Source organism: Heloderma suspectum, chromosome 6 (genome assembly GCF_057233095.1).
Source record: "Heloderma suspectum isolate Gila_16-S chromosome 6, 16-S_ref, whole genome shotgun sequence".
Lineage (NCBI taxonomy): Eukaryota > Metazoa > Chordata > Lepidosauria > Squamata > Helodermatidae > Heloderma > Heloderma suspectum.
The window spans coordinates 59,532,170-59,604,258 of NC_139463.1; the positions used below are offsets into that span (position 1 = coordinate 59,532,170).

At 47.5% G+C, this 72,089-nt stretch overlaps 2 protein-coding genes across 2 annotated transcripts in view; both read right to left on the reverse strand.

The window, feature by feature from the left end:
• Window positions 1-22,776: 22,776 nt before the first annotated feature.
• LOC146340958 (extracellular calcium-sensing receptor-like) lies at window positions 22,777-51,583 on the reverse strand. The gene is given in 6 exon segments (XM_084807286.1): window positions 22,777-23,018; window positions 24,957-25,842; window positions 33,737-34,028; window positions 50,272-50,288; window positions 50,695-50,773; window positions 51,369-51,583. Coding segments are annotated over 6 exon segments (1,731 nt in total).
• An 8,180-nt stretch (window positions 51,584-59,763) lies between these two features.
• Window positions 59,764-72,089, reverse strand: part of LOC146340959 (uncharacterized) — a 17,577-nt gene continuing 5,251 nt past the window's right edge. Inside the window, exons 3-5 of the mRNA XM_084804548.1 lie at window positions 69,791-70,082; window positions 64,272-64,398; window positions 59,764-60,804 (exon numbers count right to left, since the gene is read on the reverse strand). Coding sequence (XP_084660674.1) covers window positions 60,593-60,804; window positions 64,272-64,398; window positions 69,791-70,082 — 631 coding nt within the window. The 3' untranslated portion in view covers window positions 59,764-60,592. The remainder of the gene's footprint in view (window positions 60,805-64,271; window positions 64,399-69,790; window positions 70,083-72,089) is intronic.

Below are 72,089 nucleotides of genomic sequence, written 5' to 3' on the forward strand. Positions count from 1 at the left end.
CCCCTAATAGGCTACGTGATGATTCACGTAGCCTATCATGGCTAGATTTGCAAAGTCAGCCGTGATAGGCTACGTGAATCATCACGTAGCCTATCACGGGTGACTTAAAAAAAAAAAAAGTGTGTACGGATAATGGCGGCCCCCATAGGGAGCCGCCATTCCCGTTCCTTATTTGGTCGCTGTAGTCTACGTAAATGTTTACGTAGACTACGGCGAAAATAAGGGCAACGCTATTTGCGTTGCCCTTCTTTTCGCCGTAGTCTACGTAAACATTTACGTAGACTACAGCAACTAAATAAGGAACGGAATGGTGGCTCCCTATGGGGGCCGCCATTCGTGTACGCGCTTTTTTTTTTTTTTAAGTCACCCGTGATAGGCTACGCGACGATTGACGTAGCCTATCACAGCTGACTTTGCAGATCTAGCCGTGATAGGCTATGTGAATCGTCACGTAGCCTATCAGGGGGCGTTTTTTTTTTTTTTTTTTACTTTCGCGTTCGCGGCCGGGCGAGGCGCCTCCTCCCCGGCCTGAATTTTGGCCGGGCGAGGCGGGAAGCCTCCCCCCCGGCCTGACTTTCGGCCAGGCGAGGCGGGAAGCCTCCCCCCCCGGCCTGAACTTCGCGGGGGGAGCAGCGAAGCGCTCCCCCCCACCGCGAACAAGCTGCGAGAAAAGGTAAGTGACTTTCGTCCACCCCTAAGCCTATCACGGGGGCATTTTTAAAAAGACTTTTTATTTCGCGGCCGGGTGAGGCGAGGCGCCTCCTCCACGGCCTGAATTTCAGCCGGGCGAGGCGAGGCGCCTCCCCCCTGGCCTGAATTTCGGGGGGAGAAGCGAAGCGCCTCCCCCCCACCGCGAAGCAAGCTGCGAGATGACGTAAGTGACTTTCGAGCACTCCTAGTTCATTCTCTGTAGAAAGAGACTTCTGTGATTGACATTTTATTTCTGCCTAAATAGAGGGTGACCATAAGGTGATGAACCACAACATTAGTACACCAACAGGGCCCTGTTCCCCTTCAAATATCTAGGAGGACCCATGAGTCCAACAGGATTTACTGCAGAGAGCAAAGTCAACCCTCTACCTCCTTTTTGGATCCACTTATGGTACAGACTGTCCAAGACACACATGAGCTTGGCTGGTTGCTATTCTCACACCAAAGGCAATCAGAATATTCCTCAGGGAGAGAGAAGGAGAACAGTCACCCTCCTCCAGAAGAGACTAGTGAGGGGAAAGAAAGGATGAGTCATGTCACCTCTGCCCACCAACAATTTATTGGCCCATCCCATCTACCATTGCAACACACCAACAGAAGGCTATGGGCTATCATCTGTCTCTTGTCGTGTCGTTAAGAGTGCTTGCCTCCAGGCATCTCCTCTGCCTACTGAAATCTTAGAACCAAGACTTACACAGTTGGGCGGGATGCTGAATCTCTTTGCACTGAGAGTCTTTGGGCTGTAAAGTACCCTCAAAGGTTATTCAGACCAACAAAAATGCTATTAAAAATATTAAAGCCTTCCATAACTTTAAGGTAACAGACAAAACACCATTCCTCCCAGTCAGAAGAAAAATATGCAGCAGTACAGGAGTTAACTAGAAGGTTTCATTTTAAAATAAAACAAATTGGGATCACAATAAATCTTGTAAGAACAAATAGGAAGCTGAATTGTGAGTGACTGATTGGAAAATGAATTAGCAGAGGTTTGTTTTAAGAACGTTTTATAATCACAGGTTCCTCTCCTTATTATATGATTTTTACAATTGAGACTGGGCCTCAGGAGAATAATGTAACATTTGGGAAGGAAGATGCAACTGAGGAGAACAGCCCCAAAGGCCAAGATGGAGAAGATTTCCACAGCCACCATGGACTTCCCCTTGGTGCTCAGGTAGGTGGGCACAAAGGAGACCCAAACGCTGCTAAACCCCAGCATGCTGAAGCTGATAAACTTGGCTTCTTGAAGCTGTCAGGCAGTTTCCTTGCTAGGAAAGCCACCATGAAGCTGACAAGAGGCAGGAAATCCATGTAACCCAAGACAGTGTAAAACATGGTGACTGAGCCTTCGTTGCATTCCACTACCATCTAGGGATGGATGAAAGTCACTTAACTGAGCCCGAAGCTTGCTTTGCAGTGGGGGGTAGGTGCTCCATTTCTCCCCCTGAAATTCTGGATGGGGAGAGAGGTGCCCTGTCCCTCCCCGCCGAAATTCTGGCTGGGGGGGCGCTCCATCCCTCCCCACCAAAATTCTGGCTGGGGGGGAGGGCCCCGTCTCTCCAGCTGCGAATCCTGTTGTCCTGCAGGGACGCAAATGGCGGGGGCCGTAGCCGCCGCCGTTTGCATCCCTGGCCTGCAGTCAGCCGTGATAGGCTATGTAAATCCTTACGTAGCCTATCACGGCTGACTTTGAAAAAAAAAAAAAAAAGCATGTAAGCAAATGGCGGCGCCCATGGGCGCCGCCGTTTGCGTTCCTTATTTTGGCATGGGTAGTCTACGTAAATATTTATGTAAACTACCCATACCAAAATAAGGAACGCAAATGGCGGCGCCCATGGGCACTGCCATTTGAGTACACGCTTTTTTTTTTTCAAAGTCAGCCGTGATAGGCTACGTAAGGATTTACATAGCCTATCACGGTGTTTTTTGAAAATCTAGCCGTGATCGGCTACGTAAATCTTTACGTAGCCTATCACGTTTGTGGTTTGTTTTTTTTACAGTTGGAAATGGCAGCGGCAGCAGCCAGTCGGAAGACCGGCTTCCACCGCCGCCACCGCTGAACCGCCTCCGGAAGCCACTGCCAGGAGGGACATTCGCCAAAGTTAAGTCCCATTCCAGTGGGGGCAGGGGGGGCGGACCGTTGCTCCACCAATTTCGGGGGGCTGAATGCGCTGGCATTCGGCCTCCCTGAGATACGTGGAGAAATTCTCTGATATCCCTACTACCATCTCTCCAGGCAGGGAATGGAAGTTGACATTTAGGAATGGTGGCGAGGTCATTAGCCAGAAAGTGCAGATCACGGCTTGGATGAGGGGGCAGGCCAGGACAATGGAGTTTGTCAGTTGTCTCCCCAAGAGTTTTTTGGCCATGTTTCCTGGCTTGGTGGCCATGAAGGCCAGAACTGCCATGACAGTTTTTGCCAAATTGGAAGAAATCGCAACAGAGAAGATGATGCTGAAAACACTTTGTCTCAGAAGACAGATGAGCTTTGTGGGTTGGCCAATGAACAGGAAGGAGCAGAGGAAGCAGAGCAGGAGGGAGATGAGGAGGACATAAGTGAGGTCTTGGTTGTTGGCTTTGACGACGGTGTTGAATGAAGGTTGCCAGTACTAGAGATGTGATCAGGGAGAGAAAAAGAGCTAGAGAAGCTAAAATTAGCCCCAGTGTCTCTTGATAGGAAAGGAAGTGGATCTTCTTGGAGAAACACTGGTCTTGGTTCTTATTTGGGTGTTGATCTTCTGGGCATGGGGCACAGCGAGCTGCATCTGGAATGAGCAACAATTGAAATATCACAATCATGAAACAATGTTCATTATGTGGAGTCTTGTTCAGCCCTCAAAGACAGGGATGGAAATAGCCATTCTCTACCTTACTGTATACCTTTGATAATGTTCTGTTTAAGTTTTGGCCATCAGAATACCAGAAACAGAAAAGGTACAAAATGCTACTTTTTCTCCCCCTATGATCCCTGCCACTAGGGATGGACGAAAGTCCCTTACCTGACCCCAAAGCTTGCTTCGCGGTGGGGGGGAGGCACCCCATCCCTCCCCCCGAAATTCTGGCTGGGGGGGAGGTACCCCGTCCCTCCCCCCCTGAAATTCTGGCCGGGGGGGAGGTGCCCCATCCCTCCGGCCGTGAAACCTCCTCTCCTGCCGGGACGCAAATGGCGGCGGCCATAGCCACTGCCGTTTGTGTCCCTGCAGTCAGCCGTGATAGGCTACGTAAATGTTTACATAGCCTATCACGGCTGACTTTGGGGGGAGAAAAAAAAGCGCATATCCGAAATTGGTGGAGAAACGGTCTGCCCCCCCCGCCCCCCCGGATGGGACTTACCTTGTTTTAATGTCCCTGGGGGTGGCGGCTCCGGTGGCGGTTCGGCGGCGGTTCGGCGGCGGCACCTGCGGCGGCCGGTCTTTCAACAGGCTGCCGCTGCCGCCATTTCCAAGTAAAACAAACAAACGTGATAGGCTACGTAAAGATTTACGTAGCCTATCATGGCTAGATTTTTAAAAAACACCGTGATAGTCTACGTAAATGTTTTTTACGTAGCTCCGCCATTTGCGTCCCTTATTTTGGCACGTGTAATCTACGTAAACATTTACGTAGACTACGGCAAAAATAAGGAGAACGCTTACGTAAATGTTTATGTAGACTACAAGTGCCAAAATAAGGAACGCAAATGGCGGAGCCCATGGGCACCGCCATTTGTGTACGCGCTTTTTTTTCCCCCCAAAGTCAGCCGTGATAGGCTACATAAACATTTACGTAGACTATCACGGTGTTTTTTAAAAATCTAGCCATGATAGGCTACGTAAATCTTTACGTAGCCTATCACGTTTGTTTGTTTTACTTGGAAATGGCGGCAGCGGCAGCCTGTTGAAAGACCGGCCGCCGCAGGTGCCGCCGCTGAACCGCCGCCGAACCGCCACCGGAGCCGCCACCCCCAGGGACATTAAAACAAGGTAAGTCCCATCCGGGGGGGCGGGGGGGCAGACCATTTCTCCACCAATTTCGGGGGGCCGAATGCACTGGCATTCGGCCTCCCCAAGATTCGTGGAGAAATTCTATGACATCCCTACCTGCCACATCCCCCACCCCCAGTGCTATGGCATATGCTGTGGTTCAGAGGTTCTCTCAAGATATGTTATCAGTATGAAGGCAATGCTGTGTTACCTGATGAACCACACACATAGAGAACCCTCTCAAAACCATGTTAGAGCATGCCTAATCCTTCACTCTCAAGATTGATTATACCAGATTCTATTTCTTAAGAAACACTCTCAGACAAGATTTGTCTTTTTTTTGTCTTTTTACTCCAAAGGTATCAGCGTAACAGCCCAAAATACAATAGGTTCTGCATGCATGAATTCAAACATTTCAAGAATCCAACATCAGGGGAACTACAGACCAGGCAGCCTCACATCAATCCCTGGGAAAGTTCTGCAGCAGATGATAAAGCAATCCATCTGTAAGCACCTTGAAAACAATGCAGTGGTTACTCAAAGCCAACATGGATTTGTCAAGAACAAATCCTGCCAGACGAATCTGATCACATATTTTGATCAGGTCACCTCCCTTGTCGACTGTGGGAATGCTGTGGACATCATATACCTCAACTTCAGCAAAGCTTTTGATAAAGTGCCCCTTGATATCCTGATGAGCAAACTAGCTCAAAGTGGGCTATGTTAAGCAGCGATCAGGTGGATTCACAGTTGGCTACATGATCGAACTCAAAGAGTGCTTATCAGTGGGATCTTCCCAAAATGGGGAGAGGTAAAAAGCGGGGTACCGCAGGGCTCAGTCCTTGGCCCAGTGCTCTTCAACACTGTCATTAATGACTTGGAGGAGGAGGTGCAGGGAATACTGATCAAATTTGCAGATGACACAAAATTGCGCCGGATAGCTAATGCCTTGGAAGACAGGAAGAGAATTCAAAGTGATCGTGGAAGATTTCCTGGATATCATCCTGTCTTGTGAGCTTGTCTTCTGATTACATATCTTGCGGTATTTACAATCTGGTATAAGGTATCTTGTCACTTATCTCATGGCCCATCTGGCCCTGTTATGCTGCTAATTGTTTTCTGGTACTCTCTTGAATGATGCTAATGAAACACACTACTATAATTTTAACATGGGCAACTCCTTATCTGGATTCCTTCTTAATTGGTAAAAAGGTGCTAATGTTCCCTCTCTAATTGCCTGGCACTGCTGTCTCTCATTGGCAAGCCCCAGAGATGAGATCCCTTCACTGCTCATGAGTAGGGATGTCAGAGAATTCCGTGACGGATCTCGGTGAGGCCGAATGCCAGTGCATTCGGCCCCCCCAAAATCCATCATAGAACGAAGCCCCAGGCCCCCCAACCCACAAAAGTCACGCGGGACGAAGTCCCCACTGCCCCCACCCCACGAAAGGTGTGCGAAACAGAGCACTTACATGATCCTGTCCGCGCTGCTTTGCAAATGGCAGCCGTCCTGGCCGCCATTCGCTTCCTCCTCTTCCTAGCCATGATAGGCTACGTAAATACTTACGTAGCTTATCACGGCTAACGCAGGGACGGCATTTGCATCCCTGCAGAGGCCATGATAGGCTACGTAAGTACTTATGTAGCCTATTATTGCAGGGGGGGGGGAAACCCAGCGTACGCAAATGGCGGTAAATATTTACGTAGCGTATCATGGCTCAATACAGGGACGCAAATGGTGGCAGCTATGACAGCCGCCATTTGCATCCCTGCAGGGCTGCCCAGCAGCCAAATGTCCGGCTGTGGGCGGCCAGAGCCGGCCGGCGGCTCTGCGGCTTGGCTGCAGAGCGGATCCAGCCAGGCAGGATTCCGGGGGGAGGAACAGAGAGCCTCCCCCCCACCGCGGATGCCCCTGCGTGGAGCCAGGTAAGGGATTCGTACATCCCTACTCATGAGTCAGAACGCTAAGCTGTGTTGCATTAGCCATTGGGATCTCATTTGTAATTCCAGAATTCTCTTGGAGGCATCTGATTACAGAACTTCCTAACTGGGCCGCAGTGGTGAGATGATGCAGATAGGCAAGTTTTGCCTGATCTGCTACAGTACCAGATTTATGCTCAATATTCTGCAAGGAAGAAAATCACACATTCTCTAACTAGAAAGGAAAACCTTGGAAATTTAAGAACTCAGTCATGCTCAGTCACCTGCAGTACCTTTTGAATGGGCGAAGATATAGGGAAAATACTATCCCTCATCACCTTAATATGACAAAATGTCCTCTGAGGAGCTGTGTTGGTGCAGAGGCCGGGGAACAGATTGCAAGAATCACTACAGATAAAAGGGGGAAACTGTCTGACATTGGAGTAGGGGCGGATGGACCCACCCCAGTCTGAGGTTGCTGGGCGCGTGAGGCGCTGCCCCTGCTGCCCACCCACCCAGCCTGGCCACACGAGCCCTGGTCCAGGAGTGCCCTGCAGCTGCCCACTCTCCCATGTGTGCCACCATTTTGATGCAGGACGGGGGCTGTAGTTTCCATATATCTAGTGTTGTGCACAACAGTGGCTGTCAAGGGCCATTTCCACAACAGGACAGGCCTCTAATGTTGTGGAAATGGCCCTTTCCAGCCACCACTGTGCGCAGCATTAGATATATGAAACACTAGAGCCCACATCTTGCATTAAAATGGCAGTTTGCTTGGAGGGCAGGAAGCCCCCGGGCACAAGCAGATGGGTCCGGCACATCCCAGGGGCTCGCCAAGCCGGGTTTGGGGGTGAGTGGGGCAGGGGGAGTCTTCATGTAGAAGGTCCCAAGTTCGATCCCCAGGATCTCCAGCTAGGGTTCTCTCTAAATCTCCAGAGAGTCACTGCCTGTCAGCGTGGACACATCCTCCCCCACCTGGTTCCCTCAATGCAATGCAAGGCAGGAGAAGCACACGGGGATTGTTCCCTCTCGCTTCTCCTGCCCTGCATTTGCAGCTAGACAGCCGATTTCGGCTCTCTAGCCATGGGACCTCGGAGAGCAGGAAGTGGCAGCCAGACGACACGTAGGATGTATCGTACCGGCATTTCTGACTTCCTCCCCCTGGCAAGCCCCCAGGAACACCCTATTTTTGCTGCTCCATGCTCCTCTTCCAAGTGCAGAGCGCAGGGCAGCTCCACGCTGCCTACGAGGAGGCGTGGGAGGCAGTGGATGTCGGTTTTCAGTGTGGGCTTCAAGGTCAGCTCCTGGGAACTGACCTATCCTGTGGCCATCGAGCCGCTGACTAGTGGCCATAGGATCGCACCTTTAGTGACAACAGGATCTGGGTTAGAATACAGTACTGAATAAAATTGCACAAATTGATTACTGAATGAATTTTGATGGTCTTTAATTCAACAAATAACATTTCTTAGGTTGTGGGGTTTCAGCTCATAGGTTAGCAATTTAGAGCTTCTATCCCCAATACAGAGTATTTTTGTTGAAGGCAAACGAGTGGTGTCGAAATCTTACCTATTTCAAGTTTCATTCTTGTTTGTGAAAGAAGACAGTAATTTCTTGCCCCAACTGATTTTTTGTTTCATTTCCAGAAGTTTTATTTCTGACAAAAGTGCTTCTTTTTTCGTATTGAAAACTTCTGAATTGCTGTCAATTCACTTATACAAATGTCCCTTATAACAGATTTCATTGCATCCCATATTCTGCATGTGACAATTCTACTTGCTCATTTGTATGGAAAAAATGTTCTATTTCAGTTTTAATTGTCGCAACAAAGGGTTGGTTTTATGGATGATAGGACTGAAGCGCCATGGATCAGTTTAGAGGATCGGTGTAAACAAGGGTTCATGGTTAGACTTATAGCTGAATGATCTGATACCCTGTTTTGATAGATCTCTGTGCTTATGATGGAAGAGGCATGGGTCGAAGAAATGAAGAGATGGTCTATTCTAGTGTATGTTTGATAGCGACAGGCAAAGTATGCATAATCTCAGGCTCCTATATTCAAGAAACTATTAATTTAAATTCAGCCAAAAGGTCCTTAAATGATGACATAGTGCTGTTCCTGCACTTATCCCCAAAACAAGTTCTGTCCAGAGCTGGATCACTGACTATCTTCTAATCCCCCCTATAATTGTTACACCTTGTTGAAATACCTCTAATTTCTGCAAAGTGTCATGTAAAAAACTACGCTGATTTGAATTTGGGGAGTACAAAGTGGCAAATGTATACTATGAACCTTCTATGGCACCTTTCATAAATAGGTCTCTGCCACTGGGGTCTGCCATAGTACTTTCTACGGAGAGAAGAAGGGAGGTTTCAAAAGGAATAGCCACACCATGGGCTTCTGAATAGCCTGAGGCAGTAGATTGTTGTCCAAAATGTGGGTGTTTTAAGACTGCCTGATATCTCTTAGTTAGATGCGTCACTGGCAAAAATACGATGTCTGGAGCATGCTTTTTAATTTCTGCTGGAACACTTTTCCTTTTAACAACTATGATTAAACCCCTGACAGTGAGGGAATAACATTTTAGATCACCCATTTATGTCGTATTAGATACCTGTAACAACGTACCCTTGATATCTAAGAAAGTCCAAACTGGCTACAAGCGATGACAAAACAAGTAGCCTTGAAATAAATGACACTTTCAATAAAAATGCATAACTCTATAACGTATACCAGAAATTATCGCTGTCAAGAAGGGCCTAATAGAATAGGAGACAGGAGGGCTGCTGGGGTAGTCACACATGCAGCATTAAAGGGGGGCTAGTGAAGGGGCGGGTGTCTCTCCTTGGCCCTAATGGTACTAAGGTGTGCTGCTTGTCGAGGGTGATCCTGGGAGACCCATCCTTTGGTATGGATAGGATAGTCCAGCTAGCTTTATTGTTTTGCGCATGGGAGTGTGTGCCTTGGTGTTTGGCGTTTCTGATTTCACTTAGAGTTTTGTACCTTGCTTGTAATTTCTTGTACAGCTGACCACCACTCCCTATTCCTTCGTCTTTGTTCCTTCCCCCAAAAACAGGATTAATTTGCCAATTCACAATGCATCACCATCCTATAGAAAAACACAGATTTACAGCACAGCCTTACAGGATATTGGAGACATCAACTCTCATCTATTACTACAGGAGGCAAGTGCCCTATTTGAACCCATACAATGGATCTTCCTTTTTAAATATAAATTCTCTTTGGGGGGCAGTATGTTAACTTCCGCCTGTATCTGCCTAGTGTTAGGACCTGCACATTCCCAGGTCCACATGATGAGACACCCACAGACTTGCATTACACTAATAAAAAATATTTTAAAAATAAGGAAATTGCAATTTAAAAAATCAATTCTGTCACCACAGTGGAAAGGAATAGGAAAACATCAGTCTTTAAAATAAGGAGCCCATAATTTTGTTCACAAATGATGGGCGCAAAAGGGAGCCAACACAGGCTTTGAGGAACACTTTTGCATGACCAAGTTTTTTCTTCATTTTTCTGTTAACTGCCCTTTCTTCCTCAATATTTCACCAATCTCCCTGAAATTTTCCGGTGATGTAAAACAAACGTGTCTTTCTGGCACCTGCACATTTCAGGAAGGATGGTGAAATCTTCTTGATTTCATAAAGTTCAGAAAAACCCACCTGCCTGATTTCCATTCTACCTTATGGAAATCCCTGATTTTATTGACGCGTAATCTAACAGGAGCCACAACCGTGCCTCCTCTAACAGAGCAGTGCATTGTTATTTTTCTAATATCCAATAAATGGTCTCTAATTTTGAACAAATCTGTTACTGTTGTCTCCTCTCTCACCCTAATTTCCCATTTTTCTGCAACAGCATATTCATACATTTTACATTCCAGCTCTGCAAATATGGGTGTCGCTGACATTCTTCATAACTGATCATAATGTGTTCTTGCTGCTAGTGTCACTCCCTCTAATAGTGAGCTCATGGGGCAAGTGCCAACAACAACCAATCCAGAATTGGGCTCCTGAGAAACATGAGAGAAGGATGAGCATTCTGGAAGGAAACAGGTTTGGAGAAGTACTGAAACGTGAACGTAATTTATTTTATTCAGGTTTATTTAGTATTACATTTATATCCCGCCATGTTTTCTCTTGGAAGGAACTCAAGTTCCAGATGCCTCAACAGTGGCCTATGAAATGAAATAAAACCTACCCATCCCAAGACCAATCTAGTGAGAAGAACTGAGAGTGGCATGGAGGAGAGAAGAAAGTTCTCCTGATAGGGGAAGTGAGATCCTTAGAATTTAGAGTATCTCCAAAGCGAGCCTAACCCTGAGCCATACTGCAACTCTCTGTTGTACCTATAATGCATGATATGTAACACTAATTCCTGATAGTGTGATTGCGAGATATTTTAAAGAATTATATGATTAAAAGATGTCTAGGAAGAATATAATGCCATAAAGACAACCTTTTAAGTCCACCTCCAGTTGAGTGGGAAAGAGCGAAAGCCCAGTATGGAAAGGACCACATGGTTTAAGGAATAACTCAGCACATATAATAATGTTACTGGCCTTCTTACACGTGTACTTGACAGGAAACTAGAGAAGCAGGGCAGATTTCGAAGTGATAGGCACCCTAAGTCCTTCCCCTTATTAGATTATCTTTACAGTTGAGACTGGGCCTCAACACCATAATGTAGCATTTGGGGAGGAAGATGCAAGCCAGAAGACCAGCCCCAGAGGCCAAGATGGAGAAGACCTCCACAACCACCATGGACTTCCCCTTGGTGCTCAGGTAGGTAGGCACAAAGGAGACCCAAACACTGCAAAACACCAGCATGCTGAAGGTGATAAACTTGGCTTCGTTGAAGGGGTCAGGCAGTTTTCTGGCTAGGAAAGCCACCATGAAGCTGACAACAGCCAGAAAACCCATATAACCCAGGACAGTGTAAAATATAGTGACTGAGCCTTCATTACATTTGATGATGATGTCTCCAGCCAGGGAATGGAAGTCCAAGACTGGGAATGGGGGAGAGGTTACCAGCCAGAAAGCACAGATAATTGCTTGGATGAGGGCACAGGCCAGGACAATGGAGTTTGTTAGTTGTCTCCCCAAGAGTTTTCTGGCCATGTTTTCTGGCTTGGTGGCCATGAAGGCCAGAACCACCGTGACAGTTTTTGCAAGCACAGAAGCAATGGCAACTGCAAAGATGATGCCAAAAGCAGTTTGACGTAGAAGACACGTGACCTTGTGGGGCAACTGATGAACAGAAAGCAGCAGAAGAAACAGAGCAGGAGAGAAAGGAGGAGGACATAGGTGAGGTCTCGGTGGTTGGCTTTGACAATGGGGATGTCATGGTGTAGAATGAAGGTGGCCAAAACTACAGATAGGGATGTACGAAAGTCACTTACCTTTCAGCGGATTATGTTGATGGTGGGGGGGGAGGTGTTCCGTCCCTCCCCCCGGAATTCTCGACGGGGGGGGAGGCAATCCGTTCCTCCCCCCCTGAATCCTCCACGGCCGGCTGTGCTCCACAGCAGCTCCACGGAACAGCCGGCCAGGCCCAGCCCAGGCCAGAGCCATCCGCAGCCGGATTTCCGGCCGCGGAGAGCTCTGGGGAAAGGGAAAAAAAACTGCCTGGCCGGCTCCGCTCTGTCGGGCTCCGCCAGCAGCTGGACATCCAACCGCTGGGTAGCAGGGACGCAAATGGCGGCTGTCGTAGCCACCGCCATTTGCGTCCCTGTTTTCTAACATTATAGGCTACGTAAAGACTTAGGTAGCCTATCACGTCTGGGTTAAAAAACAAAACAAAACAACGCATACGCAAATGGCAGCAGCTACGGCCGCTGCCATTTGCGTTCCTTATTTTTTGCCATCTCAGTCTACATAAATATTTACGTAGGCTAAAATGGCGAATCAAAAAGGAACGCAAAGAGCGCCCACTACTCTATTTGTGTTCCCCTTTATTATCGCCGTAATAGTCTACTAAATATTTACGTAAACTAAGACGGTGAAAAATAAGGTACGCAAACAGCGGCAGCCATAGCTGCCGCCATTTGCGTACATGTTTTTTTTTTAACCCAGATGGCTACGTAAGTCTTTACATAGCCTATCATGTATATGTAAAAAACAACAACACACAAGTGACATGACTGCAAAAGGCGGCGGTGGCGGCAGCCGGTCGGAAGACCAGCCGCCGCAGCCACCGCCAGAGCCGCTGCCAGAGCTGCCGCTGTCCGGAACATCCTCCCCAGTTAAGTCTCATCCCGGGGGGATCCGCGGGGGGGCAGGGGGGTGGTAGGCCGTTCCGCCACGGATTTCAGGGGGCCGAATGCACTGGCATTCGACCTCACCGAGATCCATGGTGGAATTCTCTGACATCCTTATTTGGATGTTGATCTTCTGGGCATGGGTCACAGTGATCTGCATCTGGAATGAGCAAAAGTATCTCAAACGTGACATAGATGTTCTTTACATGGGAACGGTGCAGCCCACAAATAAGGAGATGGAGATATCAATTCCCCAGCTTACTGTCCCTTTTAGTATTTTCTCTTTATGTTTCAACAACATATTGCATAAGACCAGAGCCAGGAAGGGTACAAAACATTCCTTTTCACCTGTGTAGGATAGCCCACGCTAGCAGTCCCATCTTCAATATTCTGCAGGAAGAAAAACCTGAAGTCTGTAACTAGAAATTAAAAACTGTTAAGTGTAAGAACTAGGGATGGTGGAGAATTCCGCCACGGACTCCAATGAGGCCAGATTCTAAGGATCCGGCCCCCCGGAGTCTGTGGCAGAATGAAAGACTCACCTCTGACAACCGGGGGAATCTGCGCTGGACGGATCCTACCTGCCGCCGTCCATCCGCTGCTGGCCGCTGCTGCCTGTCTTTGGACACAAATGGCTGACACCATTTGCGTCCCTGCCTTGAGAGGCTACATAACGATTTATGTAGCCTATCACGCCAAAGAACAAGGATGCAAATAGTGTCTGCTACGCCATTTGCATCCCTGCTCTTTGCTGCGATAGGCTACATAAAGATTTTTGTAGCCTATCATGGCAAAAGGCAGGGATGCAAATGGTGTCTGCTCCGCCGGACACCATTTGTGTCCGTAGACCAGCCGCGGCTGGAAGTCCAGCAGCGGCCGTAGCCATTTGGCAGCTCTGCGGACTTGCCACACAGAGGACCCGGAAGGTGAGGATTCTGGGGGGAGGACCGGATCCTCTCCCCCCCCAGGGACCCACGGGCGAACGAGAGTGAGTACAATCCTTACACCCCTAGTAAGAACATCACCACAGCCTGTCACCTGCAGTGTCTTCCGAACGGGCAACTAAATACATAAATAACTCTCTGTCATTTGCTTCAGATGACACACTTTCTTCAGCGGAGATGTGTTGGTGCAGAGGCTGGGAAATGGGTGACAGGAATCAATATAGATTAAACAGCAGTTTCCTTGACATTGGAGTATCATGCTCCCATTGCTACAACAACTAATCACCGTTCAGCTTCATGTTTAATGCCCAAACAACCGAGATTGGAAACATGGTGTTTAAAACACTATGCATGGAAAGGTGAGCCAAAGCAAGTATTTAAGGATATTATTATTCTTTATTGTTTAAATAGAAGGTGTCTTCAGGAAATTGTGAATAGTTTGCAAAACAGCAAACCACCGAGTTATGAATCCCCAATGGTTTTCATGGAGAAACTGTTCATAGGTTAAATCATAGGCTGTGTCTTCTCCTTGCACATGATCTTCCCATGCTAACCCCGGTATGCTCTGCAATTGAACAAGGCTCTGAATGCTTGAGCTACCTGTCCGGTTAGAAATCGTCCCTTCTGGGCAACAATCACATCTGTAGCAGCAAACCGGCTTCCCCTCTGGAACTTTTCTTTGGTGCCCTGGAGAGCACCGTTCCACACACCTCGCAGAGGGAGGCACCTAAAAGGGGAGACAGAAATAGTTGAGGTTTTACATGCAATGGATGTTGCACCGAAATAGGACTTAGTTACTCAACAGAGTTTCCCAATACACAATGAATAGGATCACCAGTTTAGAAAGTCTGAATCTTTTCTGGATTTCTGCAGGTTACTTAGAAACATCATAATGATTCTCAAGTGATAGAAATACAACATTCTTTGTTGCCTCCATGACATTCACTTCAAACCCACCTATGTAGCCCACACGATTGCATCAGAGTGAATGGTGAAGTCCTGGTCAGGCGCAGCTTCTGGATCCACCTGTCCAACTCTGGTGTGAGCAGAAGATTCCTTTGGGAAGAAAATCAAGTTCACAATGTCGTATCTCTCTCCCTTTTTAAAGAAAGAGATTTCATCTCCAGCACTGTTATTAAACTTGACGTTCCTCAAAGAGGCAAGAATCTGAAATGGAAGAGAGAATTATAAACAGGGTAATTGTGAGTGAGGTCTGGTGTCTTCTGACATTCTGTGACTGCCATCACGTTAGGAGACTTCTCCTTTTTCCTTGACCCATTGTTTGGTTCAACACTGAAGACGCATTAAGATGGGCTCATAGGCACTAATTGCTCGCATGCTCTTGCCCAGTGGTTTGGCCTTTCTTCTTTGGTGTCTACTTGCTGCAAGCGACCCTCATATCCTTGCCTGAGTGCCAGAGGAAGAAGGGTGTTGCCATCAAGGCGAGCAACACCTGAGGAGCTCTCATGCTGCCTGGCAAGAATGAACGTGGGGCAGGGAGGGGGGAGGAGCGGCCTATTGTTTGCTCCGGGTGATGGGGGGTGGGGAGAAGAATACTACGCATTTGTGGTTAGAGCTTGCTTGATTCTTCCTCTCAGTAGCCGCAGTTTTAAATACATGATTTTCATAGATGCACCATTGTTCTCCAATGCCTTTTACTCACTTCCTAGGGCTCTTTAAAGGAGCTGATGGGCATGGAAGAATATCTTTGTGGAATGTCTCTAATGGGATCTTTAGACTGGACCAACAGCCTTTCTCCTAGGCTCCCCCTTTGCTTCCAGGATCAGACCACCGAGAAACCAGCAAGGAACCTATTATAAGATTGCCAACTCTCGACGAGGACGTTACCTGCCATGGCTGAAGATTCAGCAGCCTCTTGCCTCCCCCTGTCAATACATGCTTGGATCCAGATGAGGACACACCATGTAATGTGTGTGCCATGGAATAGACAGCATTGTAGATGCTGTAGCTGTAACTGGACATGGTCATTCCAAACCCCTGGCTTGGCACGTCCCGTACCTTCTCCTCCCCAGTGCACTTCTTCCATCCCCTTGGAGAGATTTCTCCTGATTTCAGAAACTGACAGTCAAATGCAAATTCTCACCATTTTTTAAGAAAGACATCTTCTTGTGGTCAGTGTGGATTTAAGGCCCAGAGAAAATGTGTGAATTCTGGCACATCCCTGCTGTGGACTCTGACATGCAAAGCAACATTGAAGTCTTTGGCCTGATTTTAATGTTGTCCTTTCTCAGAAGTTTCCCATTGGGCTGTCAGGACCCAAACCTTCCTAAATGGGGTCTTGGTCTTTTCATCATGAATAGCCGAGAATACTCTTAATATGTGTAAAACATTGGTGTCCACAAAGACAATAATCACTTGGGGTTCAAACCTAGCACTAGGAATATTTCCATATAGTGCTTGTTGTAGAAGGAGAGGGTTTGTTGGCTTAAACATGTCAGTGAAGGCCATACAGATGTCCTTCTGCCTGAGCATTGTTGTCAGTGTCTGGATGAAATTTTCACCAGTCTCCTCAGTTAAGGTAACCAGGCCAGCCCAATCCAGTTCCAATGGAAATGCAGGAGCAGCCAGACAAGGCCCACATATTGAGCAATTTCATTACTATCACTCCGGTAGACGGAAGGAAATTATGTTTTTTCTCCCTGGACAGGGTCAACCAAACCATAACCAAGCTGAAAGAAGGATTTTCTTGTTAGTCTACTGCAGTGAATTTTGTGCTCCTCTAAAGACTGACACATTTTTAATGGCATGATCTTCCATGGACTACTACAGCCAGCTTCAGATGCATGAAGTGCTATCCAGAAGGAAGACATCCATTTGAAACATAGGCATCTAATATGAAATGAAGCTCTCTTTAAGGTCGCACACTAGTGTGGATATCAACCCAAAAGTCAGGGCTGCCCTGGAGGTAACCTTGACACAGTTTCCAGCCATTGTCCTGAAGAGGCCCATGTTGCTATACTGAAGCAATAGGACCCTTTGTAAGTGTGGTGGGGATTGAGGGTCCCTCCCCAAATACAATAGTTTGGTCAAACAGTTCCACTGTGTGTCAAATCTATTAGGACACACAAAAAGGAAAATGTGACATAATCAGAAAGCCCGTAAGTTCCTCTACTTGGAACACTTCCCGTTTTTATCCGAAGATGTGTGGCTGAAACAGAAGCTCTTTTATATGGAAATGTGTCCCAATACATTAAACACCGACAAATTTTATATTGTTGTGGGTTCAGGTTCCCACAATCACTGAAGGAATTAATGAAATGCAGCAAAATCAAGAAGGATTCGTGTGTCACCTTGTTCAAGAACACAAGTACAGAAGAAGAGCCATGCTGCCTCATGCCAAGGGTCCATCTAGCCCACCATTCTTTTCCTACAGTGGCCAACTGGCTGTCACCTGGATCTATGTAGGAGTACTGCATCTGGTACTGGAGGGAGCACATAGCCATCAGGACTAGTAGCCATTGACTGCCTTGTCCTCTGGGAATTTGTCCAACCCCCTCGTAAAGCCATCCAAATTGGTGGTCATCACTATATGTTGTGGTAGCAAATTCCATAGTTTGATTCCATAGCAAATTCCATAGTTCTATGTAAAGAAGCCTTTCCTTTGGTCTGTCTTGAATCTCCCACCAATCAGCCTCATGGGATGGCCCTGGGTTCTAGTATTTTGAGAGAGGAAGAAAAATATCTCCCCATCCAACCTTCCCTCATGGGGGAGATGCTCCAGCCCCTTGATCATTTTAGGTGCCCTTTCCTGCACTTTTCCCAGCTCTACAATATCCTTTATTGGCAGTTTTATTCTCAATTCCTTGTCTAATTATGCCAAACATGGAGTTTTCCTCCTTTACTGTAGCCACACACTTGGCTGACACTTTCATCAAGCTGTCCACCTCAACCCCAGCATCTTTTTGTTGGTTGGTCACCGCTAGCTCAGAGCCCATCAGGTTATATTTGAAGTTGGGATTTTTTGTCCCAGCATGTTTCACTTTTCATTTGCCTACATTGAACCTCATTTGCCTTTTGGATCCCCATTCTCCCAGTTTGGAGAGATCCTTTTGGAGCTCCTCCCAATCCCTTTTTGTTTTAGCCACCCTAAATAAGTTGGTGTCATCAGCAAGGATGAACACTGCATGGCACACTACTCATTCCAGATCCTTTATGAATAATTCAAAAAGCATTGGTCCAGTACAGATAGGGATGACGGAGAATTTCTCCCCAAAACTTCGGGGCGCTGAGCGCCAACGTGTTCGGCCCCCCGAACATGTTTCGTGGAGAAATCCTCCGCACCCCCCTGCACCCCGCACACCCCCCGGGACGGGACTTACCTTTGCCGAATGTCCCTCCCGGCGGCGGGTCCGGCCGGCAGTTCGTCGAGTCTTCGCGGGGGCGGGGGCGGCAGCCGATCTTTCGACTGGCTGCCGCCACTGCCATTGCAATAAAAGAAAAAAAAACGTGCCCGTGATAGGCTACGTGACGATTAACGTAGCCTATCACGGCTAGATTTGCAAAGTCAGCCATGATAGGCTACGTCAATCATCACGTAACCTATCACGGGTGACTTAAAAAAAAAAAAAAGCGCGTATGGATAATGGCGGCCCCCATAGGGAGCCGCCATTCCCGTTCCTTATTTGGTTGCTGTAGTCTACATAAAGATTTACGTAGACCACAGCGAAAATAAGGGCAATGCTATTTGCGTTGGTCATAGATGCGAAAGCCAAGGGTGTGGTTGGGGAGGAGACTTGTGTCCTTGTGGATCTCCTTCATGGTGAACGCCAAGGCCAGGACTTGCTGGTAGTGCTTGAATATCATCCTGCAATGATGGGAGTTATGTTGGGAGGTGAGTGAAGATATAATATAATATCAGGTGGGAGTGAGACATTTGTTGCTGCTATGTTTACAAAAATGTGAGACAGAAATGTTTGCTCATCTACTTCAGCTCACCCAGAAATCAACCTTCCCCTCCCCATCTTACATGAAGTCTGCAGGGGGTGGAAGGGTGGGCATTTCTAGGTCACTATGAAACTCTTACCATGAAGCCCAACCTTTGTTTCACTCTGCCTACCCTCCTTGCACTGAACAGCCTCTAGGGGCAGGTCGCCTGCTCTCCCAGTTCATGAAGAGGCAGATATATGATGGCCAACCCTCCCCAGGTCACCCCCGTCCTCAGCTCAATTCAGAGGAGGAGGAGACTGCAAAGCCAGCTTCTGGCTCAAGACTCTGAAAATTATTTATTCCAGACTCAGGTCCAAGGAGAACACAATCCAGTGACTTCAGTGTTGGTGGAACAAACTATGAAGTGTCTTCCCAACCTATTGGCTGAATGCACAAATCCCAGCTTCCAAGTGCCCCTTCTCTGCCTTACACACGCACACACCCCTTTCCACATTTCGCCTTGCAGCAGTAGATGCAACAGCAGAGCTTGGCTCTCCCAGTCTCTGGATATTATAGTTCCCAGGGGTTCTGTGTGACTGCCATAGTACCATTTATCTTACCACAGAAGGAAAGAGGAATCATGCTCGGGCTTAGAATGGGGCCATACATAGCTCAGTGTGACACAGCACACGTTTTGCATCCTTTGCATGCAGAGGGTCCCAGGTTCAATGCCCAGCTTCTCCAGAAAAGGCAGGAAAGCTTCCTGACTGAAACCCTGGTGAGCTGCTGCTGCCAGTCAGTGCTGACAACTCCGGGCTGGATGGACCAAGCATCTGACTCGGTATACTGCAGTTTCCTATGCTGCTATGAAGCTGGAGAAGGACCCCCAGGTCTCTGCTTCTCATGACAGGTTGAAGCCAAATTAGGATCAGCCTGGAAGATGCCCTCTAAGCTGAGAGCAAAGCAGGCAAACATCTGTCCCAGATCCCTCTTGTGGAAACTTACAAACCAGAAATGCGGAGTTCTGGCAGTGCTAAGCCACTGAAGTCTTGAGTCTCTTTATCATAATTCATGCCAACCGGTAAATTCCCCCTGACAAGGAGGTCTCCGGGGCTGTGATTGGCTTGCAGTTCCTTAGGCCTGGTCAAGAGGCAGGTGGTCCTCAGCATCCTCTGGGTGGCCTGAGGCACCATCCAGAGCAGCAGCAGCAAGATCATCAGTGGCACAGAGAGACCTTCCCTCCTAGGTCAGCGACCACTGTAGGGATGTCAGAGAATTTCTCCATGAATCTCGGGGAGGCCGAATGCCAGCGCATTCAACCCCCCGAAATTGGTGGAGAAACGGTCTGCCCCCCCTTCGCCCCTGGGATGGGACTTACCTTGTGCGAATGTCCCTGGCAGCAGCGGCTCCGGCAGCGGTTCAGCGGCGGTGTGGCGGCGGCGGCTGTGGCGGCCGGTCTTCTGACCGGCTGCCGCCGCCACCATTTCCAAGTTAAAAAAAAAAAATGTGATAGGCTACGTAAAGATTTACGTAGCCTATCACGGCTAGATTTTAAAAAAAACACCGTGATAGGCTACGTAAATCTTTACGTAGCCTATCACAGCTGAGTGGAAAAAAAACCCCCATGCATACACAAATGGCGTTCCCCTTATTTTCGCTGTAGTCTACGTAAATGTTTACGTAGACTACATGTGCCAAAATAAGGAACGCAAATGGCGGCACCCATGGGCACAGCCATTTGCGTACGCGCGGTTTTGTTTTGTTTTTTTTCACTCAGCCGTGATAGGCTACGTAAACATTTACGTAGCCTATCACGGCTGACTGCAGGGACACAAATGGCAAACTAAGGCTGCCGCCATTTGCGTCCCAGCAGGACAGGATTGGTGGCCGGAGGGACGGGGCGCCTCCTCCCCGGCCAGAATTTTTGGGGGGAGGGACAGGGTGCCTCCCCCCTGGCCAGAATTTCGGGGGGAGGGATGGAGTGCCTCCCCCCCACCATGAATCAACTTTGGAGTGAGCCCCCTTCCAGATGCATCTGCTTGTGTCCTCATGGTGCTGCCACAGGAGGCTTCCCATCTACTGGTTTTTATCAGGGAAAAAATGGATTTCCGAAGTCTGCTTAGGGGTTCATCACACAGAGATTTTATCTTGCTATTGAGATGGCTCTGTCACGGAAGTTTGCAGGCCCTTTAGATGATGCCATTACCCTCCAGGGTGTAGCCCACCATTTCCACCAGCCTATCCCGTGTTTTCCCAAAATGCAAAAAATGCAGTAGTTTTCCAGCCCACGGAAAAGGAGCATCATGACCTCCACGTGAAATTCTCCCATAATGGAAGAAACCAGTCAGTCTGCTTTCTGTGGGCATTTGTTTTTGATTGTTGGGGGCACCATCAGGATGACCGAGGCATTGAGGATGGCAGCGGAGTTGCAGGGAAGGAGACCCGAACAGATTTGACAGGTGGGAGGGCAAGAATCACCTGCTGATTGCATCTCCTGCCTCTGCATTTCTCAGTTGGAGGGAGAAGAGGGTAAAATCCCTCCCAGCAACGAAGGGAGACACATCTGAATTTTGATGGTCAGCTGGCTGCTGGATACTGTCATGAGACTGGGAGGGGGGATGACTTTTCCTCTTGGTAGCGCTCTTCTTTATGTGGGTTCCCCAGGAAAAGAATATCTGACAGGCTGCCACCAGTCAAGAAAAACTTCCTCACACTCCCTAGTCTGTCCATCTGCTTTGGAGCCCTATTGCCAAGGACCCTTTCTTCAGCCCAGGCGTGGGAAAGAAGAAAGAAAGAAAGAAAGAAAGGAAGGAAGGAAGGAAGGAAGGAAGGAAGGAAGGAAGGAAGGAAGGAAGGAAGGAAGGAACTTTGGTCTTTCCTTTCCAAAGCACAGAAACAGTGAACGTTCCAAAACCCATCTAAAACTTTTAAAAGACAAATGTAACCATGTGGGGAAGAGCTCAGTAAGAAATCCCTTTTAAAACAACACAGCCAAATGTCCAAATATAAAAGGAGTTATTTAGGGGGGGGGGGAAGAGAAATAAGAGAGAGAGAAATGACAGGGAAGGCAACAATCACACACATACTCAGAATTCCCAATAAAATAAGACATCTAAATTATGGAGTCATATTCCCAATTTAATACAGCCTTGAGTATAAGGGCATATGCTGAGTTTATTGCAGAGAGGATGCTCTGAGACAGCGAGAGAGCATCCGGCTTCCCATGAGATGGTATATAGGAAAGCTCTAGAAGGACTGAGGGGGTCTTTTTTATGCGGGATCTCCATTCAATAAAAAGCCAGCCCCAGACAAGAGACTGATGGTTCGTGTGTCCGATAATGTGAGAGCCTCCATTTCTGATGTCAGTGGCCTCGCCAGCAAATAATGAAATTACCTAGTGCCTGGTCATTCCCTGGACTCAAGTTTTAAATGACTGTAACTTCCATCTCAAAAGCCCAAAGTGTTTGAAACCAGTCAGTCTATTCAAGAAAAGGGATTAAAGTGTTGTTCACATTTTGGAGGACAAAGAAGAGAGATAAGACCATAAGAACATAAGAAGAGCCATGCTGGATGAGACCAAGGGTCCATGTAGTCCAGCATTCTGTTCACATAGTGGCCATCCAGCTGTTGACCAGGAACCCACAAACAGGACAGGAGTGCAACAGCACCCTCCCACCCATGTTCCCAGCCACTGGTGTACATAGGCTCACTGCCTCTGGTTCCAGAGGTAGCACATAGCCCTCCAGACTGGTAGCCATTGATAGCCTTCCATCCAGGTATTTCTCTAACCCCCTTTTAAAGCCATCCAACTTGGTGGTCATCACTACATCCTGTGCTAGCGAATTCCATAGCTGAACTATGTGCTGTGTGAAGAAGTCCTTCCTTCTATCTATCCTGAATCTCCCATCAATCAGCTTCACGGGATGACTCCGGGTTCCAGTATTTTGAGAGAGGGAGAGAAATAGCTCGCTATCCACATTCCCCACACCATGCGTCATTGTGTACACCTCTATCATTTCTCTACTTACTCGCCTTTTTTTCAAAGCTATGCAATCCCAGATGTCATAACTTTCCTCATAAGATCCATTCTTCATGGAGAGGCATCAAGACAGGCAAGATGCTCCGGGGGGCACCGTGCATCCGGATCAGCGGAGGGTTTGTCACAGCCACACCGTTCTCCACCTGCCCCTCATTGCTCCACCATCCACATGTTAGACGAGGTGGTTCCACCCGCTGGCAGGAGAGGGTGTGCTCTCCAGATGGACGACTCCTGGCACCATCAGTCCAAAGGCCTCGTGCAGCTACTTGGTTCTTCCCTCCAGAATGGGATTTTGTGGAGGGAAAAACAAGACAGATGCAGCGCTGGGAAACACAAGAGAGTGACAAGTGGAAGATGGCGATGTCTGAAAACCTTATCACACCTAAGGATGTACAAAAGTCACTTACCATTTCAAAGGGGTGATTCGCGGTGGGGTGGAGGCGCTCTGCCCCTCCCTCCGAAATCCTAATCCAGCTGGCTCCACTCCGTGGGGATTCCATGGAGCTGCCAGCCGGGGCTGCCTGCAGCTAGACATCCAGCCACTGGGCAGCCTGCAGGAAAAAAACAAAACAGTGCACGCAAATGGCGACGGCTACGGTGGCCACCATTTGCATTCCCCTTTTTTCGCTGTTTTAGCCTACGTAAATATTTACATAAGCTATTACGGCGAAAAAAAGGGGAACACAAATTGTGTAGTGGGCGCGATTTGCGTTCCTTTATTTTTTGCCATTCTAGCCTATGTAAATATTTACGTAAGACAAATCGACGAAAAATGGGGAACGCAAATGGCGGCCACCATAGCAGCCGCCATTTGTGTACACTGGGTTTGGGGGGGTAGCCGTGTTAGGCTACGTAAATTCTTATGTAGCCTATCACGGCTGCAAGGACGGCAATGGCGGCGGCAGCAGCCCGGCCGCGGCTGGCCAGGAGACCAGCTGCCGCTGCTGCCACCTCTGGAGTCACCGCCGCCACTGGAACCACCGCCGCCACCACCAAATCTGCCAATCCGCCCCAGGCAAGTACCGTCCTGGGGGGATTCTGTGGGGGGGCGGGGGGCAGGAGGCCATTCCGCCATGGATTTCGGGGGGCCGAATGCACTGGCATTTGGCCTCACTGAAATTTGTGGCAGAATTCTCTGCCATCCCTAATAAATACAGGGTGAGCATAAGGTTATGAACCACAACATTAGCACTCCAACAGGGCCCTGTTCCCCTTCCAATGTCCAGGGTGACCTCTGAGTCCAACAGGATTTACTGCAGAGAGCAAAGTCAACCCTCTACCTCCTTTTCAGATCCACTTATGGCACAGACTGTCCAAGACACACAGGAGCTTTGCTGGTTTCTATTCTCACACCAAAGGCAATCAGGATATTCCTCAGGGAGAGAGAAAGAGAGCAGTCACACTCCTCCAGAAGAGTCCAGTGAGGGGAAAGAAAAGATGAGTCACGCCACCTCTGCCCACCAACAATGTCTTGACCCATCCCATCTTCCATTGAAACACACCAACAGAAGGCTGCGGGCTATCGTCTGTCTCTTGTTGTGTCATTAAGAGGGGTTGCCTCCAGACATCTACTCTGCCTAAGGAAATCTTAGAACCAATACTTACACAGTTGGGAGGGATTTTGAATCTCTTTGTGCTCAGAGTCTTTGGGCAATAAAATACCCCCAAAGGTCATTCAGAGCAACCCCAATCCTATAAATAATATTAAAACCTTCCAGAACATTAAGCTAACAAACAAAACACCATTCCTCCCAGTCAGTATAAAAATATACTAGGGATGTATGAAAGTCACTTACCTTTTAACAAAATTGATTCGTGGTGGGGGGGAAGCGCTCCATCCCTCCCCCCAAAATTCTGGCCCAGGGGGAGGCACACCATCCCTCCCCGCCGAAATTCTGGCCGGGGGGGGAGGCGATCCGTCCCTCCCCCCCCCCGGATCCTGGCCGGCCAGGTCCGGAAATAATATTAAAGCCTTCCAGTACTTTAAGCTAACAAACAGAACACCATTCCTCCCAGTCAGTATAAAAATATACAGCAAGACAGAAGTGAACTAGAAGGTTTTATTTTAAAAATAACACATTGGAGACACAATGAATCCTGTACGAACAAATAGCAAGCTGAATTGTGATTGATGGACTGGAAAATGAATTAGCAGGGATTTGTTTTAAGAATGTATTCTAATCACAGGTTCCTCTCCTTATCAGGTGATCTTTACAATTGAGACTGGGCCTCAGGAGAATAATGTAACATTTGGGAAGGAAGATGCAACTGAGGAGACCAGCCCCAGAGACCAAGATGGTGAAGATTTCCACAGCCACCATGGACTTCCCCTTGGTGCTCAGGTAGCTGGGCACAAAGGAGACCCAAACGCTGCAAAACCCCAGCATGCTGAAGGTGATAAACTTGGCTTCATTGAAGCTGTCGGGCAGTTTCCTTGCTATGAAAGCCACCATGAAGCTAACAAGAGACAGGAAACCCATGTAACCCAAGACAGTGTAAAACATGGTGACTGAGCCTTCGTTGCATTCCACGATGATCTCTCCAGGCAGGGAATGGAAGTTAACGTTTAGGAATGGTGGACAGGTCATCAGCCAGAAAGTGCAGATCACAGCTTGGATGAGGGGGCAGGCCAGGACAATGGAGTTTGTCAGTTGTCTCCCCAAGAGTTTTCTGGCCATGTTTCCTGGCTTGGTGGCCATGAAGGCCAGAACTACCATGACAGTTTTTGCCAAAATGGAAGAAATCGCAACAGAGAAGATGATGCTGAAAACACTTTGTTGCAGAAGACAGGTGAGCTTTGTGGGTTGGCCAATGAACAGGAAGGAGCAGAAAAAGCAGAGCAGAAGGGAGATGAGGAGGACATAAGTGAGGTCTCGGTTGTTGGCTTTGACTGGTGTGTTATGGTGTTTAATGAAGGTTGCCAGTACTAGAGACGTGATCAAGGAGAGGAGAAGAGCTAGAGAAGCTCAAATTTGCCCCAGTGTCTCTTGATAGGAAAGGAAGTGGATCTTCTTGGAGATACACTGGTCTTGGTTCTTGTTTGGGTGTTGATCTTCTGGGCATGGAGCACAGCGAGCTGCATCTGCAGTGAGCAACCATGACTGAAATATCGCAGTCATGACACAATGTTCATTACGTGGAGCCTTGTTCAGCCCTCAAGGACAGGGATGGAAATAGCCATTCTCTACCTTAGTGTACACCTTCTATCATTTTCTGTTTACGTTTTGGCCATCAGAATACCAGAAACAGAAAAGGTACAAAATGCTACTTTTTCTCCCCATATGATCCCTCCCCCACCCCTAGGGATGTACAAATCCCCTACTTGCCAGTCCGGGGGGGGGGGCATCCGCAGGGGGAGGGATTCGATCAGTTCCTTCCCCTGGAATCCTCACCAGCCGGCTCCACTCCACGGAGACTCCACTGAGTGCTCAGTGCCATGCTGTATCGCTGAGCACTCACTGCAGGAAGGGATCCAGCTGCAAATGGCATCTGCTACACAATTTGTATCCCTGTATTTTCATGTGATAAGCTACGCATTTATATTTACGTAGATATTTGCATCACCTATCGCGTGAAAAAAACAGGGATGCAAATGGCATCCACCACATAAATGGCGTCCAGTACCCTTTCTGCAGTGAATGCTCAGTGATATGGCACGGCAATGGCGGCTGTATCGCTTGCTGTATGGAGCTGCCTGGCGTGGAGGATCTGGCTCCTCACGGGTCCAGGGGGAGGCGGAGGTAGGTGGACCCATTCTGCCATAGACTCCGGAGGCTGGATTCAAAATATCTGGCCTCAATGGAGTCCATGGCAGAATATTCTGCCATCCCTACCCACCCCCCACCCCTGTTCCTGTAGCATATGCCCTGGTTCAGAGGTTCTCTCAAGATATGTTACAATTATGAAGGCAATGCTGTGTTACCTTATGAACCATACATATAGAGAACCCTCTCCAAACCATCTTAGAGCAAGCTTAATCCTTCCCTCTCAAGATGGGTGATACCAGACTTTATGTCTTAAGAAACACTCTCAGACAAGATTTGTTTTTTTGTGTGTTTTAACTACAAAGGTATCAGCATAACAGTACTAAATACTAGAGTTTCTGCATGCATTAATTCAAACATTTCACTTATCCAACATCATGGGAACTACAGACCAGTCAGTCTGACATCAATCCCTGGGAAAATTCTGGAGCAGATGATAAAGCAATCCATCTTCAAGCACCTTGAAAACAATGCAGTGATTACTCAAAGCCGACATGGATTTGTCAAGAACAAATCCTGCCAGATGAATCTGATCACATTTTTTGATCCGGTAACCTCCCTTGTGGACCGTGGGAATGCTGTGGACATCATATACAGTACCTTGACTTCAGCAAAGCTTTCGACAAAGTGCCCCATGATATCCTGATGAGCAAACTAGCTAAAAGTGGCCTAGATGAAGCAACGATCAGGTGGATACTCAGTTGGCTACAGGATTGGACTCAAAGAGGGCTTTTTAATGGGATCTTCTCCAACTGGGGAGAGGTCACGAGCGGGGTACCTCAGGGCTTAGTCCTGGGCCCAGTGGTCTTCAACATTGTTATTAATGACTTGGAGGAGGAGGTTCAGGGAATGCTGATCAAATTTGCAGATGACACAAAATTGGGCAGTATAGCTAATGCCCTGGAAGATGGGAACAGAATTCAAAGTGATCTTGGAAGATTTCTTTGATATCATCCTGTTCTGTGAGCTTGTCTTCTTCTTACATATCTTGCTCTATTTACGATCTGCGATGAGGCATCTTGTCACTTATCTCATGGTCCATCTGGCCCAGTTATGCCGCTAATTGTTTTATGGCACTTGCTTGAATGATGCTAATGAAACGCACAACTATATTTTTAACACGGGCGCCTCCTTATCTAGATTCCTTCTTAATCAGTAAAAGGGTGCTAATGTTCCCTCTCTAATGGCCCTGCACTGCTGTCTCTCATTGGCAAACCCCAGAGATGAGACCCCTTCACTACTCATGAGTCAGAACGCTAAGCTGTGTTGCATTAGCCATTGGGATCTCATTTGTAATTCCAGAATTCTCTTGGAGGCATCTGATTGCAGAACTTCCTAACTGGGCAGCAGGCCTGAGATGATGCAGATAGGAAAGTTTTGCCTGATCTGCCACAGTACCAGACTTGTGCTCAATATTCTGCAAGGAAGAAAATCACAAATTCTCCAACTAGATATGAAAACCTTGCAAATTTGAGAATTCAGTCATGCTCAGTCAACTGCAGTATCTTCTGAATGGACAAAGATATAGGGAAAATACTATCTTTCATCATCTTAATATGACAACATGTCCTCTGAGGAGCTGTGTTGGTGCAGAGGCTGGGGAACAGATTGCAAATATCACTACAGATAAAGTGGAAACCGTATGACATTGCAGTAGGGGCGGATGGACTCACCCGAGTCTGAGGTTGCTGGCTGTGTGAGGGGCTGCCCCTGCTGCCCACCCACCCAAGCCTTGCCACATGGGCCCTCATCCAGGAGTGCCCTGCAGCTGCCCACTCCCCCATGTGCGCCACCATTTTGATGCAAGATGGGGGCTCTAGTTTCCATATATCTAGTGTTGTGCACAACGGTGGCTGTAAAGGGCCATTTCCACAACAAGACAGGCCTCTAATGTTGTGGAAATGGCCCTTTCCAGCCACCATTGGGCGCAACATTAGATATCCGAAAGACTGGAGCCCACATCCTGCACTAAAATGGCAGTTCGCTTGGAGGACAGGAAGCCCCCGGGCACAAGCAGATGGGTCCAGAACATCCCAGGGGCTCACCAAGCCGGGTTTGGGGGCAAGTGGGGTGGGGGACTACAACAGACTCTGAGACCCAGTTGGGCACCCACAGTATCCCTGCATTGGAGTAACATCCTCCAATTGATATAAGGATGACCAACCACCTGCCCATGGTCAATGTTCTGCCCCAAACATTTTAGGTCTGATGCCAAAACAACCGAGGTTGGTTGAAAATCATGTTGATACACATGAAAAGCAGAGCCAGGACAGATTCTGTACATGTGGGTATTAGAAATTTCCTGGGAGTCCTTATCTTTTCATTTTAATAGATTTCTTGAGGAAGTCATGAATACTTTGCACAGAAGTAAACAACAGAGGTACGCCATCCAAAATGGTATTTATAGAGAAAACATTCCTAGGGCAAATGGCGCACGTTCCCTTGTCTATGACCTCCCCCTGTCCCCACATCACTCTTACCCCAGTGTGGTCTGCACTTTTATGTGGCTCTCAAAGTTGGAGGTACCTGTGGAGTTAGAAATCGTCCCTTCTGGACAACGGTCACATCTGTAGCAGCAAACCGGCTTGCCCTCTGGAACTCTTCTCCGGTGCCCTGGAGAGCACCGCTCCACACACCTCGCGACAGGCACCTTCTGAAAGGGAAAGGCAACAGCAGAGGATTTCCACCTGGCAACAACTGCACTGAATATAGCTACTCAACAGAGTCTCCCATTGCATGATGGAGGGGATTATGAGTTCAGGAGGTGATGGGAAATACATGGTATCTCTGCCTCTTATTCGAAAGGGAGTTTAGCAGAGAGACGCAAAGCAGAACGCGGGTTTGCCAGTCCCACAATCACATGATGGCTAAAGAACATATAGCGGCCATACACTTCTTTTAGTTAAGAATTTGAACAGCTTTACTCACACGTCATCTTGCATATAATGCATGCACAGCTTGCAGTTTCAAACCAAGGGTTTGATCAGTCAATTTCTCTGTGTTCAGGCAGGAGAGAGAGCAAGCCAGGTGCACTCCCAGGAACAGAGAAAGGTGGGGGGGGGTAGGGGAGGAAGGAACAGGAGGCCACTGGGGGCTATAGAGTCCTAAGGCCAGCTATGTCGATGCTTTAACTAGCTAAATGCCGAACTGCCCCTTTCCTTTAACTTGCAGACGAGGTTGCAATATCCCCAACAGGAGCGCCAAATCTCTCAGAACCATTATAAAAGAGGTCCCTCTAGGAGACACCAATTCTAACACCAGAACCAGCTGTATCCTGATGAGGCTAAGGGGACAGAGAGCCTCCACCTAGCAAATCCCTTCACTTTCCCATTATATCAGCAAGTTCGTCCCATCCACTTTCCTCCTCAGTACAGAGAGAGAGAGAGAGAGAGAGAGAGACGGAGCTCTATAACTCTCTCTGCACAGAGAAAGGGACCTCGTCCTGCAGCTCTGTCCGAGCTGGGTGCCTCTGTCCTGCCACATTCATGTTCCAACTGGGGTGTAAGGTGGACCCCAGAACATTCCCTTCAACCTCACCTCTGTTGCCCACACAATTGCATCAGGGTAAATGGTGAAGTCTTGGCCTGGGGGAGCCCCTGAATCCACTCCCCCAACTTTCACAGAATAAAAAGATCCATTTTGGAAGAAGATCCAATTCAGGATATCCTATCTCTTGCCATTTTCAGTGAAAGAGACTTCATCTCCAGCACTGTTGTTAAAGTGGATGCTCCTCAAAGAGGCAAGAATCTGAAAAGTAAGAGACACTTAGAAAATGGGGGAAATTGTGAATGAGTTCTGGCATCTTCTAACACTCTGTAACTGCCATTAAGTTAGGAGACTTGGTTGTTTTTCTGTACTCCTTTATTAAATTTAATGCTTAAGGTGCATCTTATTTTGGCATATCTGCTCGGCTATGCTTGTGGAATGGTTCAGGCTTTTTTGGCTGGTGCCTACTTGCTACAACACACCCTCCTATCTTTGAGTGGGAGCTGGAGGGGTTTTACTCATAGCAGCAAAGAGAGCAACATCTGCGGTTCTTCAGCTGGCTCTCAAGATGGAACCTAGGTGGCAGCGGGAAGCTGCCTGCTGTTTGCTTCTCAGGGGTGTGCTGGGGAACAATGCCACTTTATGGGTAAGAACTATATGTCAGGCTGGGGCCTCACAGCATTCCTCCCTCCTCACCAGTCGTAGTTGCAGCTGTAAAATTATTCCGGAAGCGCCATGAATCTCCTCTATCCCTGACTCACTTTCCAGTGCTCTTTCATGGAAAGGACGACCACGGAAGCATTTCCATGGGGGCACGTCCTTCTTCAGGGCTTAAGAAAGGCTGACTCCCCTTCTCCCAGGCCCCCCATTTGCTTCCAGGATCACACCACTGAGTAATCACTGAGGTGCTTTCATACGGTTGCCGAGGGTGAAGGAGGATGTTACCTGCCATGGCTGGATGTCCAGGAGCCTCTTGCCTCCGCCCATCAGTCCACGTTTGGATCCAGACACAGCATGTAACGCGTGTGCCACAGAATAAACACCATTGTAGATCCTGTAGCTGTGACTTGTCATGCTCATTTCGAACATGTTGTGTGGCAGGTCCGCTGCCTTCTCCTTCCCAGTGCAGTTTCTCTCTCCTCGTGGGGAGGTTTGGCCTGATTTCAGAAACAGACAGCTAAATGCCTTTTCCCACCAGAAACGGAGAAGGACGACTTCTTGCTGTTGGAGTGGATCTAACGCCCCAAGAAAATGCTTGAATTCTGGCACATCCCTTGTGTGGACTTTGAAGTGCAAAGCACCATACAAGATTTTTAGATAACACCCACCTGAGGGGGCTCCTGCCACAGCCATTTCCCAATAGGATGTCATGATCCAAACCTTCCTAAATGGGGTCCTGCTCTTTTTTTCATGATATCTCAACAAGACTGTTAATTGTGCTGTAACACTGGAGTCCCCAAAGAAAATCATCACTTGGGGCCTCAAACCAAGAACTAGGAATAGATCCACTTTCTATTCGACGCCGATAAAGTGGGTCTGTTGGATGGAACGTTTCAGAGATGGCCACACAGATGTCATTTTGCTTGAGCATTGGGGTCAGGGTCTGGATGAAATGTTCAACGCTGTCACCCTCGGGAGCAAGCAGCCCAACCCAGTTCCAGTGGAAATACAGGAGCAGCCGGACTAAGCCCACATACTGAGGATTTTCACTGGGATCGATCCGATAGAAGGCAGGGAATGGCCCTTTCCCTCCCTGAGCGGGGTCCAAAAAGCCATAACCGAGCTGAAGGAAGGAATTTCCTATGAGTCTGTTGTAGCAGAATGTTTTGGCATCTAGCACAGTTTTAATGGCATGAGCTTCCATGGACTACTAAAGCTGACCATGGATGCATAAAGCGCTCCCCAGAAGAAAGATGGACATTTTAAAAATACATATCTAAATATAAAGTGAAGCACTGTGATGTTGTTAAATCTCCCCCAAGTATGGATATCACCCCCAAAAGTCAGGGTGACCATGCATGTAACCTGAAAGAATTTCATAGCATTCCAGTGAGTGGGCTGTTGTGTCTAAAGACTAGAAATGTATTGGGGGCTTTCTGGCCCTCCCCATATCTAATAGTTTGGTCATAGCAACCTAAGAAGAGTCCTTCTGAATCAGACCAAGGGTCCATCTCATCCAGCATTCTGTTCCCAGAGCTGCAAACCGGATGCTCATGGGAAACTCACAGGCAGGACAAGATCACATCCTGCCCATGTTCCCCACAACTCGGCTGGCATACAGAGACATAGTGTCTATGATACTGAAGGCAGCATACAGGCATCTGGACTGGTAGCTAGTAATAGCCTTCTCCTCCAGGAACGTGTCCAATCCACTTTTAAAGCCATCCCAATTGGTGGCCATCACTGCATGTTGCGGAAGTGAGTTCCACAGTTTAACTATGCCTGTGTGAGGAAGTCCTTCCTTTTATCTCTCCTGAGGCTCCCACTGTTCATCCTCATGGGATGACCCCAGATTCTAGTATTATGAGAGATGAAGAAAGTGTCACCCTAGCCACTTTCTCCACACCATGCGTCATTGTGTACACCTCTATCGTTTTCCCCCTAAACTCAGCTTTTTTTCAAATATAAACATTCCCAGATGTAGTGACTCTCCTCATGGGGGAGTTGTTCTAGCCCCTTGATCATTTCAGTTGCCCTTTTCTGCACTTTTGCCACCTCTGCAATGTCCTTCCTTGGTGGGGTGACCAAAACTATTTACTATATTCCAAGTGTGGTTGCACCCTAGATTTGTATCAGTGGAGTTTGATGATGGAAGTTTTATTTTCAGCTCCTTTGCTAATTATGCCAAACATGGATTTTTCCTTTTTCACAGCAGCCACACACTGGGATGACAGTTTCACTGAGCTCTCCACCACAACCCTGAGACCTCTTTCATGGTCAGTCACTGCTAGCTCAGATCACATCAGCTTGTAGGTGAAGTTGGGTTTTTTTGCCCCAACGTGCATCACATTACACTTGCTTACACTGAACCTCATTTGATCAAACTGCATCCATTCTTCATGGAAAGGCATCGAGACACGCAAGACAGAAAATGAGAGGCAATGTTAGTGGGGCTGAAAAAGACATCCCTGAAGTGCCCCCACGCCAAACTCTTTCTGCTGACATCCTATGGTGTGTGGCTGAAACATGGGGCATTTTATAAGGAAATACGAATATAAGAAGAGCCCTGCCGGAATTAGACCAAAGGTCCATCTAGTCCAGCATTCTGTTCACACAGTGGCCAAGCAGCTGCCTGTGGGAAGCCCACACAGCATGATTTCCTTATGCACCCCCATGGTCATGTTCCCCTCCAACTGGTGTACACTGGCGTGCTGCCTCTGATACTGCTGGAGGTCGCATGTCTCCCTCAGGACTAGTAGGCATCGAGCCCTATTCATAAAAGTCAGACACATGTCACATTGTCATGGGAGTGGGGCCTCCCCCAAGCTCTGAAGGGGTAGCTGCCTTAGCTGATCACAGCAAGAACAACACAGAGTCTTGAGGCACCTTCTAACAGAACAGGCCCTCTGCTGGGTGGGATTAGTCATGCAGTAACCACCAAGGAATGGCAGCTTAGCCAGGGCCCCCGACTCCTCCAATCCAGAATACAGGCAACTCAGACACTGTAGGGGAGATTGCCCTGTCCATCTTAGTGCTCCTGACCACTGCAGGCCCCTTAGATCTATCCCCAGATGGATCATCTTACCTGTTGGACCTTGTAGATGCCTGTTAGGGATGCTATTTCTCTTGAAGATTTGGAGTCAAGACCCCCAAGAATGGAGAGCAGTTTATCCTGCCGGTCACATTTATAATTGGGCATCATTTGCCCCCGAGTGGAAAGCAGAGAAAGGCTGTTCTGATGCATCCATCTGGCAAGGTCCTTGTGTTCATACATGCGGAAGCCAAGCGTTGTGTTGGGAAGGAGAGCCGGATCCTTGTTGACCTCTGTGATGGCAAACGCCAAGGCCAGGAAATGCTGGTAGTTCTTGACTATCGACCTGTAGTGGAGAGAGGGACATTGGGAGGTGGGTGAGGATCCCAACAGAACTGGTGAGAAGTGCAGTGTTAAAACAGCTTCTGCATTAAATGTGCCTGTTATTGGTAACCATGAGGACGCAAACGTTGTTTTATTTTTAGAGGAAGGAGCATAGTTCAGGGATAGAATGCCTCCTCTGGAGGTTTCTGGTCCCAAGATCCATACTTGGCATATACATGCTATCCTGGGGGAGAGAGAGAGAGAGAGAGAGAGAGAGACCCTGTCTAACACCCTGGATAGCTGCTGCTACTGATGAAAATGGGGAAAATTACAGCTATCACTTTTGGGAAGAATTGCAACAATTAAAATGAATGTATTACCTAGAATGTTATTTTTGTTTCAAATGATACCCATTATTACATCGGATTTACCTTTTAAGCAGTGGCAGAGAGATATAACGAAGTTGATATGGCAAGCAAAAAAAATGAAGAGTTCAAATACAAATTTTCCAAGATGCAAAGGAAAGAGGTGGCTTGGGATTACCAGATTTCAAAACCTATTTTTCTGCCTGCTGCTTGATGTGGATGAAGGAATTGGTGACATTGAAAAATAGAAGATTTTTAGAACTAGAAGGACATGAATTGAGATATGGGTGGCATGGTTATTTGTGGTATGATAAAACAAAAGTAAATGTAGATTTTAATAATCATTATATAAAAAGGACAGTATTAAGAATTTGGAATAAATATAAATTAAGGTTTTCTCAAAAGACACCATGATGGATATCTTCCCAAGAAGCAATGCAGAGAAGAGAATTTGATAGCATGCATAAATGGATAAGATATAATGATTTACTGGAATTGTCACAAGGGGAATATAAGTTAAAAACAAGGGAAAACGTATTGGAAAAGTTCATGTCTGCCAGGGGTTTTCATATTTGCAAATTAAAGAAAGGTTTAAAATAGATGAGAAAAATGGTGGATTTCAACAAGCAGAATCCGAGTGTGAAACAGCACTGTGTACAAATGATGTACACGTTATTGTGAAACTGTATAAATTACTGTTAAGGTATGAGACAGGGGATGAACAAGTAAAAGATTGTATGATAAAATGGGCACGAAATGTTGGTCATAATATATCACTGGAAGAGTGAGAAAGTATGTGCGGAAAAGATCTAAAATGGCCTTTATGTACAAGCCTTAAAGAGAATTTTTATGAGATGATGAATAGATGGTAGATGTCACCATTTAAACTGTCTAAAATGTATAAGGTTGTTTCTGGAAAATGCTGGAAATGTGAAGATCAAGATGGAACATTTTATCCTTTATGGTGGACTTGCAAAAAAGCTAAAATATTTTGGAAATGAATACAGTCTTTAGCTCAAAGAATATTACAGTAGGGATGGTAAAGAATTTCTCCCCGAAACTTCGGGGGGCCGAGCGCCAACGTGTTCAGCCCCCCGAACAAGTTTCGTTGAGAAATCCTCCGCCCCCCCCCACCACCCGCCCCCCCCCGGGACGGGACTTACCTTCACCGAATGTCCCTCCCGGTGGCTGGTCCGGCTGGCGGTTCGGCGGGTGTTCGAGCGAGGTGGGAGCGGCAGCCGGTCTTTCGACCGGCTGCCGCCACCGCCATTGCTATTAAAGAAAAAAAAAAAACGCCCCCTGATAGGCTACGTGACGATTCACGTAGCCTATCACAGCTAGATTTGCAAAATCAGCCGTGATAGGCTACGTGAATCGTCACGTAGCCTATCACGGGTGACTTAAAAAAAAAAAAAAAGAGTGTACGGATAATGGTGGCCCTATTTTGCGTTGCCCTTATTTTCGCCATAGTCTACGTAAACATTTACGTAGACTACAGCGACTAAATAAGTAACGCGAATGGCGGCTCCCTATGGGGGCCGCCATTCGCGTACGCGCTTTTTTTTTTTTTTAAGTCACCCGTGATAGGCTACGTGACGATTCACGTAGCCTATCACGGCTGACTTTGCAGATCTAGCCGTGATAGGCTACGTGAATCGTCATGTAGCCTATCAGGGGGCGTTTTGTTTTTGTTTTTTTACTTTCACGTTCGCGGCAGGGCGAGGCGAGGCGCCTCCTCCCCGGCCTGAATTTCGGCCAGGCGAGGCGGGAAGCCTCCCCCCCGGCCTGAATTTTGGCCGGGTGAGGCGGGAAGCCTCCCCCCCCAGCCTGAACTTCGCGGGGGGAGCAGCAAAGCGCTCCCCCCCCACCGCAAACGGCCTTCGACGACAGGTAAGTGACTTTCGTCCACCCCTATATTACAGACGACTATAGAATTAAAGTCAGAAACCTTTTCATTGGGACTAACAGATAAACATGTAAAAGAGAAGGGGGGAACCCTCTTTCTCTACATGACAACGGCTGCACAGTTATTGTATGCACAGAAGTGGAAGAATGAAACACAACCAACTGTGAGCAAGTGGATCATGAAAATGATGGATCTGGCAGAGATGGCAAAACGTACTGTTAAAACTAGGTGAGGCAGTGGCTGTTCTGAATCAGTGCCTGGGCATGGTAATGGACTGGATGAGGGCCAATAAACTGAAACTCAATCCAGACAAGATGGAGGTACTGTTAGTGGGTGGTTCGTCTGCCCAGCTTGGTGATATTCAACCTGTTCTGGAGGGGGTTGCACTCCCCCTAAAGGATCAGGTTCGTAGTTTGAGGCTGCTCTTGGATCCAGAACTGTCACTTGAGGCACAGGTGAACTCAGTGGCACAGAGCACTTTTTATCAGCTTAGGCTGGTATACCAACTACACCCTTATCTGGACAGAGATAGCCTAGCTACAGTCATCCATGCTCTGATAACTTCTCGTCTGGATTACTGCAATGCATTATATTTGGGGCTGCCTTTGAAAATGGTCAGGAAACTTCAGCTGGTCCAAAATAGGGCAGCAAGATTGTTAACAGGGACTGGTCTGTGAGCTCATATTTTTCCCGCTGCACTGGCTGCCAGTCCATTTCTGGGCCCGATTCAAAGTGCTGGTATTAACATTTAAAGCCCTTAATGGCTTGGGGCCAGGTTACCTGAAGGATCGCCTCCTCCCATATGTGCCTGTACCCGCAAAGTGCTAGGTTTTATTGGGGCTGTATTGTTATATTGTGGTTTTAATGTTCTATATATTTTAAATTGTTTTATTGTGTGCCGTTTGGTTTTAATTTTTGTGAACCGCCCGGAGAGCTTCGGCTATTGGGTGGTATAGAAATGAAATGAAATGAAATGAAGAAAGAAATGAAGAAAGAAATGAAGAAAGAAAGAAAGAAAGATCAACAGCAACATTTATGTTAGATTGGAAATCTTTTATAGAATTTGTACAAGAAATAGAGAAAAATGATGACTATGCACGTATGTGGATTTTGAACTTTGAGATGGTTGGTTCTCTTTTCTTTTTTTTTCTTTTGTTGTTGTTAAAAATTAGGAGAGAAATGAGGTAATGCCTGTGAACGCAATGTATGATATACAACTAAGATAAGAAGTAGAGAATAATAATAAGCATTTGTTGTGTAAGGGGAGCCAAAGGTAGATATCTTACAACCTTAAGAGATACTTTAGTGTATGTGTATTGTGTGTTCATGTTGTTGTTGTTGTTTTCTTTTTAAAAAATAAAATTATTATATCAAAAAAAGAAAAAAGAAGAACCCTAAAGTCTATGACTCTCCTTACAGGTCGAAGCCAATCCTGACAGGCCTCTGAGATTGTCATCTCAAACCAAGAGATTTTAAACATCAGCAGCATTGCTGATGCATTTCCCTGGAAAGAGCTTTCCCATCTGAGAGCAAAGCAGGCAAGCCCCTCTCCCAGATCCCTCTGGTGGAAAGTTACCGGAGAATACTGGATATGTATAATCGGGGGAATCTACGGAAGTCTTCTGACTTATTGAAATAATAAGTGCCAATGTGTAAATTCCCACCGACAATGAGGTCTCCCGGCCTGTAATAATCTTCTTCCAGGTTAGACGGCCAGGTCATGGGGCACATGGTCCTCAGCATCCTCTGGGTGGCCTGAGGCAGGAACCAAAACAGCAGCAGCAGCCAAATCATCAGCAGCACAGGGAGACCTTCCCTGCTAGATCAGAGACAAAGAGAACCAGAAAAAGACGCCCTGGCAGGGGAATTAGATCACAGCAAGAAGAGAGCAGATGCCAAGTGACCAGACACCACCCCAGCCCCACGTGGAGTCGCACCTGGCATATTTATATTAAGCATATTTTCTCCAGGATTTCTTTGTGATTGACTTGCTGGAGGGAAATCCCTGTAGGATTCATCAAGAATTATTGTCATTTTGATAATTCCAGGCAAGAGAAATAACTGCATCCCAGTAACACTGGGCCCCTTTTGCACTTTGGAGGGAGAATAACAGATTTGCATCACTCTTTGCTTCTTTGTGGGCCACTTGGTCTTGACCTGAGTTGTCAGGTTCTTCCCTTTCACCTGTGTCAATGTGAGCATTTACATTCAAGATGGAGTCTAGCTCAGCATAAACATAGCCTCCCTTCTCAGGCACATCCTAGGCTCTGAAAAGATAAATGGTACCAGAGCTTGGTAGCATGGAATGTGCTGAGGCGGAGATATCGCCCTTTGACTCATCTTACAAGCTGAGAGGCCCACTAGCAAGAAAACTGCAGCTAATGAACCAAAGCAAAGAGCAGTTTGGATCGCTAAGTCTCTCTAAAACTACTGGCAACTTGGTTACAGGCCTGGGGCCTTAAACCTGGGTATGTGTGAGACCCACAGGGAAAAGGAAAAAGGGCTCCACCATTGATTTAGGAGCAGAAATGGGGCACAAAAGGAGCAAGCACAAACATAGGTCTCTTACCCTTTCCTCCTTGCACTGTCCTCACAATGTTTTGGAGTTATAAGGACCCCTGAAGACATGTCAGTCAGTCCAAGATGGGAGGGGGGCTTTACCTCAGGACATCAAGAGGTTAACTAAGCCACTCCTCTCCCCACCTCAGAAATGGAAGGGGTGGCCAACTCAATAGTGAGGAAGCCAGAAGTGTTCCAGTACTTATTTTTGATGAGACTATTAGACTCGGTCATCCCTCAAAAAAAAGGAGGGCTGAGCTCTCTGCTGAGGAAACGTCAGAGTATCAGAAACCATTTTCTTCCTCCGTAGAGAGTTTCATACACACAGACCTCAGACAGAGAAGGGGCCACCATCTCTCCAGTCTGAGACAAGGGAGTTCCCTCCTAGCCTAGGACTTCCTGCCTTTCCCCCTGAAGCTGCCATAACAGGAGAAGCAGTTCTGCCAGGAAGCGGCCTCTGTCTTCTGAACCCTGAGGATCCAAGGGGAAGTCTCCAAGGTGTTAGATAAAAAGTTCTTGCTTCTAGTTGAAAGAAAGGATGCCAGACAGGCAGCAGTGGATCCAACACTATTTTATTGAACGTTTTGCAAAACGGGTACAGAGCAGTCTGGACCCCGAGCTAAGCAAGCATAAGTCTTTTTATACCTCCACCCCCTATACATTTTTGCTAGTGATAAGATATTTTAACCGACTAAGCTACTAGCTGACACAGCAGAAGCATGACCTGCAGATGTACAATGAGATAATGTCGGCATGTTTATTTTTGTGATTATGCTTATGTGCCTGTCTTAACCATGTTTTACGACTTCCCTTTTCAATAAATGTACATTCCCACTGGACATGTGTCCGGTGGGCTCAATAATTATGACTAGTAGCTCAAAGGTCTAGCAAAGAGCTGACAGCCAAAGAATAAGAGGACAGTCTTTTTCTAACAAAGGGCAACAGCAGAAGAGCCTGTTAGCTCCTTTAGAAAGAAGAAAGGAATAGTAAAATAAATAAGGATTCCTCATGACACCCTGAGGGGTTCCCGGGTTCCCCTGGTGAAGGGTCTGGAAGTTTCATTCTGGTTCCAAAGCTGTGGATGAAATGCAGGCTAAGCCTGAGCCATTGATTTTTCAACCAGTCTTTCAAGTCTGCATCCAGTCATGGAGGAGGGGAGGTTGGAGAAGCTGAGCTAGCAGGAGAGGCAGGCAGAGAAGGGCCGGAGTTCAGGGCTAGAGCACACAGTCTTCATTCAGAAGGTCCCAAGTTTGATCCCCGGGATCTCCAGCTAGGGTTGGGAACGGCTCTTGTCTAAATTTCCGAAGAGTCATTGCCAGTCAGTGTGGACACATCCTCCCCAATCTGGTTCCCTCAATGCAATGCAGGGCAGGAGAAGCATGGGGGGATCATTCCCTCTTGCTTCTCCTGTCCTGCATTTGCAGCTAGTCAGCCGATTTTGGCTCTCTAGCCATGGGACCTTGGAAAGGGGGAAGTGGCAGCCAGATGACACGTATGATGTGTCGTACCAGCATTTCTGATTTCCCCGCCCTGGTACGCCCCCTGGAACACCCTGATTTTGCTGCTCTGTGCTCCTCTTCCATGTGCAGAGTGCAGGGCTCCTCCGCGCTGCCTACGGGGAAGTGTGGGAGGGGGTGGAGGTCGGGCTCAGAGGTCAGTTCCTGGGAGCCGACCTATCCCTGGCCACCTAGCCACTGACTAGTGGCCGTAGGATTGCACCCTTAGTGACATCAGGATCTGGGTTTGCACAAATTCATTACTGATCTGTATAGTCCCACAAACCAATGAATTTTGATTGTCTTTAATTGAGCAAATAACATTTTTTAGGTTGCGGGGTTTCAGCTCATGGGCTAGCAATTTAGAGCTTCTATCCCCAAATACATAGTATTTTTGTTGAAGTCAAAGGAGTGATGTCAAAAACTTACCTACTTCAAGGGCTTTACGTTCCATTCCTTTTTGTGAAAGAAGACAGTAATTTTTTGCCCCACATGATTTTTTGTGTGATTTATTAACTCTATAAATTCTACTAGCAATGATCCCTGTCAAGAATGGGTTAATAGAGTAGGAGCCAGGAGGGCTGCTGGGGTGGTCACACATGCAGCAGCCCCCTGGCAGTTGGTTTGTCAGCTGTCTCTCAGCCTGCAGCTCAAGGCCAGGATTTGCCAGGCTAGTTGGGAAAATGATAACAGCCATGCCTGGTGGGAAGATGCAATGTCTTTGGAGGGTGGAGTGGGGTGTCCCGGTCCTGGGTTTGGACTGGGTGCCTCGAACATGCCTTGGGTTGCTAGGGCTGGGCAATAAAAGGGGGCTAGAGAAGGGGTGGCATCTCTTCTTGGCCCTGACAGTACTAGGGTATGGTGCTGGTCGATGGCGATCCTGGCAGGCCCATACTTTCGTATGTGTAGGATGGTCCAGCTAGCTTTAATGTTTTGCTCTTGAGATGCGTACCTTTGTGTTTGGTGTTTCTGGTTTTGCTTAGAGTTTTGTACCTTGCTTATAATTTCTTGGACAACCGACCACCTCTCCCTCTTCCTTCCTCTTTGTTCCTTCCCTCAGAAACACTTTCACCCAACTTCCAGTTGGTATGGTGTGTCCTGAATAACTTCAGTGCTGAATACAGTGCCTATTGGCCAGGAAGGGAGCTCCTGGGTTAATTCAGGGGAATCTGGTGGCTATGTTTGGCCTGGTCTACCTTGCTGGGTTGCTGGGGTGAAACCAGCAATCCTTCACAATCCCTGAGAGAAAACTCCTCATAAAAGGATTAATTTGCCAATTCACAATGCATCACCATCCTATAAAAAAACACAGATTTACAGCACAGCCTTATATTGGAGACATCAACTCTCATCTATTACTAGAGAAGGCAAGTGCCCCATTTGAACCCATACAATGGATCTTTCTTTTTAAATATAGATTCTCTTTGGGGGCCAGTATGTTAATTTGTGCCTGTATCTGCCTAGTGTGAGGAGCTACTGACAAGGGGTTCTCTACCTGATCCTGAGCGACTAAATCCACTTCAGCCTTCATTAATGCTGTGCTACGTAGGTGGATAGCAGTTGTTTCAGGGGAACAAAATTCATTTAAGTTTAAATATCTAAAGGCCAGCCAGTCTTCAGGGCTTGGTTGCTTTGGTAGCAGCAAAGCAGAGGCTTGAGGGGGGTTTGGGGGGCAAAACCAGTTGACAGTTTCAAATTAACTAGCTCCTTGGAGGACTGAAAGGTCTCCTGGTCTTGAATGTCAACTGAAGGGCTTGGAGAGTGCCTAGTAGAAGGCAGATCTTGATGAACAACTAACGTTCGAAGCTGATTCTCCAGTGGTGAAAAAGAACTCACAATCTTACTCTGTTTGGAGGTGGGCAAGAGATCATGATCTCCAGGACGACTGATTCGTTTAGATTTTCTCATTTAAATATAAGACAAGTTATCTGTCAAACTGGAATTGTAAAATGATACAACTAATTGGAAAACAATGTTTTTAAATTGTTAAGACAATTATCAATATCAATAATGAGTAAAAATTGAAAACACAAGAAAAACTAAAAATCAGTATTAAATCAATATCTAAAAACTCAGAATAAAATTGTTTCTCCCAGCCCCCCTCCAACACCACTAGGAGATTCCTTTCCCACAACGATAAAAATTGAGAGTCCAATATCCAACGTAAAGCCTTTGAGCACCTCTCATTGACCCCGAGTCAGGCTTAGTCAGTCCCATTCTCTGCAGGGGGGTATCAGCTTCTCTTTGCAAAAATAAAAATCACATGCACTGCTGTGTTGATACTATGACAATACTATTATAGGTTCCCTTGAAATGGTCAGAAGACTTAGTCAATAACATCATCCATTCATTCATATGAGGTTCTCGTCTCTTCTCAGTGCTGTTGTGAGGAAACACAAGAGCACTTTTCTTTTCCAAATGGTTGAGAGATCATCCAAGCTGCAGTGCTGGATCCAACCTATAAGCATGGTGGGGGACCTCTAAGTAACCAAGTGTAACTTTTCCCATACAAACTCCATAATTTGAGAGTCAAGTGAGGTGATGAAACTGTCGACTGAACTGTCAGGTGAGGCGATAAAAATGTCGAAATTCATTGAAGCATTAAAACAAATGGCGGCGCCCAAAAAGAATGCTGCTACTCAGAGCACCATCTTGTTTTCTAACCAGCTCTCTCTCACACAATGAACCGAACGCAGGCTGGTCTCCCCTCCTCCACCACTGTCACTGACCGGAGGCTGCTGGGTTAAGTTCAGCTCCAATTTGGCAGCTAGAGCCTGAGGCAGTAAATTGTTGTCCAAAATATGGGTGTTTGAATACTGCCTGAAAACATCAGTCTTTAAAATAAGGAGCCTATAGTTTTGTTCACAAATGATGGGCGCAAAAGGGAGCCAACACATGCTTTGACTAATACTTTTGCATGACCAAGTTTTTCCTTCTTTTTTCTGTTAACTGCCCTTTCTCCCTCAATATTTAACCAATCTCCCTGAAACTTTCAGGTGATGTAAAAGAAACATTTATTTCTGGCACCTGCACATTTTAGGAAGGATGGTGAAATCTTTTCGATTTTATAAAGCTTAGAGAAACCCACCTGCCTGATTTCCATTTAACCTTATGGGACCCTGATTTTACTGATGCGTTACCTAACAGGAGACACGACCGTGCTCCCTATAACAAAGAAGTGCATTGTTATTTTTCTAATATTTAAGAAAAGGTCCCTTGTTTGGAAGGAATCTTTTACATTGTTGTCTCACCCTAACTTTCCATTTTTCCACAACAGCATATTCATAGATTTTATATTCAAACTCTGAAAATATGTGTGTTGCTGACATTCTTCATGATTGACCATGATGTGTTCTTGTTGCTAGTATCACTCCTTCTAACTGTGAGCTCATGTGGCAAGTGCCCACAAAAACCAAGCCACAACGGGGCTCCTGAGAAATAAGAGAGAAGTATGAGCATTCTGGAAGGAAACAGGTTTGGATAAGTACTGAAACGTGAACACAATTTATTTATTCATTTTTATTTAGTATTACTTTTATATCCTGCCATGTTTCCTCTTGGAAGGAACTCAAGTTCCAGATGCCTCAACAGTGGCCAATAAAATAAAATATAACCTACCCTTCCCAAGACCAATCCAGTGAGGAGACCTGAGAATGGCATGGAGGAGAGAAGAATGTTCTCCTTATAGTGAGGGGAAGTGAGATCCATACAATTTAGAGTATCTCCGAAGCGAGCCTAACCCTGAACCATACTTCAACTCTCTGTTGTACCTACAATTAATGGTATATAACACTAATTTATTAATAATGTATAATTATTTAATAATTATATGACTGAAGGATGTCTATGGGGAATATAATGCCATACAGACAACATTTGAGTCCATTTCCAGTTGATTGGGAAAGAGCAGAAGCCCAGTGTGGAAAGGACCCCATTGTTCCAGGAATAACTCGGCACATTTAACAATGTTATTGGCCTTCTTATACGTGTACTTGACAGGAAACTAGAGTAGCAGGGCATGTTTCTAAGTGATAGACACCTTAAGGCCTTCTCCTTAATAGATGATCTTTAGAACTGAGACTGGGCCTCAGCACTATAATGTAGCATTTGGGGAGGAAGATGCAACCCAGCAGACCAGCCTCAGAGGCCAAGATGGAGAAGACCTCCACAGCCACCATGGACTTCCCCTTGGTGTTCAGGTAGGTGGGCACAAAGGAGACCCAAACACTGTAAAACCCCAGCAGGAAGGAGCCTGGGGAAAGGAGGACCAGCCAGCAGCTGCACCAGGTGAATCCTGAGCCTGCTTCTGCCCCCGTCAACAGGTACTTAAGGCGGGGCTGCCAGAGGCTGCTCGGGAAGGAGCCTGGGGGAAGGAGGACCAGCCAGCAGCTGCACCAGGTGGATCCTGAGCCTGCTTCTGCCCTGCCAACAGGTACTTAAGGCGGGGCTGCCAGAGGCAGCGACTCGGCATGCACCTTGGTGTCGTGCCAAGTGCGACGCTAAGTGCACACTTAGCATCGCACTTGGAGTCGCACTTGGAGTTGCACGGAACAGGACCTGAAGACCCACCCACCTGCCTCTCCAGTGACACCAGCAGCCACAGATACCAGCAGCAAATAGCAGCAGCAGAGGGCAGCAGCTTTAAAGACGAGGGAGAAAGGGGCAAACGTGGACTTTATCTGCTCCTTCTCAGCTGCTGTTCTCTTTTATCTCTTATCTCTTTTATCTTTTATATTCTTTTATACTGTTGAACATTTTATACCCTAACATTTTAATATGTACCTGGGAGGACTATTGGGTCACTCTCCCAGCTGTGCCCTCCTGGGTACTCGGTGCAGCACCAACACCGACTTGATGGTCGGGGAGGGGGGGTTGCCATGGTCTATAGGAATTCAATCTCCCTCTCCAGGGTTCCTGCCCATTCAAGTGCAGATCTTGAGTGTTTCTACCTTTTGTTGGGTGCCTGGGATGGACTAGGGATTTTGTTGGTGCACCGCCCACCCTGCTGCCCATCAGACTCCCTGCCTGAGCTGACGGAGGTGGTCTCGGACTTGGTGTTGAGGACCCCTAGGATTATGGTCCTGGGGGATCTCAGCTTCCATGCCGAGGCCGCTGTATCCGGGGTGGCTCAGGACTTCCTGGCCGCCATGACAACCATGGGGCTGTCCCAACATGTCATCGGCCCAACACATATAAAAGGACACACACTTGATCTGGTTTTCTCCACTGGGCAGGAGGATGGTGATCTGAAAGTGGAGGAATTAACATCTGTCCCTTTGTCATGGTCAGATCACTTCCTGCTGAGATTTAGACTCCTGGCAGCCTTCCCCCTCTGCAAGGGTGGGGGACCTATTAAAATGGTCCGCCCCCGGAGATTAATGTATTCTGATGGATTCCAGAGGGCTCTGGGAGATTTTCCTGCTGGTATGGCTGGTGCTCCTGTTGAAGCCCAGGTCGCTCTGTGGAATGCAGAGATGACTTGGGCGGTTGAAACAATCGCGCCCAAGCGCCCTCTCCCTCTGAGCAGAGCCCGGCCAGCTCCTTGGTATACACCTGAGCTGAGGGCAATGAAGCAAGAGGGGAGATGGCTAGAATGCAGGGGGAGGAAAACTCATGCTGAGTCTGACCGAACACAGGTAAGAGCCCACTATCAAGCCTACTCTGTGTGGTGAGGGTGGCAAAGGGACAGTTCTTTTCTACCAGCATTGCATCTTCTCAGTGTTGTCCAGCGGAGATTTTCCGAGTGGTTCATGGCCTGTTACATTCTGGGCCAGGGAGAGAGATGGTGGAACCCTCAGTGGCACGCTGTGATGAATTTGCATGGCACTTTGAAGATAAAGTCGCTCAGATTCGTCATGAATTGGACACCACCATTAATGCAGTTCCATTGGTAGAGGCGTTCAGAGCACTGTCTGGTCCAGTTTTATTGGATGAGTTTCAGTTACTGAGGCCTGAGGATGTGGACAAGGTGCTTGGCCAAGTCCGATCGACCACTTGTGTGCTTGACCCTTGCCCTTCATGGCCTATTAAATCAAACAAGGAGGGGATGTCTGGCTGGGTCCAGGAGGTTGTAAATTCCTCCTTGAGAGAGGGAGTGGTGCCCGCCGCTTTAAAAGAGGCGTTAATTAGACCACTCCTGAAAAAGCCTAACCTGGACCCAGAGGATGTTAACAATTCTAGGTCAGTGGCCAACATCCCCTTCCTGGGCAAGGTGCTTGAGAAGGTGGTTGTAGGATAGCTCCAGGCACTGTGGAATGAAACGGATTATCTAGATCCATTTCAGTCGGGCTTCAGGCCTGGTTTTGGAATGGAAACTGCCTTGGTCGCCCTGTGGGATGACCTCTGCCCGGAGAGGGACAGGCAGAGTGCAACCCTTTTGATTCTCCTGGACCTCTCAGCGGCTTTTGATACCATCGACCATGGTATCCTTCTGGATAGGTTGTCTGGGTTGGGAGTTGGAGGGACTGCACTACAGTGGTTCCGCTCCTACTTGGATGGCCGATTCCAGAAGGTGGTGCTGGGGGATTATTGCTCTGTGCCATGGCAATTGTGCCATGGGGTTCCACAGGGCTCTATTTTATCCCCCATGCTGTTTAACATCTACATGAAACCGCTGGGGGAGGTTATCCGGAAGTGTGGGCTGAGGTGCCATAAATATGTGGATGACACCCAACTCTACCTAGTGATGTATGAAAGGGACTTACCTGGTCCCGCAGCTTGCTTCGCGGTGGGGGGGAGGTGCTTCGGTTCTCCCCCCGAAGTTCATGGCAGGGGGGGAAGGCACCCCGACTCGCCCGGCCAAAATTCAGGCCGTGGGGGGGAGGCGCCCCGCCTCGCCCAGCCGAATACAGGCTGGGGAGAAGCGCCCCGTCTCCCCGGCGGCGAAAGAAAAAGTGAAAACAAACAAACAAAAACCTGTGATAGGCTACGTGACGATTTACGTAGCCTATCACGGCTAGATTTCCAAAGTCAGCCATGATAGGCTACATAAATCATCACGTAGCCTATCACGGGTGACTTTGAAAAAAAAAGCATGTACGCAAATGGCGGCGCCCGTGGGGCGCCGCCATTTGCGTTCCTTAGTTTGGCACATCCAGTCTACGTAAAGATTTACGTAGACTAGACATGCCAAACTAAGGAACGCAAATGGCGGCGCTCCATGGGTGCCGCCATTTGCGTACGCGCTTTTTTTTTTCAAAGTCACCCGTGATAGGCTACGTGACGATTTACGTAGCCTATCATGACTGACTTTGGAAATCTAGCCGTAATAGGCTACGTAAATCGTTACGTAGCCTATCACGGGTGTGTGTGTGTGTGTGTGTTTTACTTTCCTTTTTTATTTTTCAATGGCGGCGGCAGCAGCCGGTCAGAAGACCGGCCTCCGCACCCGCCGAACCGCCGCCGAACCGCCGCCGGGACCCGCCGCCGAGAGGGACATTCGCATGAGGTAAGTCCCATCTCGGGGAGGGGCGGGGGGCCGGCGGAGAATTTCACCACCAATTTTGGGGGGCCAAATGCGTTGGCATTCGGCCTCCCGGAGATTCGTGGAGAAATTCTCCGCCATCCCTAGCTCTACCTCTCTTTCTCATCAAACCCAGGTGAGACAGTGGCTGTTCTGAATCAGTGTCTGGGCACGGTAATGGACTGGATGAGGGCCAATAAACTGAAACTCAATCCAGACAAGACGGAGGTACTGTTAGTGGGTGGTTCGTCTGCCCGGCTAGGTGATATTCAACCTGTTCTGGAGGGGGTTGTACTCCCCCTAAAGGATCAGGTTCGTAGTTTGGGGGTGCTCTTGGATCCAGAACTGTCACTTGAGGCACAGGTGAACTCAGTGGCACGGAGCACTTTTTATCAGCTTAGGCTGGTATACCAACTACACCCTTATCTGGACAGAGATAGCCTAGCTACAGTCATCCATGCTCTGATAACTTCTCATCTGGATTACTGCAATGCATTATACGTGGGGCTGCCTTTGAAAATGGTCCGGAAACTTCAGCTGGTCCAAAATAGGACAGCAAGCTTGTTAACAGGGACTGGCCTGCGAGCTCATATTACGCCAGTACTTTTCCAGCTGCACTGGCTGCCAGTCCATTTCAGGGCCCGATTCAAAGTGCTGGTGTTAACATTTAAAGCCCTTAATGGCTTGGGGCCAGGCATTCAGCCTCCCCGAGATCCGTGGCGGAATTCTCTGCCATCCCTAGGTGGGTGGCTACTAGGAGAAGGGCCTTTTCTGCTGTGGCACCCTGGCTCTGGAATGAGCTCCCTAGTGAGGTTCGCCTGGCACCTACATTGTATTCCTTTCGGCGCCAGGTGAAGACTTTTTTATTTTCCCAGGCATTTTAGCATTTTAGCTTTCTAAATTTTTAGCTTTGCTGTTTTGAAAATCTGTATTTTAAACTCCTGCACTGCTGCTAGGTTTTATTGTGGTTGTATTGTTATATTGTGGTTTTAATGTTCTATATATTTTAAATTGTTTTATTTTGTGTTGTTTGGTTTTAATTTTTGTGAACCGCCCAGAGAGCTTTGGCTATTGAGCAGTATAGAAATGGAATAAATAAATAAATAAATAAATAAGCATGCTGAAGGTGATAAACTTGGCTTCGTTGAAGGTGTCAACCAGTTTTCTGGCTAGGAAAGCCACCATGAAGCTGACGACAGCCAGGAAACCCATGTAACCCAAGACAGTGTAAATCATAGTGACTGAGCCTTCATTACATTCGACGATGATTTCTCCAGCCAGGGAATGGAAGTCCAAGACTGAGAATGGGGGAGAGGTCACCAGCCAGAAAGCACAGATAATAGCTTGGGTGAGGGGACAGGTCAGGACAATGGAGTTTGTTAGTTGTCTCCCCAAGAGTTTTCTGGCCATGTTTTCTGGCTTGGTGGCCATGAAGGCCAGAACCACTGTGACATGAACCCCAGTGTCTCCTGATAGGAAAGGAAGTGGGTCTTCTTGGGGAAACAGTGGTCTTGGTTGCTGTTTGGATGTTGATCTTCTGGGCATGGGTCACAGTGATCTGAGCAAAAGTATCTCAAACATGGCATAGACTTTTTATGTGCAGACAGTGCAGCTGACAAAGAAGGAGACGGAGATATCACTTCCCTAGCTTACTGTACATATAAGCATGCAACGTCCCTTTTAGTATTTTCTCTTTACATTTCAACAACATATTCCATAAGACCAGAGTCAGGAAAAGTACAAAATGCTCCTTTTCACCTGTGTAGGATAGCCCAAGCTAGCAGATCCATGTTGAATATTCTGCAAGAAGAAAAAGCTCAAGTCTGTACCTAGAAAATAAAAACTGATAAGGGTAAGAACATCACCACATCTTGTCACCTGCAGTGCCTTAAAAATGGGCAAATAAATAAATAAATAACTCTCTGTCATTTGCTTCAGATGATGCACTTTCTTCAGAGGAGATGTGTTGTTACAGAGGCTGGGAAATAGGTGACAGAAATCAATATAGATTAAACAGCAGTTTCCTTGACATTGGAGTATCATGCTCCAGTCACTACAACAACTGATCACCGATCAGCTTCATGTCTAATGCCCAAACAACCGAGATTGTAAACATGGTGTTTAAAACACTGTGCATGGAAAGATGAGCCAATGCAGCTATCTAATTCTTTATTATTTAAATAGAAGGTTTCTTCAGGAAATTGTGAATAGTGTGCAAAACAGTAAACCACCGTTATGGAACCCCCAATTGTTCTTATGGAGAAAATAAGCATAGGTTAAATGGTCATCTCCTCTCCTTGCCCATGATCTTCCCATGCTAACCCCAGTTTGCTCTGCAGTTTGACAGAGCTCTGAATGACAAGCTACCTGTCCAGTTAGAAATCGTCCCTTTGGGGCAACGAACTCATCTGTAGCAGCAAACCGGCATCCCCTCTGGAACTTTTCTCTGGTGCCCTGGAGAGCATCGTTCCACACACCTTGCAGAGGGAGGCACCTGAAAGGGAAGAGAGAAATCACCAATTTAGAAAGGCTGAATCTTTTCTGCAGTTTGCTTAGAATCATCCTAATGGAAGCTGATGTAGATATATATGCTCATACAGACACAAAAAAATGAAGCTGCCTCCTCCTGCATCAGACCCTTTCTCTACCTCGCCCACTATTGTCTGCACTGAGTGGAAGTGGCTCTCCAAGCTTTATCCAGGACATTTTCCAGCCATACCTGGAGATGCCAAGGACTCAACCTGGGGCTTCTGCATGCAAAGATGGTTCTTCCTCACTGGACAAGGGCCCCTCCCTGGGCTCAATAGGCCTTTGGTCTCATCTAGAAAGACACCTTCTGGTCTCAAGTCATAGAACTGCAACATTCTTTACTGCCCCCATGAGTTTCACTTCAAACCCACTTCCGTAGCCCACACGATTGCATCAGAGTGAATGGTGAAGTCCTGGTCAGGCGGAGCTTCTGGATCCACCTGTCCAACTCTGGTGTGAGCAAAAGATTTATTTGGGAAGAAAACCCAGTTCACAATATCGTATCTCTCTCCCTTTTTAAAGAAAGAGACTTCATCTCCAGCACTGTTGTTAAACCGGACGTTCCTCAAAGAGGCAAGAATCTGAAATGGAAGAGAGAATTATAAACAGGGTTATTGTCAGGGAGGTCTGGTGTCTTCAGACATTCTGTGATTGCCATCAAGTGTTTGCCAGAGGAATTAGGGTGGTGCCATCAAGGCGAACAACACCTGAGTTGTCCTCATGCTGCCTGGCAAGAATGAATGTGGGGCAGGGAGGGGGGAGAAGCTGCCTGTTGTTTGTTTCTGGAGATGCGGAGTGGGGAGAAGAATACTAGGGGGAGTGGGGAGAAGAATACTATGTATTTGGGGTGAGAGCTTGCTTGATTCTTCCTCTCAGTAGCCACAGTTTTCACTACATGATTATCACAGAATCACCATTGTTCTCCACTGCCTTTTACTCATTCCTAGTGCACTTTAAGGGAAATGATGGGCATGGAAGAATATCTATGGGGAATGTCTCTATTGGGACCTTTAGATTGGACCAACAGCCCTTCTCCTAGGCTCACCCTTTGCTTCCAGGATCAGAGCACCGGGAAACCACCAAAGAACCTTTTATAAGATTGCCAACTCTCGACGAGGACGTTACGTGCCATGACTGAATATTCAGCAGCCTCTTGCCTCCCCCTCTCAATACATGCTTGGATCCAGATGAGAACACGGCATATAACGTGTGTGCCATGGAATACACAGCATTGTAGACACTGTAGCTGTATCTGGACATGGTCATTTCAAGCATATGGCTCGGCAGGTCCCATACCTTCTCCTCCGCAGTGCAGTTCCTCCATCCCCTCGGAGAGATTTCTCCTGATTTCAGAAACTGACAGTCAAATGAGAATTCCCACCATTTTTGGAGAAAGACATCTCCTTGTGGTCGGTGTGGATTTAAGGCCCAGATAAAATGTGTAAATTCTGGCACAGCCCTTCTGTGGACTCTGAAGTGCAAAGCACCATGGCAGCCTTTGGCCTTATTTAAATTTTGTCCTTCAGCAGAAGTTTCCGAAAGGGCTGTCAGGATCCAAACCTTCCTAAATGGGGTCTTGATCTTTTCTTCATGAATAGCGAAGAAGACTATTAATATGTGTAAAACATCAGTGTCCGCAAATACAATAATCACTTGAGGTTCAAACTAAGCACTAGGGATAGATCCAGATAGTGCTTGTTGTATAAAGAGAGAGTTTGTTGGCTCAGACATGTCAATGAAGGCCACACAGATGTCCTTCTGCCTGAGCATTGGTGTAAGTGTCTGGATGAAATTTTCGCCACTCTCCTCACCAGCCCAATCCAGTTCCAATTAGGGATGTCAGAGAATTCCGCCACGGATCTCGGTGAGGCCAAATGCCGGTGCATTCGGCCCCCTGAACTCCGTGGCGGAACGGCCTGCCACACACCCGTCCCCCCGCAGATCCCCCCCGGGATGAGACTTAACTGGGGCAGATCTTCTGGGCAGCGGCGGCGGCTGGTCTTCCGACCGGCTGCCGCTGCCGCCATTACCAGTCTTGTTAAAAAAAGAAAAGAAGACATGATAGGCTACGTAAATCATGGCTGGGTGGGTTTTTTTTTTTTTTAAAAAAAAAACCCCGCATATGCAAATGGGGGAGGCTACGGCTGCCACCATTTGCATTCCTTATTTTTGGCTGTCTTAGTCTACGTAAATATTTAAAACAAAATAAGGGGAACGCAAATACCTAAAACGGTGAATCAAAAAGGGACGCAAAAAGTGCCCGCTATGCTATTTGCGTTCCCCTTTATTTTCGCCGTCATAGTCTACATAAATATTTACGCAATTTACGCATTTGTGTACGCAGTTTCTTTCTTTCTTTCTTTTTACCCAGAGCCCTCCGCGGCCGGAAATCCGGATGGCTCTGGCCTGGGCGGAGCTCAGCCGGCTGTGGAGGATTACGGGGGGGTAGGAACAGATTGCCTCCCCCCCCTCGAGGATTCCGAGGGCAGGGATGGAACGCCTCCCCCCCCACCATCAACATAATCTGCAGAAAGGTAAGTGACTTTCGTACATCCCTAGCCCCACCCCACATGGAAGGGCCCAGGACATCTTTATATGAAGCATGTTTTCTCCTGGTTGGCTTTGTTCTTGATTGGGTGGGCGGAAATCCATGGGGGTTCATTAGAAATTACTGGCCTTACCACAATTCCAGAGTGGCAAAATAGTCACAGCCCCACAGCACTGAGCTCCCTTTGCACAGTGGAGGGGGGGAGTTTCAATTGCTTCTCTGTGGGGCAGAAGGGCTCTGAGATGGGACTTGAGTTGTCAACTTCCGGCCTTGGGCCTATGTGGAGCTGAGGAGCTGAATCCAAGATGGAGTCCGATCTTGTGCCAAGTGCCCAGATAGGTGACTGGGGAAAGGGAGCAGATTGGTGTGGCAGAGTCATGCTCAGTGATGCTTGGAGCAACCATAGTATGTGAGCTGTGTGTCTAAGCTTAAATGCATGTTTGTTTCTCTTGCAGGCCGGATGGAAGTTTCTGGGTTAGCTGAACAGTCCATCTGCTAGGTTCTTTTGACAGTTTATATATGATCATTCAGATAACATATTGCTGTCGGGATTGATCTTTTCCCTCCCAGTTAAAAGATTGTCAACTTCAGTAGTACAGTTTTCTTGTGCCTACTTCAGCTCCCTCTTCAAGTTACTGGTCCACAAGAAACAGCATGTAGGCAATTTGGAGCTCCATTTTCCTTTTAACTCCCTTCGGCTATGGGAAAAATAGCCAATAAAGAACCATCAGGGGACTTTGTCGAGCAAAGCATACATACATAGAGTACATTGGTGACAGACTCTGAGATGGGCCCCCTCAGGGGCAGGGGGAAGGAGAGACCAGAGGGGAGAGCCAGTCTCCTGTCTGAGGAGAAACCGTTCAGAGAGAGACTCTGAGGGGGATTATGGTAGGCCAGTGAAACGCGCTCATTCACCTGCAGAGGAGGCCTCAGCGCTGAGACACCAAAGGCCTAGCGCTGATCTTCCACTTCTCCTGAATGCATCTCCCTCGGAAGGAGTAGTGGGAAAATACTGGGGGCTTGCAAGATAAAGACAATGATGTCTGGACCCGCTGTAAAAATTCAGGGACTGAGGCAGGATGAGGGCACAAGGAAATCCTCATCTGGAAGCCCCCCTTCTCTGTTTTGCTTGGATTTTTTAAAAAGGGGACCGGCCCCCCTCATGTTCTTCTGCCCCAAGGAGGAGGATTTTCCAGCTTAAAATGGAGAGACGGGGGAGCTCTTGGTGGTGCAATTAGAGCAGAATAACCTGTCACAGGTGAAGGCACAGAGCTGTCAGCTCTCTTCACACCTGGCAGTTCATCCCACTACAAACAGGTCCATTGGATTCCGGATCCTTTCCGGGATTTAGACTGGCCCGGTATACAGGCATCTTTCCTAGCAAATCCCTCTGCTCTGTCCCTTTTCATGGCTGCACAGAAAAATCAGGACAGAAGGCTGATCAGTGGATTCTTTGGATTCCCCAGCAGGAGGGAAGTTGGAAGCTCTTCCCGTGACCTTGACAGTGGAGGGAGCCCCCCTTCCAGATTCTTCTGCTTGGGTCCTCATGGTACTTCCACAGGAGGCTTCCCATCTACTGGTTTTCTCCCCCCCCCCACTTCCCCCTTATTCTGGCTTCCCAACGACACCGCAAGGTGGGCCAGGAGAAGAGATAGTGGCTGCCTGGCTTCCCCATCATATGGATGTTTTCACAGGCATCAGTGCAGGTCCATTCAATGTCTGTGTGCACATACATGCCAAGCCTGTGCAGATGTCTGCCCCACCTTCTTCCCTGCCCTCCGAGATGTTGGCCACTCAGAAGACATGGTTTGAATTAGAGGAGCGCCTTCCACCCTCCCTGCCATGTGTGCAAAGGAGCAGGAGGGGTGTCTCATTCTCATCTCTTAATTTGTGCTTAACTGTTTCCTTGCAGCCCCCAGGAAAGATATGACTTACTTCTGAGTAGACATTAGATTGTGCTGTAAGTCTTCAGCCCTAGGTACATTTACTTATACCTCTAATATTTTGTTTATTTAGCTTTCCCTGCCCAAACTGCGCATATTTAAATATGCGCATTTTAACTCCCTTTTTTATGTACAAATCAAAGGTGGGAAAATGGCGGGTGCTCACCAGAAAGGATCACGGGGAGTATTCATGAGTGGGGGCGAGCAAGGACAGTGTCTCGGCAGGCACAGTCCAGGGTAGGGATGGCGGAGAATTTCTCCACGAATCTTCTGGAGGCTGAGTGCCGACGCATTCGGCCCCCCGAAATTGGTGGGGAAATTCTCCACCGGCCCCCCGCCCCCCCCGGGATCGGACTTACCTTCTGCCAATGTCCCTCTCGGTGGCGGGTCCTGGCGGCGGTTTGGCAGCGGTTCGGCAGGGGAGGGGGCGGCGGCCGGTCTCCCGACCGGCTCCTGCCGCCACCATTACAAAAAAAAAAAAAGTACAGTAAAAAAAAAAAAAACACCCGTGATAGGCTACGTGACGATTTATGTAGCCTATCACGGCTGACTTTGGAAATCTAGCTGTGATAGGCTACGTAAATCGTCACGTAGCCTATCACGGGTGTTTTTTTTTTTACTGTACTTTTTTTTCGCGGCCGGGGAGACGGGGCGCTCCTCCCCGGCCTGAATTTCGCCGGCGAGGGAGGGGGTGCCTCCCCCCCCGGCCTGAACTTCGGGGGGAGAACCAAAGAGCCTCCCCCCCACCGCGAAGCAAGCTGCGGGACAAGGTAAGTCCCTTTCGTCCATCCCTAGTCCAGGGGTCGAATACGGGGGGAGCCCAACGAATTCCCGGACCCAGTCGGGCACCTGCAACATCCCTACAGAGGAAGGCTTTCACCAACCAAACATCCCCGCGCATTCTCCCTCCCCTGGGCAGAGGGTCTCTCGTCTCAGCTGTGCACGGGGAAAGAGGAGGGGAGAAAGCCAGATGCTCTTCAGAGCAGGAAAGCGGCTCCTTGACCTCCTTCCCAACTTTGGTGGAAGGCTCAGGAGGCTGGCCGGGAGGTTCTAGTCTGACAGGCTGCTGCCAGTCAGGAAAGACTTCCTCACACACCCTGGTCTGTCCATCTGCTTTTGAGCCTGATCGTCAAGGACTCTTGCTTCAGCCCAGTCCTGGGAAACGAGAAAAAAGAAAGGTACATTGGGGTTTCCTTCCCAACGCACAGGAAGAGTGAACTTCCCAAAACCCATCTAAAACTTTTAAAAGACAAATGTAACCATGTGGGGAAGAGCTCCGTGAGAAATCCCTTTTAAAACAACACAGCCACATGTCCAAATATAAAAAGGAGTTTATTTAGCGGGGGGAAAGAGAAAAAAGGGAGAGAGAAACAATAGGGAAGGCAACAATCACACACATACTCAGAATTCCCAATAAAATAAGACATCTAAATTATGGAGTCATATTCCCAATTTAATACAGCCTTGAGTATAAGGGCATATGCTGAGTTTATTGCAGAGGGGATGCTCTGACACAGCGAGAGAGCATCTAGCTTCCCGTGAGATGGTATATAGGAAAGCTCTAGAAGCACTGAGGGGGTCTTTTTTATGGGGGATCTCCATTCAGTACAAAGCCAGCACCTTAGAAGAGACTGATGGCTGGTGTGCCCAATAATGTGAGAGCCTCCATTTCTGATCTCAGTGGTCTCACCAGCAAATAATGAAATGGCCTTGTGCCTGGTAATTACCTGGACCCAAGTTTTAAAAGACTGTAACATCCATCTCAAAAGCCCTAGGTGTTTGAAACTAGGGATGTACGAAAGTGACTTACCTATTCGCAGATTATGTTGATGGTGGAGGGGGAGGCGTTCCGTCCCTCCCCCCGGAATCCTCCCCGGGAGGGAGGCGCTCCGTTCCTCTCCCCAGAATCCTCGAACGGACGAATGTGCTCCACGAGAGGTCCGCAGAGCAGCTCGCCAGGCCCAGCCAGGCCAGAGCCGTCTGCAGCCGGATTTCCGTCCACAGAGGGCTCAGGGGGGGGGACTGCATATGCAAATGGCGGCGGCTATGGCCACTGCCATTTGCATTCCTTGTTTTTGGCCGTCTTAATCTACGTAAATATTTAGGTAGACTATGATGGCAAAAATAAAAGGGAATGCAAATAGCATAGTGGGCGCTATTTGCGTCCCTTTTTCATTCACCGTTTTAGCCTATGCAAATATTTACGTAGACTAAAACGGCGAATCAAAAGGGGACACAAATAGCGCCCGCTACGCTATTTGTGTTCCCCTTTATTTTTGCTGTCATAGTCTACGTAAATATTTACGTAGATTAAGATGGTAAAAAGAAGGAACGCAGATGGCGGCATCCATAGCCGCCGCCATTTACGTATGCGTTTTTTTTTTTTTAAACCCACCCAACCATTATAGGCTACATAAAGATTTATGTAGCCTATCATGTCATTTTTTTTTAAACCTAGCCATGATAGGCTACGTAAATCTTTACGTAGCCTATCATGTCTTTTTTTTTTTTTTTTTACACAAGCCTGGAAATGGTGGCGGCAGCAGCCGGTCGGAAGACCAGCTGCCGCCGCCGCCACCGCTGAAGCCGCCACCGCAGCTACCGCTGCCCGGAAGATCTGCCACAGGTAAGTCTCATCCTGGGGGGGATCCACAGGGGGGCGGGGGGGGCAGGCTGTTCTGCCACGGAGTTCGGGGGGGCCGAATGCACTGGCATTCGGACCCACCGAGATCTGTGGCGGAATTCTCTGACATCCCTATTTGAAACCAGTCAGTCTATTCAAGAAAAGGGATTAATTGTTGTCCACATTTTGGAGAACAAAGTAGTGGGATAAGACCTGAAGAAAATAAGAAGAGCCATGCTGGATCAGACCAAGGGTCCATCTAGTCCAGCATTCTATTCACATAGTGGCCATCCAGCTGTCGACCAGGAACCCACAAACAGGACAGGAGTGCAATGCACCCTCTCGCCCATGTTCACAGCCACTGGTGTACATAGGCTCACTGCCTCTGGTTCCAGAGGTAGCACATAGCCCTCCAGACTGGTAGCCATTGACAGCCTTCCCTCCAGGAAGTTCTCTAACCCCCTTTTAAAGCCATCCATCTTGGCGGTCATCACTACATCCTGTGGTCATGAATTCCATAGTTTGACTATGTGCTGTGTGAAGAAGTCCTTCCTTCTATCTACCCTGAATCTCCTACCAATCAGCTTCACAGGATGACCCCGGGTTCTAGTATTTTGAGAGACAGAGAAAAATGTCTCACCATCCGTTCCACCCCGCCGGAATCCTGACGGTCGGCTCCACTCCATTCCTCCCCCTCCACCATTCCTCCCCCTCCACCATCTGCATCCCTGCTTTAGCCGTGATAGGCTATGAAAATATTTACATAGCCTATCACAGGCTACCATAGGGACGCAAATGGCGTCCCCTACTCAGGGTGCCATTTGCGTCCGCAGCAGCTAGGCAGCAGCCGGAGCCGCTGCCGCCGCCGCCGCCATTGCCAGAGCCAAAGCTGCAGCCAGAGCCACAGCCAGGTAGGCTTCGTTTCGCAGGGCTTTCACAGGGTGGAGGGGTGGAAGGCTCCGTTCCGCCATGGATTCCGGGGGGCTGAATTCATTAGAATTCGGCCCCCCTGGGATCCGCGGCAGAATTCTCTAACATCCCTATTCTTGGGTGGCAGTTTGAAGGCCCTGATTCAATAGAATTCGGTTCTCTTCATGGTCCTATCACTTTATAGAGATAAGTCCTGTTGTTGATCTGTTCATTTGATAATATAAGATCGAGCTATATTTTCAAATCTCCTCAAACCATTTTGATAAAGAGCAGTCTGGCTGGGTCAGATATGTCAGGACGTCATCTCCAGACAATGTGGCTTTTATCTGACTTGTATTTATCTTGGTACCGTCTATGTGGGTAAGAGGCGGAATGCAATAGCAGGTGGTCCGATGCCCAGGGAAACTAATAATGGTAAAAGGGGACAATCCTGTCTTCCCATTGGTTCTTTGTTCATTACAATATCTAGTGCTGAATATACAGCTTTAACAAATTGGGATGCAGTACCCATAACATGAAATAAACAACAAAGAAACAAGAAAACATTCCACTCAGTCAAATGCCTTAAATGGTCTTTTAACTATTTGTCTATTTATAAAACATTCTAGAAAGTGGTTAATCCATGTAACAAATTGGGCCGCAGGTTTTTATGTGCACCCCTCAACTCTGAACAGTGAGACATTTCAGGGGTTCCAGCACTTAGGCATGGTTCATTTTCCATACAAGGAGACTTCTGTGATTGATGTGTTATTTCTGCCTAAATACAGGGTGAGCATAAGGTGATGAACCACAACATGAGCACTCCAACGGGGCCCTGTTCCCCTTCCAATGTCCAGGGGAACCCCTGAGTCCAACAGGACTTAATGCAGAGAGCAAAGTCATCCCTCTACCTCCTTTTCAGATCCACTCATGGCACAGACTGTCCAAGACACACAGGAGCTACGCTGGTTTCTATTCTCACACCAAAGGCAATCAGGATATTCCTCAGGGAGAGAGAAAGAGAACAGTCACCCTCCTCCAGAAGAGTCCAGTGAGGGGAAAGAAAGGATGAGTCGCATCACCTCTGCCCACCAACAATGTCTTGACCCATCCCATCTCCCATTGAAACACACCAACAGAAGGCTGTGGGCAATCATCTGTCCCTTGTCATGTCATTAAGAGGGGTTTCCTCCAGGCATCTCCTCTGCCTAAGGAAATCTTAGAACCAAGACTTACACAGTTGGGAGGGATTTTGAATCTCTTTGTGCTCAGAGTCTTTGGGCAATAAAATACCCCCAAAGGTCATTCAGACTAACCCCAACACTATAAATAATATTAAAGCCTTCCAGAACTTTAAACTAACAAACAAAACACCATTCCTCCCAGTCAGTATAAAAATATACAGCAATACAGAAATGAACTAGAAAGTTTTATTTTAAAATAAAAAAAAATTGGGATCACAATAAATCCTGTGAGAACAAATAGGAAGCTGAATTGTGAGTGATTGACTGGAAAATGAATTAGCAGGGAGGTTTTTTATACAACATATTGTAATCACAGGTTCCTCTCCTTATTAGGTGATCTTTACAATGGAGACTGGGCCTAAGGAGAACAATGTAACATTTGGGAAGGAAGATGCAATTGAGGAGACCAGCCCCGGAGGCCAAGATGGAGAAGATTTCCACAGCCACCATGGACTTCCCCTTAGTGATCAGGTAGGTGGGCACAAAGGAGACCCAAATGCTGCAAAACCCCAGCATGCTGAAGGTGATAAACTTGGCTTCATTGAAGCTGTCGGGCAGTTTCTTTGCTAGGAAAGCCACCATGAAGCTAACAAGAGACAGGAAACCCATGTAACCCAAGGCAGTGGAAAACGTGATGACTGAGCCTTCATTGCATTCCACGATGATCTATCCAGGCAGGGAATGGGAGTTGACGTTTAGGAATGGTGGACAGGTCATCAGCCAGAAAGTGCAGATCACAGCTTGGATGAATGGGCAGGCCAGAACAATGGCGTTTGTCAGTTGTCTCCCCAAGAGTTTTCTGGCCATGTTTCCTGGCTTGGTGGCCATGAAGGCCAGAACTACCATGACAGTTTTTGCCAAAATGGAAGAAATCGCAACAGAGAAGATGATGCTGAAAACACTTTGTCGCAGAACACAGGTGAGCTTTGTGGGTTGGCCAATGAACAGGAAGGAGCAGGGGAAGCAGAGCAGGAGGGAGATGAGGAGGACATAAGCGAGCTCTCAGTTGTTGGCTTTGACAATTGGTGTGTTACAGTGTTGAATGAAGGTTGCCAGTACTAGAGACGTGATCAAGGAGAGGAAAAGAGCTAGAGAAGCTAAGATTTTCCCCAGTGTCTCTTGATAGGAAAGGAAATGCATCTTCTTGGAGATACACTGGTTTTGGTTCTTGTTTGGCTGTTGATCTTCTGGGCATGGGGCACAGAGAGCTGCATCTGGAATGAGCAACAATGATTGAAATATCGCAATCATGACATAATGTTCATTATGTGGAGCCTTGTTCAGCCCTCAAAGATGGGATGGACATAGCCATTCTCTACCTTACTGTACACCTTTGATCATTTTGTGTTTAAGCTTTGGCCATCAGAATACCAGAAACAGAAAATGTACAAAATGCTACTTTTTCTCCCCACATGATCCCCCACCCCACCCCTAGGGATGTACAAATTCCCTACTTGCCAGTCCAGGGCGGGGGGTGCCCATAGGGGGAGGGTTTCGACCCATTCCTCCCTTCGGAATCCTTGCCAGCTGCCTCTGCTTCATGGCGACTCCACTGAGTGCTCAGTGCCGTGCCATATCGCTGATCACTTACTGCAGGAAGGGATCCAGATGCAAATGGCATCTGCTATGCTATTTGTATCCCTGTTTTTTCACGTGATAGGCTATGTATTTGTATTTACGTAGATACTTGCGTCACCTATCGCGTGAAAAAACAGGGATGCAAATGTCATCCACCATGTAAATGGCATCCAGGACCCTTCCTTCAGTGAGTGCTCAGTGATACGGCACGGCAATGGTGGCCGTATCACTTGCTGTACGAAGCTGGCCAGCAAAAAGGATCCCGCTCCTCATGGGTCCGGTGGGAGGCAGAGGTAGGTGGACCCATTCTGTAATGGACTCCAGAGGCTGGATTAAAAAAAAAATCCGGCCACAATGGAGTCTGTGGCCGAATATTCTGCCATCACTATGCACCTGCCACCCCTGTTCCTGTGGCATATGGCCTGATTCAGAGGTTCTCTCAAGATATGTTACCACTATGAAGGCAATGCTGTGTTACCTGATGAACCATACATATAGAGAACCCTCTCAAAACCATCTTAGAGCAAGCTTAATCCTTCACTCTCAAGATGGGTGATACCAGATTCTATTCCTTAAGAAACACTCTCAGACAAGAATTGTCTTTTTTTTGTCTTTTTACTCCAAAGGTATCAGCACAACAGCACTAAATACAAGAATTTCTGCATGCATGAATTCAAACATTTCGAGGATCCAACATCATGGGAACTACAGACCAGTCAGTCTGACATCAATCCCTGGGTAGGGGTGTACGAATCACTTACCTGGCTCCGCTGGGGCCATCCGTGGTAGGGGGGAGGCACTCCGTCCCTCTCCCCGGAATCCTCCCCAGCCGGCTCTGCTGTGTGGTGACTCTGCAGAGCCACCAGCCGGGGCTGGCTGCAGCCAGACTTCCAGCTACTGCTGGGCTGCTGCGGCCTCAAATGGCGGCCGTTGTAGCTAGGGATGTCAGAGAATTCCGCCACAGATCTCAGTGAGGCCGAATGCCAGTGCATTCGGCCCCCCAAACTAGGGATGTACGAAAGTCACTTACCTTTCCATGGATTATGATGATGGTGGGGGGGAGGTGACCCGTTCCTCCCCCCTGGAATCCTCCACGGCCAGCTGTGCTCCGAGGCAGCTCTGCGGAGCAGCCGGTAGGGATGGAGGAGAATTTCTCCATGAATCTCGGGGAGGCCGAATGCCAACGCATGTGGCCCCCCAAACCTGTTGGTGAAATTCTCCGCCCCCCCCTGCCACCCCCCCCCCCGGGATGGGACTTACCTCCCTCGAATATCCCTCTCGGCGGTGGGTCCTGGAGGGAGTTTGGCAGCGTTTCGTCAGGGGCGGGGGCGGCGGCTGGTCTCCTGACCGGCCGCCGCCAACGCCGCCATTACAAAATAAAGTAAAAAAACACCACACACACCCATGATAGGCTACGTAACGATTAACGTAGCCTATCACGGCTAGATTTCCAAAGTCAACCATGATAGGCTACGTAAATTGTTATATAGCCTATCACGGGTGACTTTGGGAAAAAAAAAAGCGCGTAAGCAAATGGCGGCGCCCATGGGCGCCACCATTTGCATTCCTTATTTGGTCCCGGTAGTTTACGTAAAGATTTACGTAGACTACGGCGCCTCCCCCGTAGACTGGGCCTCAGGAGAATAATGTAACGTTTGGGAAGGAAGATGCAACTGAGGAGACCAGCCCCGGAGGCCAAGATGGAGAAGATTTCCACAGCCACCATGGACTTCCCCTTGGTGCTAGGTAAGTGGGCACAAAGGAGACCCAAACTTAATCAGTAAAAGGATGCTAATGATCCATCTCTATTTGCCTGACACTGCTGTCCCTCATTGCCAAACCCCAGAGATGAGACACCTTCACTCCTCATGAGTCAGAATGCAGAGCTGTGTTGCATTAGCCATTGGGATCTCATTTGTAATTCCAGAATTCTCTTGGAGGCATCTGATTACAGAACTTCGTAAGTGGGGTGAGATGATGCAAGGCTGAGATGATGCAGTCAGGAACGTTTTGCCTGATCTGCCACAGTACCAGACTTGTGCTCAATATTCGGCAAGGAAGAAAATCACAAATTCTATAACTAGAAATGAAAACCTGACAAATTTAAGAACTCAGCCATGCTCACTCACCTGCACTATCTTCTGAATGGGCAAGGATATAGGGAAAATACTATCCCTCATCATCTTAATATGACAACACGTCCTCTGAGGAGCTGTGTTGGTGCAGAGGCTGGGGAACAGATTGCAAATATCACTACAGATAAAAGGGGGAAATTGTTTGACATTGGAGTATGGGCGGATGGACTCACCTGACTCTGAGGTTGCTGGGTGCTTTAGGCGCTGCCCCTGCTGCCCACTCCCCCATGGGCGCCACCATTTTGATGCAAGACGAGGGCTGTAGTTTCCATATATCTAGTGTTGTGCACAACGATGGCTGTAAAGGGCCATTTCCACAACAGGACAGGCCTCTAATGTTGTGGAAATGGCCATTTCCAGCCACCTTTGTGCGCAGCATTAAATATCCGAAAGACTGGAGCCCACATCCTGCACTAAAATGGCAGTTCACTTGGAGGACAGGAAGTTCCCAGGCACAAGCAGATGGGTCCGGCACATCCCAGGGGCTCGCCAAGCCGGGTTGGGGGGGGCGGGGGGAGTACAACAGACTCTAAGACCCAGTTGGGCACCCACAGTATCCCTGCATTGGAGTAATGTCCTCCAGTTGACATAAGGATGACCAACCACGTGCCCTGGACAATGTTCTGCCCCAAACACTTCAGGTCTGATGCCAAAACAACCGAGGTTGGGAACATGGTTCTAAAATAAATACACATGAAAAGCGTAGCCAGGACAGATTCTGTACATGTGGGTATTAGTAATTTCCTGGGAATCCTTATTTTATCATTTGAATCGATTTCTTGAGGAAGTCATGAATACTTTGCGCAGAAGTAAACAACAGAGGTACGCCATCCAAAATGGTATTTATAGAGAAAATATTCCTAGGGCAAATGGCACACGTCCCCTTGTCTATGACCTCCCCCTTTCCCCACTTCACTCTTACCACAGTATGATCCGCAATTTTATGTGCCTCTCAAAGTCGGAGGTACCTGTGGAGTTAGAAATCGTCCCTTCTGGACAAGGGTCACATCTGTAGCAGCAATCCGGCTTCCCCTCTGGAAACCTTCTCCGGTGCCCTGGAGAGCACCGCTCGACACACCTCGCAACGGGCACCTTCTGAAATGGGAAAGGCAACAGCAGAGGATTTCCATCTGGCAACAACTGCACAGAATGTAGCTACTCAACAGAGTCTCCCACTGCATGATGGAGGGGATTATGAGTTCAGGAGGTGGTGGGAAATACATGGTATCGGTGCCTCTTATTAGAAAGTAGGGATGTACAAAAGTGACTTACCTTTTGCAGATTATGTTGATGGTGGGGGGGGGAGGCATTCTGTCCTTCCCCCCGGAATCCTCAAAAGGAAAAATACTGGGGGGGGGAAATACCGGTACGCAAATGGCGGCAGCTATGGCCACCACCATTTGCGTTCCTTATTTTTGGCCGTCTGAATCTACGAAAATATTTACGTAGGCTATGACGGCGAAAAGAAAGGGGAACGCAAATAGCGTAGTGGGCGCTATTTACATCCCTTTTTGAGTCACTGTTTTAGCCTACATAAATCTTCACATAGGCTAAAATGGCAAATCAAAAAGGGACGCAAATAGCCCCCGCTACGCTATTTGCGTTCCCCTTATTTTCGCTGTCTTAATCTACGTAAATATTTACGTAGACTAAGATGGCCAAAAATAAGGAACGCAAATGGCGGCAGCGGTAGCCTCCCCCATTTGCGTATGCGGGTTGTTTTTTTTTTTAAAAAAAAAAACCACCCAGCCATGATTTACGTAGCCTATCATGTCTTCTTTTCTTTTGTTAACAAGACTGGAAATGGCGGCGGCGGCAGCCGGTCGGAAGACCAGCCGCCGCCGCTGCCCAGAAGATCTGCCCCAGTTAAGTCTTATCCCGGGGGGATCCGCGGGGGGGCGGGGAGGTGGCAGGCCATTCTGCCACAGAGTTCGGGGGGCCGAATGCACTGGCATTTGGCCTCACCGAGATCCGTGGCGGAATTCTCTGCCATCCCTATTAGAAAGGCAGTTTAGCAGAGAGAGGCAAAGCAGAATCCGGGTTTGCCAGTCCCACATTCGCATGAAGGCTAAAGAACATATAGTGGACATACTCTTCCTTTAGATAAGAAATAAAACAGCTTTGCTCACATGTCATCCTGCATATAATGCATGGACAGCTTGCAGTTTCAAACCAAGGGTTTGTTCAGTCAATTTCTCTGTGTTCAGGCAGGAGAGACAGCAAGCCAGGTGCACTCCCAGCAATGGAGAAAGGCGGCGGGGGGGGGGGAGAAACAGGAGGCTGCTGTGGGCTATAGAGTCCTAAGGCCAGCTATGTCAATGCTTTGACTAGCTAAATGCCGAACTGCCCCCTTCCTTTAACTTGCAGACGAGGTTGCAATATCCCCAAAAGGAGGGCCAAATCACTCAGAAACATCGCAAAAGAGGCTCCTCTGGGAGACACCAATTCTAATGCCAGAACCAGCTGTAAAGGGGACAGGGAGCCTCCACCCAGCAAATCCCTTCCCTTGCCCATTATATCAGCGAGTTTGTCCCATCCACTTTCCCCATCAGTGAAGAGACAGAGAGATGGAGCTCTATACTCTCTGCACAGAGAAGGCCACCTCGTCCTGCAGCTCTGTCTGAGTTAGATGCCTCTGTCCTGCCATGTTCATGTTCCAACTGGGGTGTAAGGCAGACCCCAGAACATTCCCTTCAACCCCACCTCTGTCGCCCACACAATCGCCTCAGGGTGAATGGTGAAGTCTTGGCCTGGGGGAGCCCCTGAATCCACTCCCCCAACTTTCACAGAATAAAAAGATCCATTTCGGAAGAAGATCCAGTTCAGAATATCCCATCTCTTGCCATTTTCAGTGAAGGAGACTTCATCTCCAGCACTGTTGTTAAAGCAGTGAGACTGCTTTAAAAGAAAGCCTCAAAGAGGCAAGAATCTGAAAAGCAAGAGACCCTTAGAAAATAGGGGACATTGTGAATGAGTTCTGGCATCTTCTAACACTCTGTAACTGCCATTAAGTTAGGAGACTGGTTTTTTTCCTGCACTCCATTAGTAAAGTACTGCCTAAGATGTATCTTATTTTGGCATTTCTGCTCAGCTATGCTTGTGCAATGGTTCGGGCTTTTTTGGCTGGTGCCTACTTGCTACAACACTCCCTCCTATTTTGGAGTGGGAGCTGGAGGGGCTTTACTCGTAGCAGCAAAGAGAGCAACATCTGCGGTTCTCCAGCTGGCTGTCAAGATGGAACCTAGATAGGGGGGAGCTGCCTGCTGTTTGCTTCTCAGGGGTGTTCTGGGGAACAGTGCCACTTTATGGATAAGAATTCCTCCCTCCTCACTAGTCATACTTGCAACTGTAAAATTATTCCAGAAGCACCATGAATCTCCTCTATCCTGGACTCCCTTTCCAGTGCTCTTTCATGGAAATGATGGCCATGGAAGCATTTCCATGCGGACACATCCTTCTTCAGAGCTTAAGAAAGGCTAACGTCCCTTCTCCCAGGCCCCCCATTTGCTTCCAGGATCAAACCACTGAGAAACAACTGAGGTGCTTTCATACGCTTGCCCAGGGTGAAGGAGGAAGTTACCTGCCACGGCTGGATGTCCAGGAGCCTCCTGCCTCCCCCCGTCAGTCCACGTTTGGATCCAGACACAGCATGCAACGCATGTGCCACAGAACAAACACCATTGTAGATCCTGTAGCTGTGACTTGTCATGCTCATTTCGAACTTGTAGTGTGGCAGGTCCTCTGCCTTCTCCTTCCAGTGCAGTTTCTCTCTCCTCGTGGGGAGGTTTGGCCTGATTTCAGAAACTGACAGCTAAATGCCCTTTCCCACCAGAAACAGAGAAGGACGACTTCTTGTGGTCAGAGTGGATCTAACACCCCAAGAAAATACTTGAATTCTGGCACATCCCCTGTGTGGACTTTGAAGTGCAAAGCACCATACAAGATTTTTAGATACCCCCCACGTGAGGGGACTCGTGCCGCAGCCATTTCCCAATAGGATGTCATGATCCAAACCTTCCTAAATGGGGTCCTGCTCTTTTTTTCATGATACTTCAACAAGGCTGTTAATTGTGACATAGCACTGGAGTCCCCAAAGAAAATAATCACTTGGGGCTCAAACCAAGAACTAGGAATAGATCCACTTTCTATCCGACGCCGATAAAGTGGGTCCGCCGGATTGAACATTTCAGAGATGGCCACACAGATGTCATTTTGCTTGAGCATTGGGGTCAGGGTCTGGATGAAATGTTCAACGCTGTCACCCTCGGGAGCAAGGAGCCCAATCCAGTTCCAGTGGAAATACAGGAGCAGCCGGACTAAGCCTTCATACTGAGGAATTTCACTGGGATCAATCCGATAGAAGGCAGGGAATGGCCCTTCCCCTCCCTGAGCAGGGTCCAAAAAGCCATAACTGAGCTGAAGGAAGGAATTTCCTATGAGTCTGCTGTAGCAGAATTTTTTGGCATCTAGCACAGTTTTAATGGTATGAGCTTCCATGGACTACTAAAGCTGATCATGGATGCATAAAGTGCTACCCAGAAGGAAGATGGACATGTTAAAAATACATATCTAAACATAAAGTGAAGCACTGTGATGTTGTTAAGTCTCCCCCAAGTCTGGGTATCACCCCCAAAAGTCAGGGTGACCATGCATGTAACCTGAAAGAATTTCATAGCATTCCAGTGACTTGGCTCTTGTGTCTAAATTCTAGAAATATATTGGGGGCATTCTGGCCCTCCCCACATATAATAGTTTGGTCACAGCAACATACTGTAAGAAGAGTCATGGTGAATCAGACCAAGAGTCCATCTAATCCAGCATTCTGTTCACATAGTTGCAAACCAGATGCTCGTGGGAAATTCACAGGCAGGGAATGAGTGCAACAGCACCTCCTGCCCATGATCTCCACAACTGGCTTACAGACGCATTGTGTCTATGACACTGAAGGCAGCATACAGGCATCAGATCTGCTAGCCAGTAACAGCCTTCTCCTCCAAGAATGTGTCCAATCCCCTCTTAAAGCCATCCCAATTGGTGGCCATCACTGCATGTTGCGGAAGTGAGTATCACAGTTTAACTATGCACTGTGTGAGGAAGTCCTTCCTTGTATCTGTCCTGAATCTCGCAACATTCATCCGGATGGGATGACCCCAGGTTCTAGTATTATGAGAGTTGGAGAAAATGCCACCCTAGCCACTTTCTCCACCCCAGGCATCATTGTGTACACCTCTATTGTTTCTCCCCTTACTCGCCTTTTTTTCAAAGATAATCAATCCCAGATGTTGTAACTTTCCTCATAGGGGAGTTGTTCCAGCCCCTTGATCATTTTAGTTGCCCTTTTCTGCACTTTTCCCACCTCTGCAATGTCCTTCCTTGATGTGGCAACCAGAACTGTACACAGTATTCCAAGTGTGGTTGCACCCTAGATTTGTATCAGTGGAGTTTGATCACGGAAGTTTTATTTCCAGCTCCTTTGCTAGTTATGCCAAACATGGATTTTTCCTTATTCACAGCAGCCACACACCGGGGATGACAGTTTCATTGAGCTGTCCACCGCAACTCCGAGACCTCTTTCATGGTCAGTCACTGCTAGCTCAGATCACATCAGCTTGTGGGTGAAGTTGGGATTTTTTGCCCCTACATGCATCACACTACACTTGGTTACACTGAACGACATTTGATCAAACTGGATCCATTCTTCATGGAAAGGCATCGAGACACGCAAGACAGAAAATGAGAGGCAATGTTAGTGGGGCTGAAAAAGACATCCCTGAAGTGCCCCCACTCCAAACTCTTTCTGCTGACATCCTATGGTGTGTGGCTGAAACATGGGCCATTTTAAATGGAAATCAGAACATAGGAAGATCCCTGCCAGATCAGACCAAAGGTCCATCTAGTCCAGCATTCTGTTCATACAGTGGCCAACCAGCTGCCTGTAGGAAGCCCACAATCACAGCATGATTTCCTTATGCACCCCCATGGTCATGTTCCCCTCGAACCAGTGTACATTGGCATACTGCCTCTGATACTGCTGGAGGTCGCACGTCTCCATCAGGACTAGTAGGCATTGATAGCCCTATACAGAAACATCAGACAACTGTTACATTGTCATGGGAGTGGGGCCTCCCTGTGGCCCTGGAGGGGTTTCTGCCTTTGTTGATTGCAGCAAGAACAACAAGGAGTCTTGAGGCACCTTGTTCTTTTATGCCTCTTGAAGGTGTCAAGAGAATCTGTCTGATTTCTCCCAGTCCACACACTTTTTCTCACAGAACAGGCCCTCTGCTGGGTGGGATTAGTCGTGCAGTAGCCATCTGGGATTCCTGGCTACCACCAAGGAATGGCAGCTTAGCCACGGTCCCCGACCCCTCCAACCCAGAATACAGACAGACACTGCAGAGGCAAATCTGTTTCAGAGATTGCCCTGTCTGTCTTGGTGATCCTGAGCTCTGCAGGCCCCTCACATCCATCACCCGATGAATCCCCTTACCTGTGGGATCTTGTAGATGCCTGTTAGGGATGCTATTTCTCTCGAAGATTTGGAGTCAAGACCCCCAAGAATGGAGAGCAGTTTATCCTGCCGGTCACATTTATAATTGGGCATCATTCGCCCCCGAGTGGAAAGCAGAGAGAGGCTGTTCTGATGCATCCATCTGGCAAGGTCCTTGTGTTCATACATGCAGAAGCCCAGCATTGTGTTGGGAAGGAGAGCCGGATCCTTGTTGAGCTCTGTGATGGCAAATGCCAAGGCCAGGAAATGCTGGTAGTTCTTGACTATCGACCTGTAGTGGAGAGAGGGACATTGGGAGGTGTGTGAGGATCCCAACAGAACTGGTGAGAAGTGCAGTGTTAAAACACCTTCTGTGTTAAATGTGCCTATTATTCAGAACCATGAGGACATGAAAATTGTTTTATTTTTAGAGGAAGGAGCATAGTTCAGGGATAGAATGCCTCCTCTGAAGGTTTCTGGTCCCAGGATCCATCCTTGGCATATACAGGCTATCCTGGGAGAGACAGAGAGAGAGACCTTGTCTAACACTCTGGAGAGCTGCTGCTACTGATGAAAATGGGAAAAATTACAGCTATCACTTTTGGGAAGAATTGCAATGATTAAAATGAATGTATTACCTAGAATGTTATTTTTGTTTCAAATGATACCCATTATTAAAAGGATTTACCTTTTAAGCAGTGGCACAGAGATATAACGAAGTTGATATGGCAAGCAATAAAAACCAAGAGTTCAAATACAAATTTTCCAAGATGCAAAGGAAAGAGGTAGCTTGGGATTACCAGATTTTAAAACCTATTTTTCTGCGTGCTGCTTGATGTGGATGAAGGAATTGGTGACGTTGAAAAATAGAAGACTTTTAGAACTAGAAGGACATGAATTGAGATATGGGTGGCACGGTTATTTGTGGTATGATAAAACAGAAGTGAATGCAGATTTTAATAAGAAGGGCTGTATTAAGAATTTGGAATAAATATAAATTAAGGTTTTCTCAAAAGACACCACGATGGATATCTTCACAAGAAGCAATGCAGAGAAGAGAATTTGATAGCATGCATAAATGGATAAGATATAATGATTTACTGGAATTGTCACAAGGGGAATATAAGTTAAAAACAAGGGAAAAGCATATTGGAAGAAGGCCAAGTCTGCCAGTGGTTTTCATATTTGCAAATTAAAGAAAGGTTTAAAATAGATGAGAGAAATGGTGGATTTGAACAAACAGAATCTGAGTTTGAAACAGCACTGTGTACAAATGATGAACATGTTTTTGTGAAACTGTATAAATTACTTTTAAGGTATGAGACAGAGGATGAACAAGTAAAAGACTGTATGATCAAATGGGCACAAAATGTTGGTCATAATATATCAATGGAAGAGTGGGAAAGTATGTGGGGAAAAGATCTAAAATGGCCTTTATGTACAAGTCTTAAAGAGAATGTTTATAAGATGATGTATAGATGGTAAATGTCACCGTTTAAACTGTCTAAAATGTACAAGGGTGTTTCTGGAAAATGTTGGAAATGTGAAGATCAAGATGGAACGTTTTATCCTTTATGGTGGACTTGTAAAAAAGCTAAAATATTTTGGAAACGAATACAGTCTTTAGCTCAAATAATATTACAGACGACTATAGAATAAAAGCCAGAAACTTTTTCATTGGGACTAACAGATAAACACATGAAAGAGAAGGGGGGAACCCTCTTTCTCTACATGACAACGGCTGCATGGTTATTGTATGCACAGAAGTGGCAAAATGAAACAAGACCAACTGTGAGCGAGTCGGTCATGAAAATGATGGAGCTGGCAAAGTTGGCAAAACTTACTGTTATAATTAAAGGAGGATCAACAGCAAAATTTCTGTTAGATTGGAAATCTTTTATAGAATTCGTACAAGAAATAGAGAAAAATGATGTCTATGCACGTATGTGGATTTTGAACTTTGAGATGGTTGGTTTTCTTTTATTTTCTTTCTGTTGTTGTTGTTGTTAAAAATTAGGAGAGAAATGAGACAATGCCTGAGAACTCAATGTATGATACACAACTAAGATAAGAAGTAGAGAATAATAATAAGCATTTGTTGTGTAAGGGGAGCCAAAGGTAGATATCTTACAACCTTAAGAGATACTTTAGTGTATGTGTGTTGTGTGTTTATGTTGTTGTTGTTGTTGTTTTCTTTTTAAAAAATAAAATTATTACATCAGAAAAGAAAAGAACCCTCAAGTGTACGACTCTCCTTTCTGGTCGAAGCCAATCCTGACAGCCCTCTGAGAGTGTCATC